At 35.9% G+C, this 61,025-nt stretch overlaps 1 protein-coding gene across 12 annotated transcripts; it reads left to right on the top strand.

Annotated features, from left to right (window-relative positions):
* Positions 1-7,173: 7,173 nt before the first annotated feature.
* DCDC2 (doublecortin domain containing 2) lies at positions 7,174-60,075 on the top strand. 12 transcript variants are annotated; one of them, XM_087930951.1, is made up of 12 exons: positions 7,174-7,457; positions 9,222-9,544; positions 11,058-11,109; positions 24,143-24,157; positions 34,790-34,866; positions 35,231-35,362; positions 42,599-42,745; positions 44,621-44,675; positions 45,017-45,167; positions 54,270-54,370; positions 56,737-57,027; positions 57,744-59,850. In XM_087930951.1, exons 1-12 carry the CDS (start codon positions 7,362-7,364, stop codon positions 57,852-57,854), a joined length of 1,551 nt encoding a protein of 516 aa, XP_087787077.1. In that variant the 5' UTR covers positions 7,174-7,361; the 3' UTR covers positions 57,855-59,850. The 12 variants fall into 12 exon arrangements, with proteins under 12 accessions (XP_087787077.1, XP_087787080.1, XP_026555303.1 ...); XM_087930954.1 differs by having other exon boundaries at positions 7,175-7,385; XM_026699518.2 differs by having other exon boundaries at positions 7,175-7,385; positions 9,191-9,544.
* The last annotated feature ends 950 nt before the right edge of the window (positions 60,076-61,025 follow it).

Below are 61,025 nucleotides of genomic sequence, written 5' to 3'. Positions count from 1 at the left end.
CTCCAGGCTTAAGGTTGCCAAAGTTGTAGACCTCTGCTCTATATGACTTTTAGGAAGTAGCCAAATTACTTTTTGACACACATACACAAGTTAGTTTCAACAACAATCCTACATTTCTTTCATAAACAACATTGTGCATTGGTACACTGTGTTTTTGGTGTTCTTGTTTCATCCACTGTCCCGGAGATGAATAAAAAAGGAGTGGGAAACTCCATTTTGGAGCCACTCATTTCTTTGTTCAGTGGCTGGAACTTAAACCTGTTTTAGATTACAGTAATTCTGTATTGTTAGAGGAAAAAATGTTTTTTTTTCACAGTTTAAGATTGTATTGATTTTGTGATCTGGGCTATTTTTCATAATGTTGATCATCTTACATACACCCCTAAAAATATATTCATTTAAAAATAAAACAGCATAATTATTTTGCTAAAGTTTACTTTCATTTACTGTAGGTATATTGAAAATCTTTCTTAGGGGGGCCTGGGGCAACTTTTTGCAAAGCCAGCAACATATTCAGAACAAATTTGCAGCACAGCAGTTTAAGCATTACTTCCCAACATACTGTACAAGTCCCTGAGAAGTTGTTAGTAGCACTACATTCTGAAGTACTGTAATAATGTACATAGACATATGTAGATATATCTGTCAATACAATATATTCATGGCAGTGATGTGTGTGTGCAATAAAAATGATTGCATTTATCAGGCAAAACTGATTTTAGATAGCTTAAAATTGATTTGATTTTAATAGATTAACTATTCTTAGATGTTTAAACATTTTCTTGCCTTCCAAGTTTTACATTATAAGCTATTTTCAAACTTGAGTTAAATAGCATGAACAAAGACTGTAGTTGACATAACCTTAAGAAATGTATATAAATATTATAACATTTATATAAATGGAAAGTCATTTTATTTATAAACAACTATGAGAGAATAGCAATTCCTGTTTTTCGACTGTATTAGATACTATTCTATATATCACCGTACAGACAATTCCAAAGCTAAAACAGCATTGCAGTGATTAGCACTATCAAAACCAAATAACCTTTTCTGTATTTGGCAAAACTTTTCCTCTCTACAGCTTATAGGTTGATTGGAAATGAAGCATGGATCAAACTGGATCATGTTCCTTAGAATTATTTTTATGGACATTAATTATGGAATAATGAGAACAAATGGTTTCTTTGTAAATAGTAAATATTTCTCAGAGCCAGCTCAGAGCCACTGAGTCCAGCAGCACAAACCTTTGAACACTGCTATTTGTCCCACTGACTAAAAAAACAATAAATCATATAAAATTAAAAAGCACACATGTAAGGAATTTGTAGATGAAATGATAATGCTCCACTTTCATACGTATTAATTTAGGACTAAATTGAAAAACACAACTAGTGTTAACCAGTAACTGCAATACATCAAAAGCTGCTTTACACCAAATTACTTTTTTGGTAATGGTTAACTATCTTCTTTGTAGCTCACAGCAGGGGAGAGTTTATTTTCTTTCCTGAATGCTGAGATAAAAAGAAAGGAGAAATTCCTGAGTGCTTTTATCATCGCCTGCTTTGAAATCAGGACTGTTTTTTTTTTTAAAGATAGATATGCAACCAAAGTTTTCAGACTTCATAAAATCTATCAGCAAGCTTCTCTTGAGCTTATATCTTGTGATTTAATGAACACGTCCAAATTGGGGGATTTTTTTGGGCTTAGCATGAGCTTTCTTGGGGATGTGTTCTAAACGTCCATTCTAACCTAGAACCCTGGTGGGCCATGGTGGTCTTCCTTCATCATATTACCCAGGCCTGATGTTTCTTAGCTTTAGAGCCCAGCTCAGCTCAGCTGATTTGATATTAATTTTGAAGCCTAGTTAATGATGTATTACTTGAAAACCACTTATCCAACTAAGAGTACAAGAAAAGTCCATTGAAGTCAACGTCTTAAGTTGATTTGGAACTGTGTATTATATTGCAATCTTTATTCAGAGAGGAGGAAGAACGCTCATTTATAATATTGAGTGTTCGAATTCATAAGCTATACTTTTTAAAAAGCATGAATAATCTCTTTGATTCAGAATAATTTTTCTCTTAATTTTAGTAGCATAGTGTTATAATCAGTGTTGCTAAGTGTGGAGTTACAGTATGAGGACTTTTGAAATATACATAAGAAAGTTGCAAAAAAAAGTTTAAAAATATAATTAATTCACCCATGTTTTTTTTAAAGTATATGTTCCTCTATGAGTGAATTGCCAATAGATGTAAATTTTATATGGACAAGTATAATAAAATATAGGATACAAAATACAATAATTTTTGATAGTTATGTAACTATTAGAAATATATACATATTTGATTTATACACACACATATAATACACATACACACATATATGATACATATCCATATAGAGATAATTGTAACTATTTAGTTCTAAAATAATATACTTTTTTCCTATTTCCTTTGTCTTTTTCAGTTTAAAAGCACATTCTATGCATTTTTTATTTTCTTTGACAATGTATGTACTCTTACCATAACTATCTGTTGTCTTTTTTATTAACAGTGTATTAATTTGCTAGATCACTCAACTACTCTGACAATCTGACATACAAACTAATAAAATAAATTCCCTTGCCAACTTTTTGCTGAAGAAAGGAAAACTCAACTTTATCTTAAGATCGGAAGCCACTTCTTTGTATCTTTCCCTTTTTTCCTTGACCTTTGTCCTTCTTTTCTTTTTTAATCTTTTTTCTTTAGTTTTCTTACTTTAAATTAACATTTGTACTGTTTATATTTGGTTGAAAACCTCTTTAATAAAAAGGAGTGGAGCCTGGAGTTTGCTGCTTCAGAAGGCAGAGAAGTAGTATGCTTGCCTTTCTTCCTGGAACTTCTTAATGGGTTAGAAGTGCTAATTTCTTAGGTTCTACTGAGTCTGTATGGAAATTCTCAGTCATCAGGTCATGGTTGTCCCAAAGGTCTTTTTCAAAAGGCAACTGGACCTTGTTTTTACCTTGAACATGTTTTGCTTCTTATCCAAGGAGCTTCTTCAATTCTGTGTCTTTGAGATGTTTTACATATGGTGTTTTTACATATGATGATTTTATATACACGTGCCATACTGACCTGCTTTAACTAGAAATTCATATATTTCCTATTTGATCCCATCTATCTGCTAGCCATTGCCATTGTACAGTGCTTCTCTCAGTCTTGCCAGATGCAATTATTTTTTTCCTAATCTGTGTTCTGCTCATATCATTCCCAAAGTACAATATGTGAGATTCTTTTTGTTGATAGCTGTTACAAAGGAGCAATGATCCAGGGTTGATTGATTGGTTGTCTTGTAGTCCATGGACTACCTCCAAATTCTTAATTTGAAAAATGTCTGTTTTTTAACTCTCTTTCTCAGAGTCTACTTCCACAGGACAGGCTATTGCTTTAGCAGTCACAATGTTATGAAAGATTGCCTACAGAAACTATATTTGACCTACACTATCTTTATTACAAAGAACAAAACATTGGAAAATAGCCAATAACCCTTTGGTTTCTTTAAAAAAATTCAATAACATTTCTACTAGTAAAGACTTAAAACAGAGCATGGGAAAAAACCCTGATCTTTCACGATTACAGTTCCCACCATATCTATTTAAAGATATTGTACGATGTTCCATATTTTTTTCCTGTCATTCACAAAATTATTATGTAGACTTCATCTAACTGACTCTAATTGATTTTCTGAGTGGGTGATTCCACTCAAACAAATAGAGAAGACCTAGATAATGACAGAGCTTGAAGCACAAACTAAACTTGAATTAAAATTTAAAGTTATCAGCTCCTTGTTAAGTGCTTGTTGTTGTTTAGTTGCTGCGTCCGACTGTTTGTGACCCCATGGAGCACAACATGACAGCTCCCCTGTCCTACACTGTCTCCTGGAGTTTGCCCAAATTCATGTTTATTGCGTTGATGACACTATCTAACCATCTGCTGTCCCCTTCTCCTTTTGCCTTCAATCTTTTCCCAGTGTCAGGAACTTTTCCAATGAGTCCTCTCTTCTCATTAGGTGGCCACGGTATTTTAGCTTCAGCTTCAGTATCTGTCTTTCCAAAGAATTGCTAGGTGCAACACATGGCTATTGAAAAAAAAGAAAGAGTGTGTTGGTCACAGCAAATAGCTGATCATGAGGAAGTTAAGCAAGTTTGGATCTCATTTGTTTTTTGATGGGAGGCTCCTAAACACTTCAAGGCTATAGTCTAAACTTGGAAGAAAACATTTCAAAAGAAGGCACTGGCTAATTTCTCTATTGCTGCCAAGAAAACAGCACGGGCATGAAATCATGGTGAGTCAAGCTTTGACTTGAGAGATTCTTTCACTATGTTTTGGAGTGCAAGCATATGCGTGCTTATTAAAAAATAAACTCCTGTGTTCAGTGGGAGATACTCCAATTCCACACTAAAGATATTGCTTACATGCCCTCATCCACACCCTTATTTCTTGGATAGATCTGTTGGTCATATTCAAGCTAATTCCAAGAGTTTGGAAGAACAGAACTGAAGAGGGTCAATTCACTTGTTTCCTCAAAAGATCTGAAGTACTGCACCTCTGAGGCAGTGCTTAACAAGTGGGAAAACAGATCACCTCCAAACTCCAGAGTCACAATATTATCCTCTCTCACCCGCAATAAGAGACTTGCTCATTTCAAACGCATTATAGCCGAGCTTCAAATCAATTGTCAAAACTTATGAACGCAACTGATATTGTGAAATCAAATCCCAGAAGTTCAAATTTGGTTTTCAATTGGCACAAATCTGTCAAGCATGGGAAAATCAGGAAATCTGGGCAGTTCAAATGAATATAAAAGTTTTTTGCAAGCTTATGCTGTCTACAAAATCTGAATTACTAATGGTTAAAGCAAATAGGCAGTAGATAACGAGTCAATGGAATTCAAGGTGGGCCGGATTTATGGTAGATCTCTGGTGGGTGTGAAGGGACTCCTGACGGATGTCTTTGACCCCTTCCTCGGGCGCAGCCTAGTCATTTGCTACAAAGTCCTTGATAAAAGTCCTCAGTAAAAGTACTCCTAGATAAGAGGGTATAGGTTGCCATTCCTTTTCATCTTACTTTTTAGACAGTTATTGTCCCCCAAAATATCTCAAACCTGTTAAAAATGAAAAACAGGCCTATTGTCAGTCGAAAGAATCAAAAGCAAAAGGATAATGGAGAAGGTGGTTCTTCATATTGGCATTCTTATCAAATGGTTTTAGCTTGCTATGCTTGACTGAAAAGGAAGAGGTTGTTCTTGGACCTGTTGCCCATGAAAGTTTGGGCAATTGCCTAGCAGCTCATCTATCAGTGGCTGATGTAAGGGTTTTCTTTGTTTTGCTCCTTTCCGTAATGTTCTTCCTGAGAAGAACACAGAGTCCACAGTTGAGAGAGGAGAGCACAGTGCTCTCTTCGGTTCTCTGCTCCTAGAGCAACATAGAAGAATGCAAATTGATTGGTTGGTGAGTGTCAAAACCATGTCCTGGAAGAAACCAAGAGCATCCAAGAATACATGGCATCCAAAGATGAACCACTAAAAGAATGCCTGAGACTGCAATAGACATGGGGTCAAGCAAAGAAAGCTCCATGGCAAGATATGACTTTGCATGGGATACACCACTGACAGGCAGCTAAATTGGCAGACATTAGGAAATCGTAGCAGTACGGTAGTTGGGAAGAGCTGGACTAAAAGACAGCACTGAAGCACTGATCGTTGCAGCACAAAACAGTCATTAAACACCAGATCCATAGAAACAGGAATCTACCGCACTATACAGGACCTGAGGTACCAACTATGCAGAAACCTCAGAGACAGTCCAACATACAGTAATGAAATGTAAGATGTAGGCAGAACCAGCATACATTGAATGGCACAAGCAAGTAGCTGGCATTGTGTAAAGAAATGGCTGGCTGAGGAATTCTGGGAGTTGAAGTCCACAAGTCTTAAAGTTGCCAAGGTTGGACACCCCTGGTCTAGATCCTCCCAAGGCCAGATGAGAGATGCAAGAGAAGGTTGTGGAGACTTAAGAGTGCTAAGATTCTGTTGGACTTTCAGATCCAGATAGACAGGCAGCTATTGGCCAATCAACCAGGCATGATGATAGTAGACAAGGACCAGAAATAGCAGCAATGTTAGATGTACTGGTACCAAATGACAACATCAGGAAGAAGGCATATGAGAAACTGCAGAAATACCACGGCCTGAAGGAACAACTAGAGGATGTGGGCAGGTAAAGCCAAAGTAATCCTAGTGGTGATAAGAATATTCACAGCTGGAACAATTAATCCCAAGAACAACACTCAGAGAACATAAAAAAGTGCCAAATATATTTTTCATCCAATCTCGAAGTGTTAACAGCTAATTGACTATGAATAAATGATTTTAAAGCTTCAGTTATAAATATACCACCACCACAAAGATTTTGTGTATTCTATAATAAGAAATCCTTTATACTTCTTAAAATAAAAATAAAAACTGATTAAAACTGTTTTTTTTTTAAAAAAAGGCTATCTTGGTGCTCATCTACAAATTGAGCTGACAATGACTTGACCCAAATCACTCCTGAGCACCACTGCAATCACTAAATCACACCACCTCTCATTCAGAAGACCACTGTTGCACGAAAGCTGCCAAAACTACAATTTCCTTTAATTTCTATGGGGGGGGGGGAGAGGAAGTATGCTAAATACCTCTCCACTGAAGACACTTAGTAGAACATCTTGTGGGGGGGGGAGTGGGTGTCGGTTTGCAAAGACAAACAACAAGTGTTTCAAGGACTTAATGGAGAAATGAAGAATGGCTGACAAAAGCAGTTTGGAACCCCATCCACTACTAGGGAGCAACCAGGGAGTCCCAACTGTCATTTTTGCTTCCAAGAATCTCCCCCACCGAATCTCTCCAGGCGCAGACGACTTCCACAGGAACTGCTTGGGCCAGGATATCAACGGTGCCCTTTGGCCCTCTTGTCCCTCACTCCTGCAGGTGCCATCATTCTCCTTCCTCTTCCTTGCTCGGGGATCAGGCTAGGGAAGCCACGACCCTGTGCAATTTTCTCTCCCGCGACGTTCCTGGCAGGGCCTCCAGGTTGGAAACTCACACACACATACACACACACCTTGCTCCCGAGCCAGGGGCGTTGCCGTGGCAACGGCGGACAGGGAAAAAAAAAAAAGTCCAGCGTTCCCGGAGCAGAAACCCACGGCCGGGAACTGCCACGCCTTCCCCTGCCGCCTTCTCTTCTTCAACTTTGGAAACCATGAGGGCGCTTGGCTGTGGCAGCCGCGGCTCTGGCACCAGCCCGAACCCTCGGTCTCCCCTGGGGAGGAGAGCACATGGTGCCCAAAGCTGAACCCGTGGTAGGCGGAGAGGAAGAGAGAAGGGCGGCTGAGCTCTCCCGGGGTGGGGAAGAGGCTTCGGGACTCGCTCAGGTGCCTCTCCCGCTTTCTCCTTTCTGCTCTTTGCTCGACGCCGGGACGACGGTCCTGGCTTGGCGCGGTTCCCTTCTCTCTCTCTCTCTCCCCGGGATTTTGGCTTTCGAGGCATTCTCACCGAGGGAAGTAAGTGCCTGACTCCGCAAGTCGACGGCGTGGTCTAAAGTGGACGGCAAGCTGCCTCTTTTCTCCCACAACATTGGCAGTTGCGATAGCTCGTGGGAGGAAACGGCAGAGTTGCTTTCCGTCCCGTGGCAAAAACTTCTCTCCTTTGGGATCCAGTTCCAAGTGATCCCACAACTGGTGGTGGTGAAATGTAAAGACTCTCTTGTCAGATATAAGAAGGGAAAAAGTGTGTTTTGTGTGTGCATGTGATTGTGTGTGTGTGTGTGAGAGAGAGAGAGGTGGAGGAAGGAAGGAAGGAGCTCAATTTGTTAGTGGCTGGATCCTGATGAAGATACAATAATATTGTACTTAACACAGAAGCAGCCTTAGGCTTTTTGTTCACTTAGGTGTGTGTCTCTGTGATGTATGTAGGACACATCTTTGTAACAAGTAGACTGAAGTTTGGACTAGCAGGTTGGTGTCCTCGTTTTACTTAACTTACTCAGGTGGCAGAGGACAAAATCTGAGTGAATGAAATGGGCCAAAATGGAGTGAGACTATAGACACATACCTTGAAACCAAATGACAGAAGAATGAAATGTAGTGATCTTGAGGTGATTCAGTGTATGATAAATTTGGAGGGTTATATGTAAGGGACTCACAATTTTAAATGCTCTCTTTGTTAAAAAAAAGCACCTTTTTCTGCTAATATAATTTGGTAATAGCATAGGCAAAAACTTTTCTTCTCAATATAATAATAATAATAGATTTTGGGAGTGGCATTTTAACATGCTGGGAACCATGATACCTTTTAATTTCAGTACAGGTGAATTGTATAATTGAAATCACTTGTAAGATTGTCCATCTCTGCTTATTGTTTAATCTCTTCAGTAGAAACAGTAAAGAATGCTAATATCTCATTCAACTTTTGATTCTATTAAAAAATTTCCATTTTAATATGAACATTTCCTAAGTAAATTTTGCAACTTCCCAAATATTGACCCTATGTGGTTTTTCTATATTCTGCCATTTCTTTTTGTGCTTCTGCCAACTGCTATTAAAATTATTGTAAATTACACATGCCTTTTAATATTAGATAATAAACACTTACTTTATCTTATGAATTTCATGGTAGGCTCATTTAGACAGCCACTTCATGGCTATTTATTTTTTAAGTGAAGAAGATAAGGAAAACAGAAAAGAGTGAGCAAAAAGAGGAGTGAAAATGTGATACTTAATTGAAATATTTTGAAAAGTGGGTTTTCTGGGGCTTCCATAACAGCAGAGTTAGGGAGGAATGTGGTTTCTTCACTGTATGCTATAAGCATTTGTACTTTGCATCTTTAGTTTGTATGAATATGCAGGAGAAGAAATCATGGTGACTTTACTATTCTTAAGAGACTGGCAAGAATTGGTTGCCTAGCAAAGGGACTCTTAAAACCTTTGGGAGATTTTAATAGGCTCCCTGTTTTTTTAGAAATAGAAATACTATTGGCAATTGCTCTGGCGTGCCAGTCATGCTGTAGATGTGTATGCAGTGCCTATACTGCAAAACTGGAATTCAAAGATAATTGTCAGAGAAAACCAGTGAAAGAAAATAAATTATATTCTTATTAAACCTGCAGGATTGCAAACCACTGTGTTCATTACCAACAGGACCCAGGACAGGAGAGTGCAAAGACGGCTATGAGTAGTCCCAGTGCCAAGCCAACATGCCTGTCACAACCTGTGGTGAAGAGTGTGATGGTGTATCGTAATGGAGACCCTTTCTTCCCTGGCCGGCGTGTTGTTATCCATGAGAAGAAGGTGTCCAGTTTTGATGTCTTTCTAAAGGAAGTGACAGGTGGTGTGAATGCTCCTTTTGGAGCTGTGCGGAATATTTATACACCTCGGGGTGGGCATCGCATTCGTCAGCTAGATGAGATTCAAAGTGGAGAGCACTATGTTGCTGGTGGCAGAGAAGCTTTCAAAAAACTAAAGTAAGTAGTCATATGTTTATTTCAACCAACATGATATAGAAAGTGAATATGATATAGAAATCCTCCGAGGAGAGGGTAAAAGCATTATTTTTTTCTTACAGTTAACTTAAAAATCTATGAACTATTGTTTTAACTAAACAATGGTTCATAGGCCCAGTTCTCCAGGCTTCCTCTGTATGTATCTTTATCTCTCTATACATTTATTTTCTTTCAGAAATGATGGAACATTTAAGTGAAAAGTCCCATTCCAACATCATTAACAATTTTGATTAATTGACTTTTGATTTAAAGCTACCATTCAGAAGCAAGCCATTTGGAATCTTTTATATATCTTTAATGTCAGTGGTCCTCGCTTGCAATTACCATGACTAATTTTTAAAAAAGGGTTTGTAAATATCTGACCTACCTCAGCGGCTAAAAGGAGGACTGATAACAGTAGTATTGGACACACTGGTATGACAGACTCAGCTTGTCATGCAAAGTACTGCTGATGAAAGTTCATGGATGATTAACAGAACATTTAAAGCATTGAAGCCAAATTATAATTCTCATAATTTGTTATGGGAAGTAGAAATGAGGCTTACTGTAAAATAATGTAAATCAATATGAGTTTAGAAAACAGATTCTTCTAATATGTGTTAATAAAGTAATGTCAGATGTAATATATATGTAACACATACACACACACACACACACACACACACACACACACCTTTTGTTAGTTCCATCCTTGTACTTTGCATTCTCTTCGGTTTAAACACTACTGCCTATAATCTTCTCTCACAGCTAATCAATTATTAACAAAAAGATTCCAAATTCTGCAGAAAATTGTATTTTTAAAATTAAGCATGTATAGTGCTTAAAGATGTAAAGATATACTTGTAAATTGGTGTGATGTACTATATGTACTTAATTTTAAAAGTACAATTTTACAATAATCATTGCCTTGTATCATTATATTTTTATTTTTGATAGATTTTATTGTTTTAGAGGTTGCTGAAATGAATGTTTAAACATTTTATCTCATAAGTTTAGAAAAGAACCAGAGTTGTATAAAGACTTAACATGTAGAACAGGGACTTCCATACTTGTAGAATTTGTAGAATGTATAATGTTTATTAAAATAATAAGAAAATATCATAAAATGTAGAGTAACCCTGTCATCATATAATATTAATTCCTTGTCATTGTTATTTGCTGGAATCATACATAAATCATATTGAACTTATTATCACTATAATGCGGTTTATTGGTTAAGCACTTATCTAGTGAATGCACTATAGAGCCACCCAAAGTTGTCAAGCTTTTATAGTAATTAAAAAAATATAAGGCAATATTCCTAACAGCCTACTAAGAATTGAGTTTGTCACATGGGTATAATGTTTTGGCTGGTTATTAGGAAAAACCATGAAAATAAGAAAATATAAGGCAAGAAAAAGAATATTCTTGTAAATATAGTTTTTTTGCATTTCGTATTAGTAAATAACCTATTTTGTTTTCTTATTTTTTTCAGTTATTTGGATATTGGAGAGCCAAAGAAAAAACCTGTGGAAATTAATAATGAGGTGATGTATATTACATATTAATATAAATCTATATTACACTTGAAGTACAAACAAAAGAAACTTATTGATTTAGATTTCAGCCTGTTCTGATTTATTTGGAAATCAAAGGGACATTTTGAGTAAATGTCTGTAGCTTTGCTTTATAAAACAGCATTTACAGATTAGATTATATTAAAGTAAATGATGGTTTATTTGGTCTTGTTTAATGAGAATAGTGAACACAGATATTTTTGTTTGCTCATACAGCAATAGTTGAACAAGTAATGTGCTGTCTGAGCCCAGCAATATGCTCTAATTTTTTAAGAGATATTTAAAAACTAAAATCTGGAAACATTGTCAAACCAGTCTGATTAATATTTTTACGGCTGTTGCATCCTGTGCTCCTGCTATCTGCTCTGTATCAAGCTAGGTTTCCCACCTCTGAGAAGCAAACTTCCAGATGACCACTAGATGGAAGCAAAAAGATGGTTTTCTGTTCTAACCTTTGCTAAGTAGATCTGTGACCTTGTGAACTTTTCTAGCCTGGCTGAAATACTTGAGGGACTTGGCAGTTTACAAATAAGACAGGCAAACCAACGTGATAACTCTGCTCAGTTTCTCATGCAGGTGCTATGCCAAAATTGTTTCCCATACTGTAATTTATGTGAGACTTCTAGTGCTTTGTATTGGTGAAGTGGGCTTCTGGAAATTGGGACTTTATGATCTATAGGTCATGGAGAATGCTCCATGGATATTCCTCCAAAGCAGGGGTCTTCAAACTTGACAGCTTTAAGACTTGTGGACTTCAACTCCCAGAATTCCTCCTCCAGTCATGTTAGCTCAGGAATTCTGGGAATTGAAGTCCACAAGTCTTAAACTTGCCAAGTTTGAAGACCCTTGCTCCAAAGGATTTAGGCTAACACTAGGATTTGCACCAAATTGTAGATTTATTGAGTTAGTGAAACCCAGACTATGATATGCTACATTAATCTGCCTCAAGAAATAAAACAGCTTTGCAAAGTGGTTTGTGTTGACAGAGTGCTGACAGATCATGGTACTGACAAAGTTCTTCAGCTGTTGAAAGCTCTTATCATCTAAGAATGAATTGTAAAATGACAGAAGTGGAAAAAGGCAACTTCTGAGGATCCTATACCAGTGGTGGGATTCAAATTTTTTTGCTACTGGTTCTGTGGGCGTAACTTGGTGGGCGTGGTTGGTGGGCGTGGCGGGACAGATACTGCAAAATCTCAATTCCCTTCCTACCCCACTAAACTGCTTTCCAACTCCGTTCTCCTGTGCATGGCAACAAAAGAAGACCCAGCCAATCAGCTGGCACTCAGGAGGCAGAGAATAGATGGGGGTGGGACCAGTCAGAGGTGGTGTTTGCTGGTTTTCTGAACTACTCAAAATTTTCGTTACCTGTTCTCCAGAACAGATCAGAACCTGCTGAATACCACCTCTGTCCTGTAAAATTATATTTTATATATTCTGAGGCATTGACTTAACTATTGATGTCTGACTGCACAATCGGGAACCAGAGGTGTAGACCATAAATTGTCCACCACGGATTTATGACAGAATTATTTTAATATTCAAATACATTCTGCTCTAGTTTTATACTTTTTTAGATTTTTTTGTTACATTGCCTATTCTGCACAAGGCCTTTTCTTCCCTAGAGAAAAGATTTTAAAGAATTAAATATTGAGAACACTAAACAAATATAATGTCTACTCTGTATGTGACAATGAAAATGTGTCTTAAAAATGAAGAGAAGTATTGTAATTTGAATCACTATTTGAATCAAAATGTATAACGCACTGATTTACATAATATGGAAGATAGATGGAAGGATAACCTGAAATTTAGATGAAATTAAAAAAAAGTGCAATGCTGTTGGATTATTTAGATATTTTTTCTAGAATTCTTTCCATGGTTATTGCCTCAGTTGTAGCATTAATACATTTTGAAGATGAGCACTTAAATACTTATTACTAACATTTCTCCCTAGTACTTGTTATCATACTTGGGATTGTGATTGAATCTAACTGATTTATGATTTTTGAGAATTGTTTTTAATTTTTAATTGGAAATTTTAAATAGGATTTAAACGTATAGAATTTTATTCATTGGCTCAGTTAAATTCCATCAGTATTTAGAAGCCTATGCTTTGCAAGCTTTTAAGGAATGGCATGATTTCTGATATGTATTAACCCAATTAGAAGATAATTTATTCTCTTTGTAATAGATCTGCATATACAGTTTAGCATCAAATTAGATAATTTGTAAATCTAAGAAATAAAAGCTTCTGTCCACGATAAAACAACTTGGCATTGTTGGACCTTGTTCATTGCCTGGATTAAAAATTTAAATAGGATTGCCTGAAAAGTCTTGATGTATATTGCAGGGATACCATTCAAGTCCTGGAGATTAATTCAATTTCAATTTCTTTCCTGCTTCTTTGGTTTCATCTTCTGTTATTAATCAAATAAAGTTTTCCTATTATTGCTCTTGAATTTTATGAATAGCATAGAATCTAAATACTCATCAGTAATTAGATGTCTATTTACTATATAATCTAAGGCAATAATTAACAAATTGCCCCAACATCTATTTCAGCTTGTCTTCAAATCATGTCTTTTTCACATTTCACTTCTTAAATGGATATCAAGTTTTGCAATTATTTACCACATTAACCAATAGCCAAAAATCTATATTTTGGATTGTCTGTAAGCAGTAACTTTCATTAGCTTGAAAACTGGGAGTTCTATATAGCCTTTATGATTATCTAATGTCTAATTAGCTAACTTGTGACAGGTGTTAAAAAGTTATTTTCTTTTAATTTGAATATCGATCGATTTTGGATAATGTACCTTACATAATTAATTATTTCCAAAGCTATATCATATTAGCTGCCTTTTTCTCAGCTAAGATGTCCCAAAGGATGTATCTTTCCTAGGGAAACTAAAGTGCCTACTCCATGGTTATCATAGTTGCTATTTTTGTGTACCTTTTCTCTACTGGAACAACTTTCTGACCCTGAAATATTCAAAACATTTAACAGTATGCTGAATGTATTTTTTTAAAACAAAAATTGATTTAAATTGTAACTTTTAAATAATTGTAAATTATTTAATCCCTTGAATATATCCCTTGAATATATTCTGAAATAGCCCCCCCTCAAAGTCTGGGGTTACCAATACACTTAATAATACTTAATCTATATTTAGTCTGAAACCTTGATGCACCACTTCAAGAAAATACGTTTATGGTAACTACACTGATCTTTTTCACTTAGCAATAGCGTATATTTGCAACTTACTGAGAGAGAGGATGATTTTGGAAGTTCTTGAGCTTCAAAATATTACTTTTATAGATGCGTGCCTTGCATCCATCATGATTATTGAGAATTGTTTTTAATTTTTAAATTGAAATTTTAAATAGGATTTAAAGTTCAGCAACCATTTGAAGTTAGAATAGTGCAAAATGAATGGCATTTATGACTGGTTTCAATAGTTATGCCCCCCCCCCCATAACATGATCAGAATTTTAACCCTTGGCAGCCTGCCCACGTTTAAGACTTCAGAGGTACTGCAAGTCCTCCCCTCTGCCCATCTTCTCTCCATCTCTGTTCTGTTGGCTGCCTTACATTCTACCCTGAAAACACCCTCCCCACAATGCCCTCTGCGCCTTGGTGGCATAGTGGTTAGAGTGCAGTACTGGCAAGCTACTTCTGTTGCAGCCAGCTGCCTGCAATTTGGCAGATCAAATGTCACCAGGCTCAAGGTTGACTCAGCCTTCCATCCTTCCAAAGTGGGTAAAACTAGGTCCCAGATTGTTGGGGGCGATATCCTGACTCTGTAAACCGCTTAGAGAGGGCTGTAAAGCAGTATAAAGTGATATATAAGTCTAAGTGCCATTGCTATTGCTATCGTCCCCAACTGATATTCCCTGCCTTCTTTTTCCTGCTGCTGCTGCTGAGGCTCAAAAATGGCCAAACAGCAGGTGGGGAAACAAAGTTTCTATTTTATTACATTAATTACAAACCATGTAATTACAAACATTATTATTATTACCATTATGGGTGGAAAATCATCCCTTAATTACAAACCAATTAATTGCAAACATCATTACATTCTATTTTATCTTGTTTTTCCATCCACCGTGTTTTATCTAGGCTCTCTTTCACATATATTCATAAGAAATAGGAAGCCTGGATTTATTCATCATGCTAAAGCAAGCTAAATTATTAGCTTGTGATATATCATGTTGTGGGTAAACTTAATGTACTATAGTATGTTAGCCAGACCATTATGTTAGATATGATATAGTTTGGATCAGATATTCTTTGATTTATGACCAGACACTTAATTCAAAGCTACAGTGGACTTCAAAAAAGCTTATTTTCCTTTGATCTGTAGGAAAAGTTACCCTGATTATATTTCTCAATCTAAATTAGAGTTTAGTATGTTGGTGACAGATTAAAAAAATAGAATTACTGTATCTTCCGTTCTTTTGAATAGTAGTTTTAATTCTGATGCAAAAATGGCTAGAATTGAGTTATCTTCCTTGGATGAAGGTTTTGCCAAGAAACACATTTTAACAACACTAAAATTGCTGTATGAAAAGGCCCATCTAGTCCAGGATTCTGTTTCCGTATTGATCATAACACAAAGCACTCTCTTATGTATGCTTATTAATAGCAACTGATATTCTATTATTATTCAGAACCCTGCTAGTTCTAATTCTGGAGGCAGTATCAAATTTAATAAAATAACCATGACTAGTGTCTTCTGGTAAATATCATTAACTTCCATAAATCTACCTTTGTAGTGCTTTAACTGCTCCTATGCAAATAGTTGAAGAAGTAGTTATTGGAAAAATCAAATAATGTTAAGCAAGTAATTCTAAAATGACTTCTACTTCCGAATCAGCTTCTATTCAAAGAACTTTTTGATAGATGCTATTACTAATAACATAGTGCTGTAATTCTCAAATTGTTTCTCTAATGCAGGGGTGTGAAATGGGGGATTTGCGGGCTGGATGCATCACGTGCAGTCCACACCCACCCCAGCTTTGCGAGGGGAAAAGACATCATGAAATGTCACATGATGGCAACGTGCCACCATGAGTTTGACACCTATGCTCTCATCTATCAAAATTACTTGGAATTGTATTTCTGTCTTCCAGTATGTTAGTTATTTCAGCCAATAATATATTAGATGCAAATAACTGAAAAGCAAGTCCTCTTTCTCCTCTCCTAATCACAGGGCAAAGCTTGATTAATCAATATGTCATCCCAGTTTGATGAGGAATGAAGGATTAATATTCCTTGAGTGTAATTTTTGAGCAATTTATCTATATATTTATCATGCCATCCAACCTGGGCATATTTAGTTGCTAATCAGACTAAATGTCATGGGCACTAAATGCTTTGCTGAAATCAAATTATATTATAACTACAGGTAGTTTTCAATATATGACCAGTTGCTTAATGATGAAAGTTACAGCAGACTTTCCAGTGCTACTAATGACCCAGATTTAAAGTTCTGAGGGGTGGTCCCCCTCTCCCCCAATGGTCTTGTGATCATATTTTGGTTACTGAGCAGTTACTTCCAGTTTCTGGCAAAAAATGCCCATTATGGATTCACTTAATGACCACTGCGGAAAAAGTTGTAAAAAGGGGTACAGTTATGTAGTGACTTATTTAATGACTGGCACCACTTACAATTATAAATTTGAGCTCAACTACTGTTGTAAGTCAAGGACTACCTGTACATTCTCTATAATCTTTCAGGGAAGTAACCCAATAAAATATAAATTAGTCTTGCAAGTTTTATTCTTGATAACATTCTGATATTTACTGATGATATCAGCATCTACATAGATCCAACATGTACTTCAGAATTTTCTCAGTCCCTGAATGAATAGTTTGTAGTTTTAACTTTTGTTTCTTATTGCTCTTTTGAGCATAGGGATATTTTCCTTCCCAGTTATCAGGTATTGTACTGTTCTTCAGATCTGCTCAGAGACCTAAATTATTAGCTATTCTTTAATACTAATAAGGCAGTACATTTTGTCCTAAAGATTTAAACACATTTGCAGTACATAGGTATTCATTGACTGGGTTTCTAGCAATCTCATCTTCTTTCTGCCTATTCTTTCTTTTTCTCACATGGAATATATGCCCTCTTCTTAGAGAAAATTGAATCAAAACATATATTGAGTAGTTCCTTCTTTTTTTATCTGTTAGCAGTTTTTCATTTTTCTTGAGCAGCGCTATGTACTGATTTTTTAAATCTTTCTTTTGTTCTGAAGCTATCTAAAGAAATCCTTTTTTATTCTTTGTGAATCTCAGCTCATCTGAAGCTGTACATTTCTTCTGATACATTTCTACAGTTCTTAACAATCTGTACATAATCTTCCTCTTTTCATCTCATATAGGTATCCTTTAAAAAAAAAATTATTTCAGGGCTCCAGTAAATGTTTTGTGCAGTTACTTTGGCTGCCTTTACTACTCTACATTCTTTTGCTTACTGTGATATTTCCAGATGTGTTTTTAATATTTCCTTAGAAACTCTCACCAATCTTTTTTTTTTGAAAATTTTTATTTGGGTTTTCACAAAAACAAAATACAAATAAAACGTATTTTTCTGAAAATAGCATGGTCCCAGGTTATCACTTCTTCATACAGACACAAAACTCAATTTCATGCTCATTTTTATATTCTATTCCATATCTTATTACTGTTTTATATTTTCTACATAGTTTTTCCCCTCTTTTAATTTTCTCAACTTTATTTTAATTATCTCAATTCAAATCATTATATTTATACTTTTGTCTGTCCTGTTTCAATTTCATATTATCTTTTCTCATTAAACAAATTTTTCCCTGTAGTTACCAATTGGAGTATTGACACCTTTATATCTTTTAATTTTATCCATTCAAATTCTTATTTAAGCTTCAATGTATACCTTTAAAATTATACATTCAATATAATACATAACTTCCAATCGAATTCTGCTTGGTACATTCTTAAAATACACACTATATTCTTAAAAAGAAAACATTATATATATGTATGTATGTATGTATGTATGTGTAAATAAAACACACATTCCATTCCAATTCAATTCTATAATTAATATTCATTAAAATCTTAACATCTTTAACATTTCTTTTCAATTAAATATCATACTTCCTTGGGAACACTTATAAACATTCCATAGTTAATTCTTCCCCCCCCCCATATTTCTCACTTATATTTTGATAAATTATTAATAATAATTAAAAAAATCCCATTTTATTCTCTCATTCACTTTAATTCATTTATTTATTAACAAACATTCCACTACATTACAGTAAATATTTTATCCATCATTTTAGTCATATTTTCTAAATTTATTTCTGTTTGTAATATAACAATCCTATCTTATGTACCCTTGCAGAATCCCTTTTACAATTAAATTTTCACCCATTATCTCTAAACAAGCTTATGGTTACAATTCTTATATCTTTTCCCTGTTTCTCTATTTCTTGTTTCTACAACTTCTTTTCCTTACCTTCTTCCCCTTCTTCTTCTCCCTCCCCCTTTTACCCCCTCGTCTCTCTACTTCTAACTCTCTCATCTGTAATCCCCTCTTCTGTTGCTTTCTAATATTTATCTTTCAATTTGTTCTTCTTTTTGGTTGTTTTTTCCGGTCTTAAACCTTTCACTGTCTTTCCCCCCTTTCCTTTTTTCCTCCCACTTAAAATTATTTGATCATTAAAGATGGCTTCTTCTTTGTCCCAATCTTCTTGTTTGTGTTTCTTGTTATTTCTCATAGTTCCAGATCTCCATTTCTAAGAATTGAAATATGAAGCCAAAAGAACCTCTCCCTTCTTGTGCATCTTCTTTCCATTTTTTAAGTTCCATTTTCAGTTCTTCTAAGAGTGATACCATTTTAAAGACTTTTAAACAACCACCCAGTTAATTTTAGTCATCTAGATGCAAAAACCCCAAATATCCAAATAATCCAAGGCTGTTTCTTCTTGCTTCTTTTTTCCACTTTCTCTTCCTGGGGTTCTATTATTTTGTTGCCAAGTTTCAGTTAAAATGTATCTTTGAGGAATCTTGTTAAAGTTTCACTGTAAGTTCCTTTTAGTTACAGTTTCATTCATTACTTCCAGGCAGTCTCCTCCATTTTTCCAGATCCTGCCCTTTTATTCTTTTTTTTTCTCCTTTCCTGCTTTTAAAAACTTTTAAATATCCAGAAATCTTTATTATCCCTTTGACTTTTATTTTCAGCTTAGATGCCTATTAATGTCAGTGTGAATTTTTTTTCAATTTCTTGCTTAAGTCTCTTGGCTGTCAGTATAAGGAAGGGAACAAAAAAAAACCCTAATCCTTTCCCTTCTCTCTCTCCTTCGCAGCTTCAAAATCTTCTTTGGGAACAATGTTATTTAATTTAAATTCCAGGGTACTTTAGGTTGTTGCTTTTTCGGTTTAACCCGGTCGACCAAAACTTTCTCTTCTTATCTTCCTCCTCCTTTTCCAGTTCAGTTCTTCTTTGAGGTGGCCATTTCTGACCACCACTGCAACCGCCTTCGGGAAAGGGAGTAATGGCCAGCTGAGGAAGAGAGATGCGGCTCTCCTCAACCCTGCTGGCAGTCTCCCCGTTCTTCACCACCTCTATGGGGTGGCTTAGCCCCGAAACCTGCGGTTTAAGTCTCTTCAGCGACAGACCAAAATCCTCGATCGTGCGCGGTTTCGATCTGTGCTCGCTGCCAGAGCGCCCCGAAACTCTCACCAATCTTGAGCTCCTTTTCTAATTAGCCACTCTTGCCATGGAATCCTTTATCATTGCTTGAATTTGTTGAAATATGGTTTCTTAAAACTGAAGTATGCGTTCAATTACATTCAGCTTTGGTTTCCTTAAAATCAGAAATTCCAGCATTACACGACTGCTTTCCTCTGAGCCTTCTGGTACTCTTGCTTTCTTGTTTAACAATGTAAGTATTTTCTGTTGGTTATCATCATGTTAGGAACAGCTCTTCTTCTTCCTCTGAAAGAAAAGTCATCAATAAGAAAAGTAGGGAATTTGCAGAACGACCAAATTTAGCAGAGCTTAGCTTCTAGTAGTTGACTTGAAGCTTCCCATTACTCCTATTTCATGTCTCTTGGAAACATCTGCAGTGATTGCTGTTGTACCTATTGTTCTGTTTTGTTTTGGATTATAATCTTCCCAGAGGATAATTGTTAATAGCCTGACCGTAAAGACTGTAAATATGTACAAAAAAAAGTTGGTGCCTGGAATCTTACAGAAACGTCTTGTTTTGTAAGATGCCAGAACAACAATCTTCTTTTTGTAAAAGACAAATGTTTATTTTAAAATGACATTCAAAATAAATACTTGATTCATGAACCTTTTGTACTGTGTAAAAAATTTGCATTGTTTGAGCAGTACTGTAAAGCTGTAGAATAAACAAGAAAATATTGCAATCTGTACAGGAGAGGGAGAAAAAACACTTAATTTTTATACAGTTTGACTAATCCAGCTCTTAACTACTGCATGTTTTTAAAGATGCAGCTCTGTAAGTTGTTTGGTAGTTAGTATCTTGGTAACCTAATGAGCACTGCAAGACATACACTGTTATTCTTTTGAAGTGAATACCTTGAGGATTCAATGTACTGTAGTATTGACCAGAAAGCCTGTGGAAACAAAAATGTTATTTCTAGTTAACATGTCTAGTGATAATTGTAATTGTGTCTGAAGAGATGATAATTGTGTCTGAAGAGATGATTCCAACTTTCAGCAAAATTGCATATGCTGATTTATTAATATACAGTACATTTAGAAAGTCATAGTAATTGCAACATGTTAAGTACATCTCGTTACAGTGGACAAGTCTGTATATTTATTTATTTAGAAAATTTATATAGCTGCCCAACTCATGGTGACTTCACGTAGCTTGCAGAAATAAAACCTCAATACAAAACTCAATAAACCTCCATCCCTTTGGTGACCAAGAACTCAACCAACCACTTGATTAGCTCCATATCATCCTGGGATTCCCCAGGCCCATTGGCAAAACCAGGTCTTCAGGTTGCCTTTCAAAAGAGTGTCAGAGTGGGAGCCAAGTTTATTTATGCAGCAACAATGTTCCACAGGGAGGGAGCCACAAAGAGGAAACTTTCTTCTTGGTCCCATCAATGACCCTCCTTTAAGCGAAGGGACCCAATATATATCCCTATGTCTTTGTTCTGATGGGTTGAATAGATATAACTGGGGAAAGATGGTTCTTCAAATAACGGCTGCAGATAAGGGCTTTAAAGATGACAACCAACACCTTGAATTGAACCTGGAAGCAAACCAGCAGTCACTGCAGCTCTCACAAAAGAGGTGACACATGTGCAAATCTAGCCTTGCACAAAACCATGCAAGCCATCGCATTTTGAATCAGATACTTTTCATCTTAATACAAACTTGTCCATTCAACAGTCTTAATAGTGATGTGTAAATGGAATGGTTGTCTATTCTCCTAATGTGTGTTTCCTTGTAAGTGTTGAAAAATGAATGGGTGATGGAGAAGCAGAGGGAATTTATAGAGAGGATGCATGGTAAGTATAAAGCTTATGAGGGAGCAAAGCAATAGCACTTGGACTGTATATCGGACATTAATACAATTGAGTGAGTCCAGAAGTATTTCACGAGAAGAGTACTACACTCCTCTGCTTGCAAAAGAATAGCCTACATCACCAGGCTTGAAATTTTGGGCTTGGACAACCTAGAACTATGCCGTCTACGGTTAGGCTTAAGCATAGTACACAAAACTATCTGCTACAATGTCCTACCAGTCCATGACTACTTCAGCTTCAACTGCAATAATAGAACATACAACAATAGCATACAATAGATACAAACTCAATGTAAACCACTCCAAACTTGATTGCAGAAAGTACGACTTCAGCAACAAAGTGGTCAATGCCTGGAATGCGCTACCTGACTCTGTTGTTACATCCTCTAACTCCTTTAACCTTAAACTATCCACTATTGACCTCACCTAATTCTTAAAAGGTCTGTAAGGGGTGTGCATAAGTGCATAATCGTGCCTACCATCCTTGTCCTATTGTTCCCATTTATTTGTACCCATTTCTTATATTTTTACTCATGTTTATACTTATTCCTATTGTAAGTGATTGACAAATCAAATAAATAAAAATACCAATTCATAGTGCTTTATAGCACACAGTTTACAGAGTTAGCATATTGCCCCCCCTCCCCCCCAAAAAAAACAAACAAAAACCTGGATCCTCATTTTACCAACTTCAGAAGGATGGAAGGCTGAATCAACCTTGAGTCAGTCAGGATTGAACTCCTGGCAATTATCTGGATTAGCCTGCAATACTGCATTCTAACCACTGTGCCACCACAGCTGTATGTTGCATAGATGTGCTTTTTAGGATTCCGTATGTATAAGAGATTGGTTGATATATATGCCAAGGCTACTTCTGTGGGAACACACAAATCTTTCATGGATTTGTAAGAGATAGGAGAAGAAAAAGGATACTCTTTAATATTGAGTTTTGCAGCTCTCAATAAAAGACTCAACAGGATAGCTGCACATGGGAATAGATTAGTGACAATTCTGAAGCATAAAAATAAATATTTAATATGAAGACAATGTGATTTGAGTTTGAGAAGGAATCCAGGCTTTTTCAGTATAGTAATTGTTTCATAATTTCAGCTTAAACTGAAAGATATGCAGTATATACATTGTATGACATTATGCACAAAATGCTATGCAGGTTTTTCAGCTGTTTACATGTTTATGGAAATGACTATTTTGTACATATGGTCTTAAACAAAGTAGAAAGCGTTTAAGAACCATGCAGTTCATATCATCTCTGATTGAGGGGTCTACTTCCGAATCATTTTATTTGAATGGATATCTATGAGAAGTAATAGCAAACTGCAATATTTAAAAAAGATTATATGCTCTTTTCCATCCCTCTCCTTCTCCCTCTCCCCCTTTCTCTCCTTCTCTCCCCTCATAGTAATTACAAGTCAAGAGTAAAACATACATGTAAAACAGCTTATAAAACTCTAAAATGTCAAAATCTTTATGTGCACTTTATCTGTTTACTTTATTTAAAAGGTGCCAGAATTTGAAAACGGATTAATGTTGTTGTAAGCTTGATGCCACTGCGCATTTGTCAGGCTTCAGCAAGTTTTTACCTTAAGACCTAAAATGCTATGGTAACAATAAAATAACTATATTTTTTTTCTTGCATCAGCCAAACTGAAAATTGCTTTTGTTAGAATGGCAGAATTAAAATAACAGATCTATATGACTGCATATAAATAAGAGAAATATCCAACTCTTGAGGCAGAAGATCAAATATTGTACTGCTTTCAGAATAGGTGTATGCTATATATGTTATATGTGGTGTATTGCAAAGTTATGACCAAGGTGTTCAATATATCATTTTGTTTTTTACCTTGAAAAATAACCATGATTTGCAATCTTGGTTAAGTAACATTATATAATGATATCATAATCAAAAGAGCTGAAAGATGTTATAATATTAATATTGTTAATTTAACATTTAATTTAACGTTTAAAATTTAACATTTTCAGACCATACTTTATATAACCGAGTTTATTTACACTTGTGTTTGTACCCTATTGATTGGATAGTTATGGAAGGTATTTATTACACACAGCAATATCATTGAAGAAGTTATACTTTTTGTACTCTACTGTTTGACTCAGAGCCTTAATGAAAGCCCTCAAATAGTAAAGATTGAAGCCTGAGTGTGACAGTAATAATTAATAAAATTAATAAATAATAATAATTATTAAAGCTTTAATTAATCATTATTTTTAAATAAGTTTTTTCATTTCTGAGCAACATATATCTTGTTCATTAATATTGAAATAGCGGTATTAAGAAAAGGTTGTTAATAAACATGATATTGGGTGAACTGCATAACACTTTATGTAGTATATGCGATATATTGCAAAGTTATGACCTAGATGCTAAACATGTTACTTTTTTTTTTTTTGCCAACAGTTATCTCTGGAAGATGTAAGTGTCTATACTGTTTATTATTAGTATTTATTATTAAACTATTGCCTGAATATTTGACAGTCTATATGACTGCAAGTAAAATATCCAACTCTTGAAGCAGAAAATAGAATGTAAATATCTATAAAAAAAAATCAGAATGAATGTCATCAAAATATCGCTATGAATTATGTCTGACTATATGTGCATAAGTTGAGAAGTGTTAATCTATACAGGTAGTCCTTGACTTCCAACAGTTCATTTAGTGAGCATTTGAAGTTACATCACTGAAAAAAGTGACTTATGACCGTTTTTCACACTTACAACCATTGTACCATCCCCATGGTCATGTGATTTACATTCGGATACTTGACAACTGACTCATATTTATGATGGTTGCAGTGTCCCGGAGTCATGTGATCTCCTTTTGTGACCTTCTGACAAGCAAAGTCAATGTGGAAACCAGATTCACTTAACAACCGTATTACTAATTTAACAGCTGCAGAGATTCACTTAACAAATGTGGCAAGCAAATTTGTCAAATGGTACAAACTCACTTAACAAATTTCTCTCACTTAACATACATTTTGGGCTCAATTGTTGTAAGTTGAAGAAAACCTGTACAGTGTCTTTCCTACCTCCAATCAATAATATAAGCTCTTGTATGCATAGACCCCAGCGACTGCTTTTTCATTGGGAGACTGATTTTAGACCTTTTTTTTCTCCTGCCGTCCTCTGAAGAAATTCATATCGCAGTTGTAGACAGTTAATCACAGCTAGAATTTCAGAGCTCCAGGAATGCCAAGGATACATGTATATCACTCAAGGTGATATAGATGTGGTGCAGTACGGAATATTTCTACATCTTTTTATCTGAAGGATTTGTAAAGTCTTTTCTATTTATTGGTATTTATTTTGTGTCTCCTGGGCTCATACTGGAAGCTGTGTGTCTTTTTGGTTTTATTGTAGCTTTTCAGACTGAAGTCTGGTGAATAATAATAGTTCTCTTCCGACTGCATTATGCAAAATATTTAATATTCTTGCAGTATTTTTTTTACTCAATCACCATTGTTCGCAGGAAATGAGGAAGAGCACGTATGAATTGATTCTTTAAACTGTATGAGTAGTCTGTGTTTAGTGATCATTGATGGAACTGATAACTTAATCATTAAGCGAAGTGCTCACTAAGTGAAACCATGATTATGTTTAAGAGCTTATTTCAGGTTTCCTTTGCTTTACAGACCTTGAAGATTGTAAATGTGAGAATAGATCACAAAATTTATCTTCCATCACGATCATAACTGCAAATAGTTGCAGCATGAGGCAGGCACTAATTGAGGATTACCTGTAACTTCATTTACTGTTTCTGGAAAGGAAGTTAAAGACAAAATTTACAAAAAAATAGTGAACCAAGCAAAGTATTTACACATTGTGATCAAAGTATTTACACATTGTGTCCATGAAGTCACCAGAAATTGGACTACACTAGAAAGAGAACTTACTTTTCTATCGTATCTCAGATATATACCACAACTAAATGTACTTGGAAAAACACTGCCTGTTACTTTTGGGGTTGAAGTACTAACTAATTTACCTACAGGTAGCCCTCGATTTACAACCATTTGTTCAGGTTGTGAACAAAGGAACTTATGACTTGTGTCTAAAGTTTTAGCCATTGCAGTGTCCATGTGCTCACATGATCAAAATTTAGGCACTTGGCACCATCCACACAGGGGTGCTGCAATTCCAACCCATCTGTCTCCCCTTCTTCTATTCCTTTGTGGTACCTACCACCCTGTGCTCTGCTGCACCAGCTTTACAGTTTTCTTGTTCCCACTGCTGATAAGACATCCCTGGCCTATCTGCTGGGCCAGGCCAGGACTGGCTTTGCATTGTAAAGAAGAAGAAAAAAAGAAGCTGCTTTTGGCTTTTTTCTTTTTCTTTTTCACAATGCAAAGCCAGCCCTAGATCTATCCAGCAGCTCTTTGCAAAGGGGCATGTTGGCATGCTGCAGTCAGGGATTGCTTTTGGGTTTTTCCCCTCTTTTTCACAGTGTGAAGCTAGCTCCAGTCTGGCTCAGCAGGCAGGCCAAGCATGCCTCATCAACTATGGTAGCAAGAAGGCAGTGAATGTCAGCTGACGTAGCATAGGACAGAGCAACGGAGGTCTCGAAGTGCCAGGTGATATAATGAAATATGAGAATGACTTTGCGGGATGAGGGGAAAAATATTGCCTAGGGAACAATCTCAGAGAGGCAGGATTTCAATACTGTGTTTCCCCTAAAATAAGACCAGGTCTTATATTAGTTTATGTTCCAAAAGCCTCAGCTTTGGGGCTTATGTTCCAGTTCGATCTTATTTTCAGGGAAATATAGCACTTAATTGGGGCTTATTTTGGGGTAGAGTTTATAGTACGAGCATCCTGAAAAATCATGCTAGAGCTTATTTTCTGATTAAGTCATCTTTTCGTGGAAACACAGTAGATTAACAGCGAGAGGGGGAAACTTAGGAAGTATCTGCTCTAATTGTTTAGGCAATTAAAATGATGATGGGAGGTTTGTACCTTCATACTTGCAAGATTCAGAAGAGAGTAGAATTAGCTTATCTATTCATGTTTCCTATCTGGTTTACATGGACGGGATGTCAGGTAGTAAGTGTGACTTGGATTAAGCTGGAGTGACTGAGGTTTCCCAGGCCGTGTGGTTCTGGGGCTGCTTATCATCTTGCAAGACAGGGTGTAGGGCAGCCCAGAGGGCAAAGATGAACAAAAGATAGGAATGGCTTGGACTGAGTCAAGTAATTTGCCAAACAATGGCAACGGGGCCTGCTGGGATTGTGGTTGCTGGTCACCATGAAGAAATCCACACCCTTCCCAAAATGACAGGGCATGCTACTCTATACAAATTGGAAGCAAACCCCACACTCATAATGGTTATGTTATCTACTTCTGTAATACAAGCAAACAACCAATTTAGAGAGCATCAAGAATTCCACATAATTTTTTTTAAAAAAACATAGCTAAATCTAACTGACAGCAACACCGGTCTCCATTTCTATCCATACCTTATTCTTGGAATCCATCTTTGCTTCCGTTATGTCCATATATGACTTTGTAAAATGCCTTTTATTTTTTATAATTTATAACTATCTCTTTGAGAAGCTTTATCCAATCACAACTTTCTTCATTCCCCCACTTCCTTTCAACCAATTCAGTCATTTTGTGTGTGTATAATGTATAATATAATATGATGTGATATATAAGTATTGAAATGCAATCCTGATTTATTCTGTTTGTAAAACCAAGCTCAACTTATTTCTTTTGTGATGGGCATATACCCATTCAGTCAACATTCATTTAGTACACGTTTGTTTTGAACCTTATTGCTTCATTCTTGACCCTATTCAATCTTTCATGCTAAAATTAATTGTAATTATGTATTTCCCCCACTCCTTATTTTTGATGGAACCTATTTAGAAATGATTGACATCTTGAACAGAGGACAGATGTCAAGAGTTGTTTAATCTTCCTCCTATCATCCATTTGTCTGTTTAGTATCTCATAGTTCCTACTTCAACCTCACTAAAGGAATGACTCTCAAATCCGTGGGATAGGAATGAAATTTAGATCAGGCAAATGATTAACAGGACTAAAGAATTCCTTTCTTTTCCCATGTTACCAGTCTCCTCCTTAATAGTTCACTTTTCTGCAAGCTTTTCATTAATGGAGAAAGAAAGAATCGCACAGAAAATGCAACTGTAGATAGGTGTACTGTATCTATACTGGTTCATAAATAACTTATGCTGACTGTAAATGATCTATCAATATAAAAATTAAATTTTGCTAGAGATCAGCACCAGAGTACCCTATTGGCTCATTGGGAATTATCATAGGGATTCCTTCTTGTGCTTAGGAATGCTGACTCTTAGGCAAGATAGATATGGATAGATAGATAGACAGGCAGACAGGAGACAGGATATATGATTAAGTTACTGTGTCTGAATGTATGAACTTATGCATTCAGTATAAGAATAAGTTACAGCTTTTTTTGCACCTACTGAGGATAAATACAAACTCCATTAATCCATATAAGTTATTTATTAGTACCAATAGATAACTCTTTCCAAATAATCATTGAGCAGAAGAAATGGGGGATAACCTTATACCTGACGTCTGTATATTCCACTGATTTTCTGAAATAGATTATACACGTATAAGCTACAAGCTCTGTCCCTTTGCAGATGAGATTGGAAAATTAGCATGAATCTAATATTCTGCTTGGTAAGCTCTTCAGTAATGAGAAAAGAGATAATTTTTAAGGTGTATCTGTTTTAAAATAATTTATAGAAATGATTTCATAGGAATTAATATGATTGGGAAATCAATATAAAAAGACACAAGTCATGAGTTTTCTGGGAGAACATCCCGTATATGGAGTACCATCACAGAAAAGGATCTCTCCCTTTTAGAGATCCAGCTCTCCTCCTTTGAATAGAATAGAATAGAATAGAATAGAATAGAATAGAATAGAATAGAATAGAATAGAATACTTTATTGGCCAAGTGTGATTGGACACACAAAGAATTTGTCTTGGTGTAAATACTCTCAGTATACATAAAGAAAAGGTACATTCATTAAGAATCAAGAATCATAACGTACAACACTTAATGACAGTCATAGGGTACAATCAACAATCAAATCATACTAGGAAACAGTCAATATAAATCGTAAGGATACAAGCAACAAAGTTACAGCCCTACAATCACAAGTGGGAGGGGGTGGGTGATAAAGAGTGATGAGAAGATTAACAATAATAGTAGTGTACACTTTGTAAATAGTTGAACAGTGTTGAGGAAATTATTTGTTTAGCAGAGTGATGGCATTCAGGAAAAAACTGTCCTTGTGTCTAGTTGTTCTGGTGTGCAGTGCTCTGTAGCGTCGTTTTGAGGGAAGGAGTTGAAATAGTTTATATCTGGGATGTGAGGGGTCTGTAAATATTTTCGCAGCCCTCTTTTTGACTCGTGCAGTATACAGGTTCTCGATTGAAGGCAGGTGGGTAGTAATTGTTTTTTCTGCAGTCCTAATTATCCTCTGAAATCTGAGTCTGTCCTGTTGGGTTGCAGAACCAAACCAGCCAGTTATAGAGGTGCAGATGACAGACTCAGTAATTCCTCTGTAGAACTGTTTCAGCAGCTCCTTGGGCAGTTTGAGCTTTCTGAGTTGGTGCAGAAAGAACATTCTTTGTTGTGCTTTTTTGTTGACGTTTTTGGTGATGAAACCTGGAAGAGGGTTGTGTTTGTAAATTCATGGCAGCTATGTTTTCATTCAGTATTGAAGAATATCAGGTTTTTGAAACGTTTTGAGATATGTGGGGAGTGGCAAGGAAAGAAAGATGGCTGTAATCTGATAATTTATTCATAGAATGCCATATAAGAGTGAAAGTAAGAAAACTGAATTGCAAGTAAATTCTGGGAGAAGATGGCAATAGAGTATGAATGGTAAAGAAATACATAATACTGTACAGTAGTCAGAAACCTGGCTTTGGGCCCATGTCCTTTCACATCTGCTCCTTAGAAGGGACCTTGGAATTCTTTTAGTTCAAACCCAGGGGTGGGATCCTACCGGCATAACAACTGGTTCGGTGAGCATGCATGCACACTATTTACAAATAACCGACTCTGGCAAGTATTCACCTTCTCCAGCTGACAAGCGGCACACAGCTGTGCCTTGCAAAGCAGCTGAAGAGGAAAAAAGCAGGGAATAAAGCACAGCCTAGAGCCCGGGTGGGCAGGTGGGCCAAACAGAAGACCAGAAGATTGTTGCAGCGAACCAGTTCAGTGTCAGCTGCTTTTCGGAGCTACTGGTTCTATAGAACTGGGCCAAGCTGGTAGAATCCCACCCCTGTCCAAACCCCTGCAGGACACCCTGTAAAAATGGCTGTCCAGTCTCTAAAAAACCTCCAGTGATGGAGCACCCACAACTTCTGAAGGCAAACCATTCCACTTCTTTATTGTTCTAACTGTCAGGAAATTTATCCTTATTTCTACGTTGGATCTCTTCTTGATAAGTTTCCATCCATTGCTTCTTGTCCTGCATTCAGGTGCTTTGGGAATGGGTTGACTCCCTCTTCTTTGTGGCAGCCCCTGAGATATTGGAACACTGCTATTGTGTCAACCCTAGTCCTTCTTTTCATTAAACTAGACATACCCAATTCCAGCAAGTGTTCTTTATATGTTTTAGCCTCCAGTCCCCTAATGATCTTTGTTGCTCTTTTTCTAGAGTATTTTTTTATATTGTGACAACTAAAACTGAACGAAATATTCCAAGTGTGGTCTTATGTCACACCACATGCTATATTTTGAATGAAATACTTGAATTATGAAATATATTTTTGAGTTTTAGTACATTTTAATGTATTTCATTTGTTATCTAAATGTTGAATAGATGGAATGAGATATAGGCCGGTGCAAGACACTTTTCAAATCAGCATAACTTTGCAAATCTCAAATGCAACTCTCTAAAATAAATGCCTTATTTTAGAACTTGTTTTCTAGAAAGGCCAAGGCAGTCTGAAGTACTAATGATTTATTATTAGAGATTTGTCTAAAAACAGGTTTCTGCAATATTTATATTTGGAATACAGAATTTTCCAGAAGTGTATAATGATACTACACCATAGTAATAATAAGTTCAGATCATTTATTTCCAATGAAGAGCAAAAGTGTTAAACTTTTTATTTTATGGACTATACTTGGACTTTGACTAGCAAGCCAGGGATCATACTCCAATAAATTGATTTTTGTGTGCGCGCGTGCTTGCACACTTTTGAGTCAGTGTTGGGTGGACAAATTTCTGCTGTTTACTTGGCTAGGTTTTGGAAGTGCTTTGTCATTGCCTTCTTTCTAGGGCTCAGGGAAAGTGACTAGATCAGAAACAAAAATGTTGGACAGGACAAAGGCTAAGCATGATTTTATCCAATTAATTTAAAAATTATTTACATTAATTAAATTCAGGTAATATGAGTATAGTATTTCTTGTATATTCTATTATAATTTCTGCTATATTAAAATAATAAATTGAGAGCAATTTTTGAAAGAAATCTATGGAGAATTTCACATTCAAGGCTCTTGTGGGTACTGTTTATGTATGTGTAGCTTAGACAACTGTCTTCTATAATATGTTGACTTGTTAAAACAGTTAGATTTCATCAGCATGCTGAAAATATAATTGCACACTCTGGGGATATTTTGAGTGGCTTGTTATAGTATAGCTTTTCAGTATATAGGACAAAGATTTTTTTAAAGAGTCATAAAAATGCAGAGTATATAGAAAAGTGTGGTGGAAACTCCAGCTAGACTGAAGGCAGGTTAAGAGGGGGCTGAGCTTAGAATCCTTGCATTGCAGGAATTGGTTATTGAATATCTTCAAAGCGTAAGATTTTTGAAAGGATTGAGATTGGAAGCCTGGTTACTGAAAAACCTGTTTTTAGAATACATATGTAAAAGTGATGATGCTCTATGGGTTTTAGCTTTACTTTTTGTTTCTAGTAATTAGTACCAAAAAAGATTTTAGCTAGGAATTGACATGTATACCCTGCAGTAGCACAGTGGTTAGAGTGTACCACTGCAGGCTACTTCTGCTGATCACCGGCTGCCAGCAGTTTGGCAGTTCGGGTCTCACCAGGCTCAAGGTTGACTGAGCCTTCCATCCTTCCGAGGTCGGTAAAATGAGGACTCAGATTGTTAGGGGCAATATGCTGAACCACTTAGAGAGGGCTGTAAAGCACTCTGAAGCGGTATATAAGTCTAAGTGCTATTGCTATGTATACACTAAAACATTTTCCTAATTCCACCGAATAAAAAATGTTTTATTACTTGATGACTAAAGCATTGTCATTCCGCAGATAACGCTTCCTATAATGCATCACACATAATATTTTTCACTGGGATTGTGTACATATTCATTTGTGAGACTCCGGATTATTGAGGAAGTTCCATTGACTAAGGAATGATTCATGAATATAAATAACCTATTTGAATGCTTTTCTTGAACATCTGAATATTGCTTTTCAGAATATTTGAATGTTATTGTTTATTATTATTATTATTAATTATTATCATTCAATAATCCTGAATAATATAGCACCATTTGTATGATTTTTCAGGTTTATGTTCTGCACAAAATATTCCGGATAAGAAACCTATATAAAAAAAACCAATCAATTTCAACCAATTAATCTCAGCTACAAATTGGAAATTACTATGCTTTAAAGCAGAAGCAGCATGGAAGAAAAATCTGATTTATTTCAACAGTAACAAAGATAAAAAGCTATTCTGTCAAAATAAGATCATCAGAAAAAAAATTCAAAATCCATTGGATTTCAGAATTCCGGAGAACCTAAGCACTGCTTTGTGGCAGTTTGCTCCTAATTATTACTATAGAATAAAGCAGGGGTGTCCAACCTTGGCAACTTTAAGACTTTGCTGGCTGAGGAATTCTGGGAGTTGAAGTCCACAAGTCTTAAAGTTGCCAAGGTTGGACACCCCTGGAATAAAGGAAGGAAAGCATACACAGATAGTTCTTGGTTAATGATAGAAATTGGGGCACAAATTTCCGCCACTAAGTGACGTGGTCATAATGTGTGATGTCACTTGAATCGATCACTTAGTGATGGCAATCATATGATGCGAGATGCAAATCTTTGTTGCTGTTGTTAACTGAATCCCATTAGTTGTTAGGTAGGACCTATCCTTAGCCAAGCCATTACTGGCTTGGCCTCCTCCAGCCCGAACCCTGGTTAAGAGGTAAGGAACTGCCTGCTCTTGAACTCCTCTCGCCTGCCTATTTCCCCCACCATCTGTCCGTTTGGCCTTCCATTTACCTGCTATCCCCAACACCCAGCTCTGCCCATCACACTTAGTGCCACTATTGTGAATCAGCCAGGGGGCCTGTTTATGCACCATTCAGGCCTCTTGTTTGTGTTCCACCCAGGGTCGTCTTTCACTCAAAAAAAAAAAAAAACCCTAGTATGTGAAATAAGGATTTAGGGGTGCTGGCATAAAACAAGGAGCTGGTGAGAACAGAGATAGTGAATACTGGAATACCAAAGAATATCCTGGGCAGAGCACAGAAGATGCCCTGCCTGCACCATCATGAAAGAAGTCCCCAGCCAGCACAGTAGTTGTGTGTTACGTGGTGGGCATAAGTGGAGATGGGCAAGTCTGGGTGGTAAGGGAAGTTGGCCACAATAGGAGGCAGCCAGCCAAAGGGTGGTCATAAATGCAGGTGGGTCTACAAGTGGGCTTGAACTTTGTTCATGTGACATAGGCATGCTGCAACAGCCAGAATATTGAATGGTTGGTGAACAAATGGATGTTCAAGAAGACTATTCTGTTTTTTGTCAATTTGAATGCAATGTGAATCTCACGCAATGTGAGATTGCTACTTTTCCTGGATAAGTATATCATTATATTTAATTATACTGTATAAATATAACATATTTAAAACAGGCCAGTGTATGTATAGTATATATAAAGTACACACACACACACACACACACACACACACACAAACACAAAGCATGTGATTCTTCCTTTTCTTTTGCTCCTGGTTCTGTGTCCTGTTCTAAACATTATTGTGCAGTATTTTTTTCCATTTCCTTACATTTTTGTCTGCTTGTCAGGATTACAGTTTAAAAGTGTTAGTTAAGCATATTTTTTGTGTGTTTAAAATGTAAAATTGGTTCTTGGGTTCAAAATAAAACACAGCGTGAAAGCACAGGTGGAAGGGTTTTGTTCAGTGGTGGGATTCAATTTTTTTTTTACTACCGGTTCTGTGGGCGTGGCTTGGTGGTCATGGCAGGGGAAGGATACTGTAAAATCTCCAGTCAGAGGTGTGGTATTTGCCAGTTCTCCGAACTACTCAAAATTTCCACTACCGGTTCTCCAGAGCTGGTCAGAACCTACTGAATACCACTTCTGGTTTTGTTCCCCCCCTCCCAAATCTTGGTGTGTTCCATATCTAGTAACTCCAGTTTCTTGTTCTGGTTATAAAGGAAACTGTTACGAATTCATCTCAGGAATCATGGTGTGTTGAAAGAGCAAACTGCAGTTTAATAATTTAATGCATATTACATCCAAACCAAGCTTAAGCAGCATTTACAACATATACCATGCTTCAACATTTTTGAATGTAAGAAATTTTAAAGATAAACATAACCTTTCCCAGCTAGAGGCACTAGGTCATAGTGACAAATGGGAGAGATATCTTTCCGAGCCACTAGGCATGAACTATGAAAAACACCTAAGAAATGAGCAGAACTGACAACAGTGGGAACCTGGGAGGGCAGCTTTTCTGTGATGGTTAATTCCACAACATCCCCTGGCCTATTAATAATGACACTAATTCACTTCTGAAGCTCAAGTCATCTACATAGCAACAAGAAAAACCAAAGGCTGGATGAGAAAAGCAAAAGAGAAACCCTGCAAATGTATATCTAAAAGGCAACTATAATTACACAGTGGTGTGCACTGGTATAATTGATGGACAATGTACAAAACCTTTTAAAGTACTGATGGAAAAGATTTTTTAAAATAGTTTTAAAACAAATTAATGCAGTATAAATGTATGACTTTTGCGGGGTGTGGTGTCTTTCAGGTGAAGCCAGTTACCCACAGCAGAATTAATGTATCTGCACGCTTTCGAAAACCACTTCAGGAGCCATGCACTATATTGTAAGTATTTAGTTATTTATATCATTTATACTCTTCCTTTAGCCAGAGAGTCTCTCCGTGTCATGTACAGATTAATAAAAAAGAGTTCCTACCCTGCAGTTTACAGCCTAAAAAGACATAATAAAAAAGGAAAAGGTAGTAGAGTATAAAAAGGAAGTAAAGATTATTCAGATGACCATTCTTAACATGTAAGTAGAATGCTTTTTTCTTTCCTTCACCTGGTGAAATGACCATTAAGTGATCACTGGGGTGTGTGACTAAATCTAAAAATAATTGACATACCAGTCAGCCTTGCTTGTTTTCTAATAAGCGTACTTATTGCTGAATATTCAGCTAATTGTTAATTTTCTGTAATTTTTTTTAGCCTGGTTGCTAATGGTGATCTTGTAAGCCCAGCAGTGCGTCTTTTCATCCCAAGGAAAGCACTAAACCAGTGGGATCGGGTTCTTGAGATGGTTACTGAGAAAGTTACACTCAGAAGTGGAGCTGTACACAGGTAAGATGAAATTGCCTAACAGATACTGTTGTTCTTTCAGATGACTTCCACTGAACTGTTACTCACCAGGAACAGCTTCTAATGTGAATGTGCTGTAGAATTTTATATTTCCAACTGATTCTTTATCACCTTTATTACTTGACAGTAATAAGTTCATGAAGCTTCTGTATGTGCATTTTCAGTATTCATTTGTTTGACAGTTGTTGCCTGGATTTCTACTGGCAAGAAGAATCCTGTAAGTAATTTTCCATCAAGAGAAAATCCATAGGCTTTATGGACATAAAGTATTTTCTGATTACAAAGGAATGGTTGACGCTAAACATATTTCAGAAGTAAGTTTTGGTAGAGATTGTATTATGAAGACAAGTCTTTGCATCAGAATGAGACAACTCACTGTGGCCGACTCGCCCCGGCCAATTCACTGCAGACTACATGCCATGGAACAATCCAACATGGGATAACTCAAGTAGAATCTGAGATCACTGCAGCTTTGAGGGCTTCTAACTTGAGAAGGTTCAAATCTAAATTAAGACAAGACCTGCTGCAATTCACTTGTCCCTCTCTTGAGTTTTCCCCTGTTGAATTGTCTTGTGGTGAGTTGGCTGCTGTGTATTATCCCATAATGAGTTGGCCAGGGCAGGTCGGCCATGGCAAGATGGTTGCAGTGAGTTGTCCTACATCTTTCTTGCATTACCAACAATATGGTGTTAAGCAGAAATTCAGATAGCATGCATTTCATTGAGATCTGCATAAGAAAGAAAAGCCCAGAAAGTGAAAGGAAATGTTGTATTTAGACATATGTCAATAGTCTCTTTGCTTTAATTGTTTGTCATTTTCAGAAATGTGTGTTGATTCAGTAAAGGTATTATCTAAATTAAACAATAACTGGTTTGACCATAATTTGACATGGCCAGAAAGGGGCAGAGGTCAAAATCTTAGTTACAGTCAAAAGAGATTTTCCTTATTCTCTGACCATCTACTTTAGAACTGAGTTTTTCTAAAGCCAAGTAGAAATTCATTGCTTTCATGAATATTATGATCAGGTATAGAATCAACTGATGCTGATCAGAATGCTGTTTCATTGGTGCTGGAGATGATATACAAGAATCTAACTTTTAGATCTTCAGTGCAAAATGTCCATTGCCTTATATTTAAAGCTCAATGCTTTAACAAAAATAACCTTGCTAAACTCTAAGATAACAGGGATTTCAAACCAGCGTGACTCTCCATTCTGTAATCTTTATATTGCTCCCTCCAAACATTAGATTTGTGATCCTACTTTTACATTTCTGCTTTTCCCTTAGATTTTCCCTTGTCATATTTAGAGGCTATTGCTTATCTGAGTGGCCCCCCCAAAATCTATCCAATATGAGTAATGTCACTTCACTATGAAGGAATTCATCATGAAAGTGCTTAAAAATAGATAAAAATATATGATTTCTGTTGGCCTATGGACTGCATCTCCACATTAGATACAAATAGCCTTTTCTTTTCCTCATTGACTACATAACACATTCCATTTCAAATACTAAAAATGTAGGAACAGGAGTATATTAGCTAGCCTTTCATATGGAGCTGATTTTTCTCATAAGTAGTGGGAAAATGCATGAAATTGACAGTTCATGATTATATTTGGCATGAAAAGATGATTAGGACTGTTCGAAGAGTGTACAGTATGAGAATGTGCAGGTACTTGTTTGGGGTATAAAAGTAGTATATTACCATAACTGGTTTTTTATACTCAGCATTATATGATGCTTTCATTTAAAGAAAAAAAACCATTATGAGCAATTTGCAGGAATTGGACCAAAACAAATAGAATAGATTATAACTTTGGATTCAGTAAAGCTTTTAGTTAGAGAAAATGACACATTATGAAATGGACACAAATTTTCCAAATTTATAACAGTATGGTACCTCAATTCATTTGGTTTTTCTTTAGTACTACATAGAACAGGCATCTTTAACATCCTGTTTATTTCATCCTCTTTTAATATCACGTTTGGGATGGAAATTATTACCCAAATTATTTATTTGGATTTATTTTACTGTATTTCTGCTTTTTTGTTTGAAGTAGTTCAAATATTATAAAAATATGTCCTTCGAGGATTTGAGCTAGCATTTTCCTCATGAATAGAATAAACTGAGAGAACACATTTATCCAAACATGTATTAAGAACAGTGCGGCCCTCTGTTGTGATCCTCTTCTCCCTTCTAGCCAAAATAGTTACATTTGACAAAGGTGGAAGTGATGTCATTTAATTAATAATTGACAATACTGATGACTGTTTTTCCTTGTGAATGCTTTCCATTATAGTGGAGTCTTTCTGCCTTTTCTTTTATATTTTACAGTTTTGAGAGACAAATTACCTTATTTCTACAAGATTTATGATCTGATTCTCAGTTACTTATCTTTAACCTTAGAAACTACTTTGGAGGGGATATTAGTTTTGGAAGTATGGGATTTTAAGCAATTCTTAGGTAAGCTACTCTTAAGCATCTATTCAACACAAAGAATGAAAAACAAGTTTCAAATTGATAGTGCTTTCTATTGCTATGACAGTATTAACTCTGAAGGACATTAATTTCCATGTTATAATTGATTTTTTTTAGAATTGCTAACTCAATCCAAATAACTCCCTTAGTTTATGGGAAAATTGTCGCAAATGGCAATCCCATGACTCTGGGACGCTGTGATGTTATAATTGAAAGCTGGTTGCCGAGCACCCGAATTCCAATTGCATGAGCACAGGGATGCTGCAATGGCCACAGCTATGAGGATCTGTCATTAGTAGCCGTCATTCAGTGCCACTGCCTTGTGAGAAGGTGTCAGGAAACATTGTAAATGAGGGTCACGTGACTAGGGCAGTGGTGCTGAATCCAGTATGAAATGGCAAGAACTTTTCAAAATTTCATTCCCATGGGTGTAATGGGTCCCAACATTCTGCAGGTTAGCCCATTTGAGGTACCTTGGTTGATAAATTTCTGCCTTATGCTGCACTGTTTTGCCCAGTTGAAAATTTCAGACATAAAAGTTTTAGTAGTGTGTAGATATTTCAACAGTGCATTGTGCTTATTTATTTGGCTTTTCTAGTTTTCTATAAATCGAGTTTTTGTATTTGATACCTTTTAAGAGAGAGCACACTAAAGCTACTAAAATGTATTACTGGTTAATAATTAACAGGTGAGTTACTGTGATTTATGGTAACAAGACTCCATTAGTCAAAATTCCAGTAAAGACTGTTAATTCTGATAAAGACAAAACTCTGTGTTAAATGAATGGGCAATTAATTTTTCAGTACAGCACAGCAACAATACTGGTTCTTTTCCCCCTTCAGTTACGCCCATCATTTATAGGATTAGTGATATTATTCCTTGTATATAAAAACAAATTACCAATTCACCTCATTTTTAACAACTCCTTAAGCTAAAGATAGGAAGGGAAAATTAATTGCTGTTAATCCCCATCTCCAGTAGCAGAAATATTTGAGCCTGTCTAATTGAAATAGATTTGGAAATGAAGATGGAGATCCACTTATTTTATTGGCAAATAAAAATTACACAAGCTAGGATGTCAAATGAAGATGGTGTAGGAAAACAGGAGCATGGTGCTAAAAAAGAGATGGTCGATTTGCAGCCCTTTAGCCTCTATGTTGCTTATCAAGCCCTCCAGATTCAGTTTGCTGAAATCCACTAGAATTGCCAAATTTTGTCTTAGGGTTTTTTTTCAGTTTTAAAAGTAAATGCATTTTTTTTTCCTTAAGCCAAGCGCTAAAGTAATACAAAAGCAATTAAAAGGGCAGACATTTCTATTCTGACCTCTTAGTCAACATAATTGTATCACTATCATTGTGACTATAGAAGACTAAAACAAAACAAAACAAAACAAAACAAAACATAATTTTTAAAAAGTGATCCCTGGTTACAAAAATGTCATTTGCCTGTGATGTAGGAACTGGGTATCAAAAGGGTGCTGGCATAGTGCCTATCAGAGACACATACAGTATTGCCAAAATTCTTTGTTTTTTTTCTAGATACAGAGCCTTCCCCCCCCCCAAATAATATTCTGTGAATAGCTTAGAGAGGAATTGGACAATAAAAGCCTTATGTGGAAGCACATTAAGGCTCATGTCATTTTTTTTCCCATGAATTTTGAGATCCAGTCTAAAAACCAGTGATAATCCCCTTCATAAATACTATTCTGCTGCACAGCTTTAGTTCATGGAAGAATAATTCTACATCATTGGTGGGTTAAAATCACAGCACTGGAAAATTAGCTAAATGTGTTTTTTTTTTTTAAAAAAGGTATTGTGCATATGCTATCAAGCCTGTTTGGTAAATTCTGTCCATGCTACATATTTTTATTTTAGAATATCATGATGAATTTCAGGCAGCTAGCACCATTATACAGGAAGCATTTCTGAGACCCTCTACAATGAATATTTGTTTTGAACATCAAAATGTAGTTCTGCTAAGTTTACAGTAGCTGAATAAGGTTATAAAAATTATGGAGAGCTCAAATGTTTAATATTTGTGTTCCATTTAACAAATCTGCTCCTAGGTAATCCATATAAATCTAGATATGTATGTTGCTTTAGGGTTTTTGTTTTGTTTTGAGTTTTTGAAAAGCTAAAACATTTTTGAATCTGAGAAGCATGTGGACAAATTTTAATATATCAAGGACCATTTATGGAGATCCGTGGGAGAACTCCAGTCTGTGTACTTACCCTGAAACTGTGCTTGATCCTTAAATACTACTTGCATCCACAGAAAAATTTGAGGGTTTGATTTGTAGCTTTATAGCTCATCTTTGAACTACCATAACTATCAACATTTTGAATAATTCTGTAAATAAGCTGGCCTGATATCCCATCTAGTGGCTATTGTTAGCGGTGCAGATATGAAACAATTTCTCAAGAGATAGATGAGGCAGGAATAGCTTTTTTTTTTTTTTTTTTTGTATAAGGCATTCTATTAAATCTGTATTTTTGTTAGCTATAATTTAGGTTGTTTCTTATATGTGGGTGTGTAGGGATGCCTTCAGGTCAGTGTTGACTCCTGGTGACAAATCCCTGCAGGTTTCCTGGCAAGGCTTCAGAAGTGGTTCTCCATTGTCTGCTTTCTAGGTCTGAGAAAGAACGAGTGGCTCAAGGCCACCCAGTTGGCTTCATGCCTAAGGTGGGACTAGAACCCACAGTCTCCCAGTTTTCTAGCCTGATGCCTTAACCACAGCAGCAAACTTGCTCTCAATTTAAGTAATAGTAAAGTGTTAAAATCAAGACTGCTTGTGTTGCTAGTATTTTAGTACAGTTAAAAAAAATCATGTTTTCTGGTGCTTCAACTTGAAAAAAACAATGCTTATTACTAACTTCAAGATAGCTTCAAATCTGTTATCCTGGCCAACACAGTTGAGAGAGTGGCTAGGAACAGTTTTAAATACTTCTGCATTGAACAGATTATTACTGTCTAGCTTTGGTCTGCATCATGAGGCTCAATGGCACAGTGGTTAGAGTGCTATTGGCTGCTTGCAATTTGGCAGTTCAAATCCCACCAGGCTCAGGATTGACTCAGCCTTCCATCCTTCCGAGGTGGGAAAAATGAGCACCCAGATTGTTGGGGGAAAGATGGTGACTCTGTAAAACCGCTTAGAGAGGTCTGTAAAGCACTATAAAACGGTATATAAATCTAAGTGCTATTGCTATCATAGCACAGATAAAACACTGATGGATTACCTGTTAAAGAAGCATGATAGGAGTAACTTGTACCCAGTTGTGCTCTAAAAATCTCAATGGCTGGGCTATCATCTCTAGTGCCCTCATGTTGGAGATATGAATTCAGCAGGAATCTTTGTTACAGGATATGTTCCTGTCATATCCTGTCATGTTCCTGTCATAACCAAATGCCAAATGTATTTCACATATTTATAGTACAAAAATTATCAAGAAAGATAAATGACAAAGATAGAAACTTGCTTTTATTTAACCTACATTCAGAAGAGAGAGAAGACAACAATTAAGTCTGAAGTACAAACACAGAGAGCCATTAAACACAGAGAGCCATTTAATTAACAATAGGGCAGGTGGGAATAACTGGGACAGATTATTATTGACTGCAGATAATTACTAGCTTGCATCCCTGCTTTATGAGATCTGTCTTGGTTCCTGTTACCCATTTGATTATTGCAAAAGGTGGAAATGGCCTTGAAAAAAGGTTTGCAAACCAGAGGAGCTAAAACTTTTATTTGGTAGATCTCTGCAGGAGCATGTATTATTTGTTTTGGTTAAACTGCATGGGTTTTCTGTTTCTCCCCAAGTTAAATTCAATGTTTTTGTTGCTACTTTTAAACCTCTATATATGATCAGACCCCTTCAACTTAATGGAACATCTTCTGTATCCTAAGGATCACATTCTGGTGTTATACTGAATGCCCATGGAGATTCTCAGTCATCCAGGGCATGGTTGTCTCAAAGGTGCTTTTTCAAGAGGCAGCCAGATTTTCTTGTTTTTCTTTGAAGAAGTTTCGCTTCTCATCCAAGAAGCTTCTTCTGCTGCACATAGTTTCTTGCATATGGCACCCTGGGAAGAAATCTTGCTAGTGTCAACTCGGGCTAGGACTTTGTTGGTGGCAGCTTCTACTCTTTCCAATTCCCTCCCGCCAATCTATTTGCTCAATCGTAAATCTGACATGATTTAAGAAATTGTGAAAAAAATATTTTTATTCTTTAATTTTTCCTCCATAGTATTTATATCTTAATTACAGTGATAACTGATGGTTTTTGTCTTTAATGTTCCCGGTTTACTGTTTTGTTGCAGCAATTTTATGATATTCGCTTGATTTTAGATTGTTTTTTGCTGCTACATTATTCTGAGTTGTTTATTCTTGAGATTGTTATTTATTGGCTCTGTGAGGCAAGCGAACCTTTCATACTGGCTGTGTGCAGAATACAAATTTACTTTTCGTTTTTGCTATGGAGCAATAGGAGACAGTTTTGATGAGTATTGCTGATGATCACAGCTTTGTAAAGTACAGCGAATTCATGAGAACTTTTCTTATACAAATTTCTTTAGGTATAGTTTATATTTTTTCCTGTGATGATACTCAAGATTTGTTTTCTGAAAGAAAGTTCATAATCTATAATGAGATTTATTAGGTGTTGTTGGTTGGTAGTAAAATTCAACTGTTAGAGAACATATTTACTAAAAGGTTAATATGGTATTATTATGTCTCTTTTATAGGCTTTATACTTTAGATGGAAAACCTGTGGAAAATGGGATGGATTTGGAAAATGGACAGTTTTATGTAGCAGTTGGCAGAGATAAGTTTAAGAAATTGCCATATAGAGAATTATTGTTCAGCAAGTCCACGATGAAGAGATCTTATGGGTATGTAAATGTGTTCTTGCCCTAGGTTTATTGATGAACAGAAATGCTGGTAATTCTTGGTACTAGCATGGTTAATTCCCAGTGTTAATAATTCTGAGTCCTTAACAACAAAGAGATATCACCAGAGTAGTCACAACTGAGATTCTGGCTATAGATTTCTATGGATATATGAAGGAGCAACTAGGTATAATGGCTGATACTCTTGGTTCATTTAATTTATGTCATATTTGCAGTAGGGAAGCATTTATACCTAGCAGTGTTTGGGATCACATACAATTACATATTTCAGGCTGAGCCTAAAATACTATTTCCTTTAAAGCCATGGTATAACACAAAAACGCTTGTAATATTTCTTTGTAGATTATGTAAGATTACTTAGGATGAGTAGTTATGTGTGAATACTGTTTCCAACCATTGTGTAGAGGTTGACTCAGGCTAAAGCATTTTACTTGGTTCTGTCCCTCCCTCCTTCCTTCCACGCACACAGACAAACACTCACAAACACACATGAGAGAGAGAGAGAGGAAAACAAGACAGAGACACACAGAGAGAAAAACAGGTAAAATGCTGTTAGCCTGAGAGAGAAGTAGGCAGACACTAATAATACTTGTCTGTTTCTCATACTACCAGAGCAAAATTAGTATAATTAGTGAAATGGTTAAACTTTGTAATATTTAATAAGATTTATTTATTTATGAAAATAAATGTTGCCCCAACACATTACAACTCTGGATAGCTTGTAAAATCTATAGTAACGATACATAAAAACATAAAGAAACCCTTTAAAAGTCCAGAAATAACAACAACAATTTAGAAAAACAGAACATCATACAGGTGGTCTATTACCCAGTTTAACCTAGAGTCTGGGAACACAGCCAGATTTTAAGGGCTCATTTAAATAGGACCGGGTAGAGGGAGCCGAACAAATCTCAGGAGGGATGGTGTTCCAGAGGACAAGCATAATGACAGAAAACTCTTGCTTCCAAGTGAAGTTGTTTGCTCAATTACAAACTAAGCTAAATCTGTCAGATTGTGTGAGACAGATAGAAACTACAAGAGACAGGCAGTCCTTAGATAAACAGGTTGTTTTCTATGAGGGTTTTTTTTAAACCATGATCTCAGATTATACATGGAAGCTTACTGGCAAACAATAGAGCTCAAGGAACAGATATCTCACATGGGCAGGCCATGTTCGGTTCAAATTCAGCTCATAGTTTGGTCATGAAATGATCAGTTCTGAGGGTCTAGGTGTGAGCCCATTTGGCACACTAATTGATTTGTCAAAGGACTTTTCTGCCATGGCAGTTGCATAGCAGTCCTGAGGAGGGAAATGCAGTCACATTCAGGAGCAAAGATGGTAACTCTTCCAGGTTCAGGAGGTCTAAACAGTGGTATCTACAGCTACTGTATCTAATCAGAATTGAAGCAAGGTCAATTCCTCCCCATCCAGACCTATCCAACCTGCAAACATTGGGACAAGATTTTGACAGAATTAGCTGACTGACTCAAGACTGGGGCTTGTTAACATACTGATGATATCAGACCCTAGCCTAGGTCAACAGATGACCTCACCCTTTGGTCTCATATAGATGTTAAGTAGGAAGGACAAGAGCATCAGGCTCTGAGACACCATCCATAGGAGGACTTCCTGGTTTGATCTCTCCGTCCAGCCAACATTAATTGGACTCCACCTCAGAGAAATTAGAAGAATTCTAGCAACTCTGCACATCATTTTAGGATATGCCACAATAATTGTTGCAGAAACTGCAGCAAAATATACCACATCATAATTTTGTTTCTAGACATTTTAACAATAGTTGGGCTGTTTCAGTCAATAAATTTAATAAATAAATAAGCATGTATTTCTCTTTGCAGCTCAAAGGCATCCTCGCTACCACCTATTGGTGGATCTGGAAAATCAAAGGGGAGCGTAAGTATCAAATATAATACGGGTTTCATGGTTTACTGTGCTTAATTCCATCAGATAAAATTATATTTCCTTTATAGATTCACTCATAGATACCTTGTGAGACATGGCAAGGAAACACATAGACGGAATTTACCTTGACCTTTTTGACTGCTTGGAATTTCTCTAGCTGTGAATAAGTTGCCTTTTTTCATATTAAAGCTAAAGTACAATGGTGTTAAAAATGCAATTTAGGAATATTTATATTAAGGAAGCCTTTATGTGCATATATTTGAAGTTTATATTTAATAACACATTTTCAGGTTTCTGCAAATAAATTATGTGTTTTCCTTTTATCCTATTAGTCAAAATCTACTGACACAGGAGACACATTGTCTTCTCCTCAGTCTCCAAAGAGAAAGGAAAAGATTGGATACAGTCAAGAGTCTAAAAACCCTACAAAATCAAAAGAAGATGCAAAAATTGTAACCAAATCTTACATTTTTCCTGTTAATGGTAAGTACATAAAATTAGGGTACCATTTATTTTGTATTTGATTGATTTGTGTTTTATGCCATCTTTATTTTGTTCAATAAAGGCTCGTTTTTTTCCGATTTCAAGAATAACTCAGTAAACTGAATAGGGTTGAGAGAGAGTAACTGGCCCCAAATCACTAGCTGGTTTCTGCACCTAAGGGAGGACTAGAACTCACAGTCACCTTGTTTCTAATCCAGCATCTTGTTGCCAGACATATTACAAATATAATTAAAGAAGTAAGTATGTAATAATGAACATTAAAAGCAGCTGTCACAAAATATTCTAATTTCCTATTTCTGAATTTGTATGCTTTATTTATTCTAGTCTGTCAACTCATTAAACATTTCTATGCCTATTTTATAGTTGCCAACGGGGGGGGCAGGGGAGGAGTTTGAAGGAGCAGTGCAGCAGTTTGGAATCGAAAGTACATTCCATTCATAACTTGCAGACATTGTAACTAGGTTTCTATCTCGTAAATCTCTAATTGGAGAACATGATTGATGACTCTTGGCTATGGATGTGTTATGTTGGAGAATATGAATTATGATGCGCCCAAAGGGGTGGGTGGGTGGGAAACCAGGGTCAAGGGCGACAGTGAATTACGTGTCTCATAATTGGCTTCAACCAGGTCTTGCCGACTTGTTCACTCCTAGTAAATTCCTTATAGGTTTTGAAGTTTGGCTCGAGGGTCATGATTTAATTTGGGCAACTGCTGGAATCCTGACATAGTCCACTCAGTTAATGAGATAAGAAATGTAAATAAAGATGACTGATCGATATTAGCAAGAGTGCTACTTATTAGTGAGTCATGCTACTCAATTACATTACTACAGTAGAAAGGATTTTGACCATCGTATTATTCACAATATAGTTGATTGTACTGGATTATCTAAATAAAGTAAAAAAACAAGAGTTCATATATCAACATTTATGCCAAAGATTTACATCATTTAGGTTCTATTTTCCCCATAATGTGAATGTACAAGTGCACAACTTGGTGATGAGAACTTTGTGATACATGGCTTAAAGCAAACAACTGAACAACAACAAACTAAAAAGATTGGATTGATAATATATTTTTTCAGAACTATTGTAGGTATTCTACCTGTAGACTCCAGAATCAAACACAAGGAACTTCCATTCTTTCCTACAGTCAGGGATACATGGACAAAATAAAATAAAAGGTAAGCAAGGGAGCATTGTATTCCGCGGAATTCAGGCTTTAAATTAGGTCTTCTAAATCATGGCCCCAAAACCATCTCTGAGATTTGTAGAACAAGGCAACACATGATTACAGTCTATTTTTATCTGCTTCTTCAGGGATATGTGGATACTATGTAGTGATGAAACAATGCTGTCTCATTTTTTAGAGAGTACAATCTGAGAGACCTTGTTCTAACAAAAGCTCAGAGCTCTGCATGGGGTAGATAGCGGGGAACCCAGTTTCTTTTCTTATTGAAAAGTGGATATGGAGCCAAACACGGTTAACTCATTATTTCTTTACAGAGACAAAGCCAAGGCACACAGCTGCAGAACAAATTATAAACCACAAATCAAGTTTTGTTCAGTTCTCCATGGATGGGTGAGTATTATTACTTGTTATTAAATGACCTGGATTTATATCCATGGGAAGGGTGGGGAAATTTGGTTGTGAGAGATGAAATCAAAAAATGCTCAGATAAGTGTACCTTTTCAGTCACTTGTTCAATAATCACACATTTACAACTCTGTTATAACTACTATGCATTATGCAGCACTATTTCTCTTGTCTTTCCACAGATATCAAGGCAGCCACCCAACACTCCCAGACACATAAGTATTTTCCACCAGGACTTCAACAGATTGAAAAAAAAGGGATAATAGCAGCTGTTTCATTCTGAAGTTGCTAACTTTGTCCTGAGACTCTTAGGCCTTTCACAGATGGAAATGTAACAGGTGCAATTGTAGCCCCACCCAAAAAGTATGATGGAAATATCTGCATCTGTTACTTGACTATCCTTTCAGGGCCTTCCATGAAAGAATGCATTGTATGTCAATATTTTTCAATAAAAGTTGGGACTCTCAGCTATGGCTCTGTTCTTGCAATTGTTAGCAGATATGGGTCCTTTCCACTTGTTGCTCATTTCAGATATTTCCAAATAGATTCTTTAGCATAAGAATTTACCTCTTTTTTTCTTACCATTTTACTACTAAGAATGTCACAAGGAATATTTTTACATTTGTATGGGTGTTCCAGTGATACTGTCATAAAATTATGCTTAGTATATTAAGTTCTGCCTGTTGGCAGAAAGTTAGAATCTAGATGTCATAAATTAATAGATTAATTAAAGTATTAGATTGACAAAGTTTCCTATCTGTTTCTGGCTGTTTGTGGTGAAGTGTAGTTCTAACCCAACCATCCTCATGGAGCTTTTCATGAAGTGGAGATTAAATTTGCTTGTGTGCTCTATATAGGAAACAGTGAATGCTAGATTCTGTGACATCATTATTTTGTCCTTTCCATTAGTACTTTTAGCACTTTTCAAGCATGGGTAAAATGGCATCATTGCAAGCAAGATCAAGATTGAAAAATTGGCACAGGTAGCCCTTGTTGAAGAACCACTTGTTCAGCCAATGTTTGAAGTTACAAGGGTGCTGAAGAATGGATCCTTGAGGTGTTCCAGTCTGCAGCGCTTCGGGGCAGGCAGGAATCTGTGACTGTGCACAGTTTCTGCCTGCGCTCGCTGCTGGAGTGCCCTGAGCCACCTGGCTTCAGGGCTAGCCACCTCCGTAGAAGGTGGCGAAGACAGGGGGAATCTGGCAGGGTCAAGAGATATCGCACCTCTCTTCTCTAGCCAGCTAAACCCCCTTTTCCGAAGGCAGCTGAGCGGCGATCAGAAATGGCCGCCACATAGAAGCGCTCAGCCAGAAAAAGAAAGTGCAGGAGGAGTTGAGAAGAAGTGAAAGGTTTTTTTTGCTGACCAGGACAAAGCAACAACGAAAGTACCCTGGAACTTAAAATTTGCGAAAGATACATCATTTCCAGAGATTTACAAGCAGCAAATGGAAGTTAAAAGGGGAAGTTTTTCTCTTTTTTTTCACTCTCCTTCCTAACATGACATAGAAATGCAAGAGAAATCGGAAAAACCCTGCATTGGCACTAATAGATAATTAAATGCTAAAGGGATAAGGATTTCTGAATATTTAAAAAATTTTTTTGCTGTAAGTGGGAAGGGAGAGGAAAAGAATTGGAGCAGGATTTGGAAGTAAGGAGGAGATTGCCTAGAATCTCAAAGAACTATTAAATACTAACAAGACTTCTAAAAGATATATTTTAACTGGAACTTTGTAACTAAACAGTAACCCCAGAAAGAGAAAGTGAAGAAAGAAGAAAGTGCTAAAAGAAACAGCTTATTTGGATTGTTTGGTGACTTTGGGACTTTTGGGAATTATTTTTGACTAAAAACTCTTGGGTGGTTGTTTTGGAAAAACTTTTTCTTTCTACAATGGCATCACTTGTGGATGAATTGAAAATTGAATACAAAAAATACAAAGAAGAAAAACAAGAAGGGAAAGACTCTCTTGGCACTCTTTTTCAATTTTTAGAAATGGCGATTTGCACTTATGGGAAACTGCGCAACAAGATGATTGGGACAAAGAAGAAGCCATCTTTGATGAACAAGTAACTTTATTTGGAGAAGAAAGGGAGAAAGAAGAAAAGAAAAAGGGGACTTTAAGACTTGAAAAAACAACCAAAAAAGAGAAAAATAAGGTGAAAAGTGGATATAATGTTAGAAAACAACAGAAAGGGGGAAAGCAGAAGAAAAAAAGGGAGGTGGAGAGACAAGGGGGTAAAAAGGGCAGGGAGAAGAACAAGCAAGGGAGGAAGGAAGGAATGAGAAGCCTTAATGGTGGGGAGCAAGATGTAAAGAAACAAGATTCATTTAGAGATAATGGGTAAATTTAATTGAAAAAGGGATTCTGCAAAGGTACATAAGATTGTATTCTTATATTTGTACTTAGAATTAATGTTAGAAAATTGGAAACAACATGTGATCAAAGAATGGGATAAAATATTTAGTGTAACAGTGAAATTTTTGTGAATAAAAAGAAGGCAATGAAATAAATGAGACAATTGAGGTAGGAGGAAATGGGAACATTTTAATGATACAATGATTTAAAATATGTGATGTGGGGGGAATATAACTATGCAAAGTATATGGAAAGTATAAGTGTTCCCATAAAAGTATGATATTCAACTGAAAAGTAACGTGTAAAATATTTAAGAGATAAATGAATATTAATATTAATGATTAGATTTGTATTGGCATTGATAGTTGTTTTAATTATATTATATACTTATAATTTTTTTTCTTTTTATAAAATATAATGTGTAATTTTAGAATGTACTAAACAGAATCCCAATGGAAGTCGTGTATTATATTAAATATTATAAATTTAGGGGAAAGAGTTAAAGGCGTCACACTCCAATCAGTGTACAGGAGAAGTTTTGTTTAAAGAGAAAAGAGAAATAGATAGCTGGAAAAACGAACAAAGAATAATAAGCATTATGATTTGAACTGAGATGAGATAAATAAAATAAAATTAAGAAAGTTAAAAGAGGCGAGAAGCTATATAGAAAATGGAAAATGGTAATAAGATATGGAATGGTATGTAAAATGAACATGAATTTGAATTTGTGTCTGTACGAAGAGATGTAACCCGGGATCAAGCAGCTTTCAGAAAAGATGTTTTATGTTTTTATGTTTTATGTTTTGTTTGTTTATGTATTGTCTTTGAAAATTAATAAAATTTGTTTAAAGAAAAGAATGGATTCTCATAGTTACAGCTGTTGCAGCATCTCCACAGTCACCTGATTGCAATTTGGGTGCTTGGCAACTAGCTTGCAATTGCTATATTGCAGCATCCACAATAACGTGATCACCACGTGTGATATTTGCTTCCAGCTTTCAACAAGCAAAGTCAATGGGGAATCTGGAAAGATGTTGCAAACAGCGATCCCATGACCATGGGATGCTGCAACCGTGCAAGATTCACCTAATGACTGCAACTGGGGCTGCTGCAACTGCTGTCAGATGGCACAGTCATGTGACATCACACTTTATGACTGCATTGCTCAGTGATGGAGTTGCCAGTCCCAAGTACTATTGTTAAGCAAGGACTAATTGTATAGTTACATAGGTTCTAATAATATTCCCATATTTTTTCTGTTATTATTATTATCATTGGGATATGTTATACCTTCATTTTCATCTCACATACATTTTATTGAATAAATGTCATCTTCTTCTGCAAGAGGTTTGTCCCTCCAAAGATAACTTGGACGAGGCTGCTTTTTTGTTTAGAAAACTGTCCCTATTTTGTGATAAATTTATAATTCTCATAGGATACTTTTTAAAAAAATATTTAGAGCAATGGCAATTTCTCTACCTCTCTTTGTGTCTTTGTGTGCTATCATAGAGAATAGGATGGAATCTCTTCTCTATTTCTTTTACATATCTGTTACAGCTAATGAAAAATGTGTTCTGTGTTTTTTTAAAAAACAAGATCGCATGTGATAAATTACACTGATTTTTTTCTTTTGAAGTTATATTAATTCTCCAGCTTACTTGCTGAACTTAGAGCTTTGTAAATGTCTCTGATTTACATAAAATATTCAAGGGAAACAGCCTATTATCATGATTATTTTCTCCCCAATGCTGAACTTCAAATTTGAAATTCATTAAATGGTTGTACATACTATTATCATTTGTGTGCAATGCATTTTTAATTGTTAGCCCTGCTTAAGAAATTAGCTTATGCAAGGAACATTAATTTTCTGGATGTAATTAAAGTATATTGATTACTTATTAAGTATTTGAAACTCTAATGTGTTATCTGATATTCTTTTTTTCACAATATATCAGTTTCTTTCAAACTGAATGTAGGAACTGAGTGTCATAAAAGAAGAAATATTTTTCAGTAGATAGAAGAATTCACAGTGTTTTCAGAAATTATCAGACTTCTGAGGGGTGGAAATGGTAGGTTGATTATTGTGGTGGAATGAAGAGCCTGCAAATAGACTGGCTGTTCAATAATTCCTCTCCAAATCAGGAGAAGACTTGAGATTACCTATAAACGCTCCAAACAGTGGCTCTTGGAGGGTTAAGAGCAGTGGGAGATGAGGGAATAACCATCATGCTCAAACTGCAGTCAGCTGCTCTGACAGGACACTACATTTCCATATTTACTTTTCTAAACATCTTTCATAAATTGCTTGTTGACTTCTTTTCAACGGTTAGGAACCCAAACTTCATGGGTTTGCCTTCTGTGTAGAACTATTTTGGCTCTGCAAGCAAAAACAGTGACCTCTAAAACACTGAAATGATTGGGAAGAGTCAGTTGATGTAGACCAGTAGTTCTCAACCTTGGCAACTTGAAAACATGTGAACTGAATGGTCAGTTGGGGAATTCTGGGAGCTGAAGTCCACATGCCAAGTTGCCATGGTTGAGAAACATTGCAGTGGACATACTTCATTTTCAAATGTCTTTCTCAGCAGACTCAATGGCTATTAAACACCTCAAAATTATTTAACATTATAAAAAAATAGCAGCAATTATAAGTTTGTGTATAGGATGTGTAATGATTTGGTTCATTGGCCTTCATACTTAAAATTTAATATCCAACAATGTCATTCATAAGGTAAATGAACATAGCATACAGATTTAAAACTTTAGTTTCAATCTTCCGTAGCCAGGCTGGGAATTTTGGGAATGACAGCATTCATTAAAGCGGCCCTTGAATTGGAAACATTTTATATGAACTGTATGAATTGATGATAATGGCATGTATTGCTTAATTGCTTAACATTTAGTTTATGTTCAGCTGTACTTTTTTTCATCAACATTTTTTAATCTTGCAATACTGTGACCCCCTAAAATGACAAAATGAATTTGTGTAACTATGATTAAAAGTAATGATTTAATTGGGGCAATAATTTATCAAGAAATATACTTTTAATAATTGTATTTCTATACATTAAACTCAAAAGTGATTGGTCTTTAAAAACCATAACAATAAACCTTCCACTGGAAATAAATAAAAAATGTTACCGGGGGAAATGATATTAAATGTTGACAGTATCTTGCTTTTTGTACTTTTTTCTCCCAGTGCAGCCATAGTGAGATGCTAGTTGCAGCCTGGTTTCTTTGTTTCCCAGCCTCATGCTTTCTGCTTGTAACATTCTCAACCCATTCTTGCAATTTCCTTCTTGTTGCAATCTGTCACTTCTGCTTTGTTCCCCTCTGTTGTAATTTCCTCTGTAGCTTCAGGTCAGATGAGATGTCAGATGTTCAGAGCTTTACACAGAAACCTTGTGTTCTCTGTGTCTTACTCCTTTGAAAAATGGTATATGTTAAAGAACATAAATGATATTTAAGTTCCATGCAGGTCTTTGAAGCTGACAGGTCACTTTGCATTCAACTTTGCTATTGAATTCAAAGCAACATGCAAGTTCATGCTCAGAAAGAAATGTGCAAAAGGCTCTTTCGGTTGATCATCCATCTATTAATATTGATGCGCATTTTGAGAAATAATGGTTTAAACATATACCTTGGTGCAAGGTAAAAATTACCAAACATATGATACAATGTACTAAAATAAAATAAAATAAATAAATAAACAGGAATGTCACAGCATGCTACTTAAATTAAACCCATCAGCAATACCAAAGAAATGTCTTCAGCTAGATAGTCCAGAGGCCTAACTGAATCGATGTTTTTAGTCCAGTAGTCAAATATTTCCCTAAAGAGAGCTGTGCGGTCACTTTGTGCTAGAATCTCTACAAGTAGGCCTCAAGTTACAACTGTAATTGGGGCTGGCTTTGTTACAATCTTATTATAAGTCATTCTCATCGTAAGTTGAGGCACCATGTGACTGGAAGTAATATTCTGGCTTTTTTTGGGGTGGTGGTGGTCACTAAACACAACAGTTGTTAATTGAACCCATTCATCTGAACAACCATTTTTTTGCCAGGAACTAGCAAAAAACATGAACCGTAGTTAGGTGACTTCAGAACACCGACTGATCATAAAGCTCTCTCTCTCTCTCTCTCTCTCTCTCTCTCACACACACACACACACACACACACACACACACCCTGGCAACATGCAGTTACATAACTGCATGGAGGCTGATGGGACCATTTATGGCAATTGGAATACTTTAAGGGTTGTATAGCACTCTTTCTGTGATGGTGGTAACTTTGAATGATCGTAAGTAGAGAATTATTCTATACCCAACTACTGAAAAAGCCCTCTCTTGTGTCTGTGTTCTGTTTCAAAAGCAAGAGGCAGACTTTATCAGCTTTTAAAGAGCTCAAAATATATTTGTCTCTGCTTCTATTTTCTGAATGTATATTAAATCAGTTATTTTTTCTCACTCAAGCATATCATTATTCAAATATTTTTCTGGCTTTTCTATTTTTCAGAGAAGATGTGGTATTGGTAATCCAATTAATAAAATACATAATACCATTTTTATTTCTAGTAAATTCGAACATTGTTTTCAAGTAGTTCAACAGTAGATTTCATGGCAGTTATGTATTCAGATAGTTATAGTGGTATCACCAGTTCTTTCATTTAATCATTCTGAATGGACATCTTTTCACTAGGATTACCTGATAATAAGTGCTTCTTTGAGTTCCTCCAAATGTGTGCTTGTGTCATCAGCAATGTTATTCTATCCACCTTGCCTTCTTGAGGCTTTGTTGATTGAATAAATAAAGCAAACCCTAAGGAAAACCTCAAGGGTCATTTTTAATATGTAGAAGTGACACAGATATGGAGTTTCTCCACAGGTAAGTCTTTATATTGATAAAACTGTTAATATGTGTGTCACTTCCATGAGTTACCATATTACTATATCTGTTTAGAAAATCAGAAGTACACTTTTGAAGAAACAGCTTCAAATTACTTTTCATTAGTAATGCTGGTATGGTTATAATGCAAAAGATAACCAATGAAATATCATTTAGAATAGATGCAGTGCAATAATTTCACCACACAGTGTCACAAAATGGACTCTGCTTTTTTCCACTTCAGATGATGGTATTTTCAAAGCTGGAAAAAAACGATCTGAAATGCGAGGGGCAGCAGAAGTCCAGGAAGATGAAGACACTCAAACTGAGGTCCCAGTTGACCAGGTAATCTCCAAAGTTTGGATAAACACCCACATTTTAAACAAGTTTGCATTTTCACATTGATATTGCATGCTTTGGATGCATACTAATGAGAAGGCTGCTGACTTCTAGGAAAAGGATAGGGAAGCTAGGCCAGGGGTGTCTAACTCGATTTCATTGAGAGCCACATCAAGGTTGTGTTTGACCTCGGGGGACTGGGGTAGGTGTGGCTGGGGTAGGTGTGGCCAGTATGACATCACTTGTGTTGGGGATGCCAGTGCAAATGGACTCCTGAGCTCCGTTTTCAGCGGGGATGGCCTCCTGCAATTCTCTGCCAGCAAAAATGGAGCTCAGGGGAGGGGTCATGTGTGGCCCTTGCAAGCCCCATTTTTGGTTGGGGTGGCTTCCTACAACCCACTTCCAGCGAGAACAGAGCTCAGGAGGCTCGTAAGCTCCATTTTCACTGGCAGAGACACAGTGGGCTGGTCCTTCACTATTTCCAGGGTAGTCCCACGGACTAGATCTAAGCACTCTGCTGGCCGGATCTAGCCCCCGGGCCTTGAGTTTGACATCTCTGAGGTAGGCAGTAAGTTGTCTTTAATGCAGAAGAGAAAATGTAACTTTTAACAGAACCACTTTTTGATGCAGCATTAGAAGAACAAATCTGCCTGATTTTTCTTTTTGGCAGATTTATGTAGCAGAGCTGAGGGGCAGAGTTAAGCGCCACATCAGTTTAAAGTTATTACATTCCCACAAGTAGTCCATTGAATACTGTTGACCCTTATCTGGGTTCAATTTAATGGATGGTCCTGATCCTTTGCACTTAAATTAATGTTAAGTTGCAGCAGAGAAGATTTATTTAAATTGATGACATGCTTAACTCTGTCCTCTCCTCCTACAATTTATTAGCCCCTGTAGGTAACATAGCCCTTCTTCTGGGAAGCTTTGGACAGTTTAAATTTGATCACTTGGGGTTTGAGTAATTTTCTTTTTTTAAACAGAAAAGTACAGCAAGTTTGCAGAATTGAAAACTGAGCTTTCCCTCTTAAATCAGTAACAAGGCACTATAGATATCCTTTGAGGGTAAGAATTCATTACTACTGAAAAAGTCAGGAAGTTTTGTTAGCAGTGTAAACTTCGAAAGATAGACCAGCAGATACCAATTTGTGATAGTATTGGTGGGCCACTGGATATAAGATAGCAATAATGCACACTGTTGTTTTGAAAAGTGTCCATATTTGTTAAGGAACAGAGTCATATCATTGGGGTGGGTGTGTTATTTTACCTAACGCAATCCCTTGCTAAACATATAGATTTTATCTCCTTCTGTTTGTTTATAATGCATTTTCCTATATCTTTACTTTTGGCTGAAAATGTAATGTTACCCGCATATCTCAAAATTTGTCCTTGCTTCCTGTTTTGATTCAACTGACATATCTTCCCGTTCTGCCATATCTGTAATATATTTGTTATAGATTTAATTTAAACAGATATGCCTATTTCACTATCTATCTCCCTTCTCTATTCTAAACCACTCAGTATTCCCAAGTACCTTTCATACTGTACATATTATATAGTTATTTGTAAAAGTTCTTCAAAAGAATAGTTATGTGTTCTAGCAGATGTATTATAGCCTGTTCTGTATTCATCATGATATACACAATCAGAAAACTGGCGTAGCTGACAAAACAAAGATACATATCTTTTTATTTTGTTTCCTTCATTATCCACCTTTGGTCTGAAACTTCACTGTTTGGTATTTCATTTTCTATTCTTTTTGTAAATTTTTAAGCAAATGTCTATGACATGAAGAATTAATGCAGATTCAATAATTTTCTTTTTCTTTTCCTTACATTTCCAATCTTCAGGTTGCAGATTCTTGTTTCATATTTGTTAACATAGGATTGCTAACACTTTAACCGGCCCTTTGCCACTTTAAACCATTTGGGCGGATGTTTTCTTTTACTTGATAATTGAACTGACCTATTGTCTGACATGTCACAGTTTCTAATGAAATTGATTTATGAATATATTCTTTCTCTGCAAATATTTATGTTATTTAACACCCTGTTGGTAAAAGATCTGTAAGGTCCTTCTGACATTTCTTAAGGTGTTTTTGATTCTTCTGTGATTACTGTTAAATATTTTTGTACTAGTTGTAAATTTTCCTGTGATTACTTCAATCTTAAAAACCCTCTCATCCCCCTTTTTCTGTTATATTCCACGATTTGTTGACATTTTTTACTGAAATTGTTTGCTTGAAGTTGGAAATCCAGATTCAATTTTTGGCAATTTACTATTAATATTCTGCAGTGTGCATAGTATAATATTTCTACTTTTGGTTTTCCCCTGGGTTATTTCAATTAAAAGTTTTTTCCTGTATTCATCAGCGACCAGCAGAAACTGTGGATGAGGAAGAAAATGTATCACCAAAACATAAAGCTTTAAAAAAAAGAGAATATGCAATGATGAATGGAGAAAATGGAGAGGCTATTAATGGAATGGAGGAAGGCAAAGAGAAACAAAATGACCATTATCAAGATGAATTACAAGAGCAGGACCAAGCAGGACAAGAGTCTAATGGCCACATGCATGGTAACACAAATGAAGAAAATGGTGAGGAAGTGGATCCCAGTTGTCATCCAGAAGAAACAAAAGAAGGTATTGATGATCAAATCCAGGTAACATGTTGTTGTCTTTTGTGTACCTGTGTGAAAATGCTTCCGTTTGTCTGCTATAGCAATAGGTTAGTCTGCAATCAATTTGCATTACCCTTAGTGTCACAGTTTTAGGGAAACCGTTCTCTTTGTGGAAGATTCTACTGGAATTTTCATAGGGGATACTGAATCTCATAATATAAGAACGTTGGATATTACCTGCAAAGCACCTCTATGCATTCTGATCATAGTTCTAAACTAGAATTGATAACACTATCTCTCAAATAATGCATTTGAGTGAATTTGCTTTATATGAAACCAGTGGAAACATGCATCCCGAAAAGTATTGAGGTTTGTGAAGCATCATGTAAAGTATTTTATCCATCAGAACATCTGATACCAGTCAAAAGCAGACTCTGTTTAGTTGCCATGATGGATTTTCCCGGAATAATATGTAGGAAGCTACATTAAATAGTTTAGTTTAGTTTACTTTATTGTCATTGCACCTCGTACAACGAAATCAAACACCAGATAAGTTGTTAAACAAGGATGAGTTTGTTTTTTCTAATCATATAGCTACCTTAATCCTCAGTTGGCGTGCTCAGCGATGACTTCCAACTTGAAGAAGTCAGAGCTGCTTTATCATTATGAATATACATTAGAATATACACACTACAAAACTAAATACAACTTTATGACACAAACTTGTCAAATTCAAATGTGTTTTTTCTTTCTTCTAGGTTGATTCCAATGGAACTTATGAAAAAGTCCCAGCCCCAAGAGTCACCATCACCAGTCCACAAGAAAGTGAGAAGAATGAACAAACCAGTGACTATGCAGCAGTAGCATAGGGATATTTTAGAAGATGTATGTTCTCAGAAAATGAAGAATTCTATCTTTGGAACAAAGGGTGTCATTTTCCGCATTTAATTATTTTATGGTATAATAATATGATGGATTTTTTTTTACCCATTTTGACATGAAAAGAATATTCAGACATAACATCATTAAAGGGATGTTCATTAAAAGAAAGTTTAAATTGTAAACGCCAACACAAGATACAAAATTTTAAGGGAATATATCAGTGAATAGGGTCATTATGGAAGATGAAATATTGAAACATTAGCCCTAGGTAAGTTCACAAGAAAGAGATTAAAAAAAAACAGGTGAATGAGTTAAATGATATTTTTGTGTTTTTTAAAAAAACTTTAAACATTTTTAAGGTGAATATTTATATAAGCTGCAGTGTATTTAAAGAATTTACATTACTGTTAGGAGTGTGACTGTTTGTGATAAGGTGAACGGTACATTAGACTTGATCCTTAACCTTAACCAACCTCTACTATATTTAAGGGCTTTTTCTATTAGACTCATTTTATATTTACATGTGGATCTGTTCTCCCCACTGAAGGGAATGGGAAACCACTGCATGTATAAGATAGTATCATATACTGATTGGAATCCCCATGCCTGGAGTGAATTGCTGTATCAGTTGAAAGAATGTGGTCACAAAACAAAGAAGGTTTATTAGATCAATTAACTATAGAAATCCTGCTGCATGCACATTGTTATATCCTGTTTGCAAGTTACATTGTAGTGAATTTTGATGATTGGATGCAGGCTGTTTGCAGGTAAATAAATTCATAAGTTTATCCAACAGCAGGTTATGCTAGTTTAAGTCAAAGATTCCTCCAAGTCAAAAGATTTCTCTAATTGTTCCCATCTGGAACAACCTGAATAATCATGGCAAGTTGCTATATAAACTTACCATTTATGTCCACTTTTTTAAACCCAGGACACATAACCAATAACAATATTATGGTTTGGTAATTTCTTTTTTTAAAAAAACCAACCCATTATTTTAAAAATTAACTCCAACTCGCAAATCATGTTCCCTTTGTCTTAAAGTTCAGTTCATGAAAAACTGATATTTTCAAATACTAAAAAACTATTGATAGTTTGTATATAGCTCCATTTGTGCTGGATTCACAGACTCCAGAAAGAGGCTTAGTTTTGAACTGTTACTTGAGTTAATGCTCACTAGGGTCATATGTTTGTTTTATGTGAGATCTATATAACTTACTACTTCTAAATTTTTCTGATAGCCCTTGTTTAAGCCATTTTTATTATATAGGTTGAGTCTTTATTTTAAGTTGATATGTTTAGCTTGTTCTTTATAAGTAATTTGACCACCTTAAAATATCTTCGTTGTTATTGTTATATATGAATACCTGAACATGCTTTAACATGTGATCCTGAGGCTGACCTACAGACAGCTAATCTGAATTTTTGTCAACCCTATTCTAATAATAGTATCCATATTTATGCTTTAGTTAGCCATTGACATTTGCTAACTATGCAGACAGCATAGTTAGCTAATGTCATTTTAATTAGAAGGAATGTAACTCAATTCAAAATGTGACCCTTCCAGTTCAATTAGCATTCCTAGAAATTATCTCTAAACTGACGTGACACTGAATAAATGCTGTCTGTAGATCCTCAACCCCCTATTTTCACTGATAGAAGTAATAGTGAGAGATTGTTTTGTGGCCACCGAACACATTTATTCATTATATGCTGATGTTTCAAATATGGTTGATTGACCTTTGAAAACAATTCTTCTTTTATCAGATTCTGGATCCATTTCTGTACTCATTTTAAAACTGCTTTGGTTGTTTGTACAAAAGATGGATAAATGGATGCAGCTTATTAAAACATCAATATTTTTTAAAATCTATTTGAAAGAAAATATACTTTTGGAAGCAAATAAATATATATAAAAATACTATATTGTAAGATTTGTCAAACATGTTTAATGAAAGCATTATAAATAAAATTATATGCCCTGATTCTATTTGATGCCTTTTGCTAGTATCTCTGGTAGTTTCCTTTTTCAAGGGAATTTCAGAAGTGATGATTAATTGAAAAGAAAGATTTAATAAAAGTAATCAGTTAAATAATACAGTAAAAATATTTGCTACAAGAAATATTTGCTACAAGCAAAAATATTTGCTACCTTTCACTAGATTAGCTTATTAAATATTACTTTTTTGTGAAATAACAACCATCTACCTACTTATTGCTGTATTCGTGTTGGTTTGTTTGCTTTATTTATTTATAAAACCTTTAAACCCTCTTAATAATAAATTGGTGGTTCACAAAGAACAACAGCAAGAAGCCAAAGCAACAATAAATATTATATCAAAATTATATTACTATTATAATTATAAATCAATACATTTGTCACTAATTATTCCTGTCAGTCTGGAAGGTCTTCTGGAACAATCATGTTTTTAAACAATCATAGTTTCTAAAAGGCAAGCTATTTATTCCACAGAAGGGGTGCTCCGCTTGGAGTTCTTGTCTTTGGGTCCCCTTCTGGTATATTTCTCAGTAGGTGGGGATCTTCAGTGGGCCTCTGCTCACTCCAGCTGGGCAGACAGAAAGTAGATTCATAGATACTTAGGCCCTGAGCCCTTTGGGGTTTTATATAACCAGCACATTGAACTATACTCAGAAACAAGTTGTTAGCTTATGCAATTACCACAGCAATAGTGTTACCTGACAGTAAGGAAACTGGGCCATAACCATGCAGATCACTGCATTTTTCATCATTTGAAGTTTCTGAATGTAGGTTAAAATTGTAATACTAGCCCCTCATAGCAGTTATCCCAATAAGCAAAGGGTGAAACAGAGCTGGACCTTGGGTCTCCTTTGTTTAACGACTGCAATGTCTAAACTCTATCATTAGCACCCCTAACTAAAAGAGAATTCAATCTCCACCCCACCCCTCCTGCAAACTCAAAGGACCGACATCTTGCTCTGCTGCTTTATGCAGACAGTGCCACCATCTTTTCACTTCCTTGGGTTACCTTTAGAAGTGTCTGGGTCTTGGTGACTTTTGTATGGAGGAAAAGCTCACAATTAACTACCCTAAAACCCAAAATCAAGATATTGTCAAGTGGAATTAGATGCCAAAAAGATTGCTGGCACACTAATAATAATCAGATTGAGCAAATTCT

This window comes from Pseudonaja textilis, chromosome 3 (assembly GCF_049901715.1).
Source record: "Pseudonaja textilis isolate UNSWEBS1 chromosome 3, rPseTex1.2, whole genome shotgun sequence".
NCBI lineage: Eukaryota > Metazoa > Chordata > Lepidosauria > Squamata > Elapidae > Pseudonaja > Pseudonaja textilis.
This window is presented reverse-complemented; position numbering and strand designations above follow the sequence as displayed.

Bases quoted from the DNA above. Each gene is read 5' to 3' on its own strand.
- DCDC2 (XM_087930951.1), top strand. From the start codon at position 7,362: ATGGTGCCCAAAGCTGAACCCGTGGTAGGCGGAGAGGAAGAGAGAAGG. The intron at 35,363-42,598 runs GTAAGATGAAAT...TCTCTTTTATAG, and splicing joins AGAAGTGGAGCTGTACACAG to GCTTTATACTTTAGATGGAA. The intron at 45,168-54,269 runs GTAAGTACATAA...TTTCCACTTCAG, and splicing joins TTACATTTTTCCTGTTAATG to ATGATGGTATTTTCAAAGCT.